The sequence below is a fragment of the Alosa alosa genome, chromosome 2 (assembly GCF_017589495.1).
Source record: "Alosa alosa isolate M-15738 ecotype Scorff River chromosome 2, AALO_Geno_1.1, whole genome shotgun sequence".
Classification (NCBI taxonomy): domain Eukaryota; kingdom Metazoa; phylum Chordata; class Actinopteri; order Clupeiformes; family Clupeidae; genus Alosa; species Alosa alosa.
In genome coordinates, this window is record NC_063190.1 from 21,595,387 (window position 1) to 21,648,364 (window position 52,978).

Sequence of the window (52,978 nt, forward strand, 5' to 3'; positions counted from 1 at the left end):
GTGTGTGTGTGTGTGTGTGTGTGTGTGTGTGTGTGTGTGTGTGTGTGTGTGTGTGTGTGTGTGTGGTTTCCATCTGAGAGGGGCTACTGTGCGTGACACTGGAGGCCCGGCTCAGTCAGGAGTCCATTAGCATGTTAGCAGCACAAAAGCCAAAATGCAGATGACCCACAGACTCCTGGGTGATGTTTTTTTTTGTTTTTTAACACACACACACGCCACCGGGACAGACAAGGGGGTGCGGACAGTTAGTGAGGGATGGCTAAAACGGGTGGCTGAAGTGAAAGAGGCGGTTAGAGGAAGAGAAAGAAAGAGAGAAGTTGAGTGACAGATTGCATAGAACTTCTGGGGGGGTTGAGGGAAGAGAAATGATAGTGAAAATGACAGAGAGTGCGAGAAAGAGAGAGAGAGAGAGAGAGAGAGAGAGAGAGGAGAGAGGAGAGGAGAGGAGAGGAGAGGGGTGACAGACAGCTTGGGGCTGGTAGATGGTACAGCACGTATCCGATTGACTCGTCAGACGAGTTTACAGTGTGGTGAGAATACACACGGTTCAGGGTTTCCCCCCGACCACTTCGCCAACCACTGTCCGAATGTGCACACATACCAAGCAGTCTGTTCACATGCACAGACACTGGCCTTACAAAGAGCCACTTCGAACCCCCCTGATGAAATAATGAATTAAGAGCCACACACTGCCTTGCTCTCTTTTCAAGTCGTCGACTGAGTTAACAAGACACTCAAAACATGTTTAATCAAATATGAGTCAGTAGGGCAATGTAATCTGATTGGGACACATCATTTAGTTGAGTTGGCTGCTGATTCCAGGTTTAACAACTCCCTTTATTGTTTCCTGAAAATGCGTTTACTGAATACAGGCGACTTTACTTCCCCTACAGGTTATTTGTCAGTTGTTTTTATCGGATTATGTTGATCCTCGCGTTTTGCCGCGAGACTTTTTCCCCTTGTGTTAGTCATTCTATGGTGGTTAGGAAGGCATTGGTCACCTGAGGCCTTTGCTGACCACAAAGCTGGTATTGAAAGATGTGTGTGTGTGTGTGGGGGGTGTCTTTGGAGAAGTTACGGCTCTTGTTAAAGATGTCCCCATTTGTGGAATGGAGAGAGGGGAAAGGAGAGGGTGAGCATTGACACAACTTTGAACATGGCAAAGCGGACAGGGCTGAACATGAGATCACCCTCTCTTGTGCGACCACGTTGAAATCAAATCATAAGTCCCCTCAATTTGGAAGGAATTTGTCCAGATGAGCAACCACAAAAAAGTAAACCTCACCCAGACGTTAACCAGATCCTGGTGTGTGGCCCTGATTGTGTTTAGACATTTCCCCCAAGGAGGAGGTCATCACGATCAGGTGTGTTAATGGTAAATATTAGCACTCAGCACACAGATTGTGGTTTTATTTTTTGTTCTTTTTCCTCCCTCACTGGCGGCCGCATAAAAGCTGCGGCCAGGCGCGGAGCCTCTGAGGGCCCATACCAGAGCCATGAGCCGTCCTGCCGCAGAGCTACAGGGGCACGAGGGGCGTGCTGGTGGGGTCTCTCTGGGGGTCTGTTCCTCCTTGTCTTGTTCACTTTTGACACATTTGTTTTTGTCTCTTTCTTTTGTGACCTCACATGCACACATAAACACACACATAAACACACACACACACACACACATGCACATACACTCACAGATAAATGCACACACACTCACACACAGAGACGCATGCACTCTCTCACACCCACTCTGTCTCACACACACATACAGACACACACACACACACACACACACACCACCCAGTGCCTTCTAAATCAATATCAACTGAAGATATTGTGATGTCAGACTGAGTTGGTCTCATGTGTTGGCGTGTCAGCGTGGGTGTTTTTGTTGTTCACAAGCACATTTCTGCCTATTTTGTTTGTGGCTGTTGCTGTTGCTGTTGCTGTTGCTTGATGGGCGTTCCACAAACAAGTCCTCAGCCAGTAGATAAATCTATTATTGAGAGAGCCAGTATCAACACGTATATCTCACAAGACAGGGCACAACTGATTGATTGCCCCCCCTACCCCTTCCACACATACACACACATATACATACACACACTCAGACACTTACTTAGACACAAGCACACAATGAAACTCATACACACATGCATAAACACACACACAAGGGCTTGCATACACACATACATAAACACACCCATACACACACATTCACACTCACAGACAGACACACGCACACGCAGCCACAGACACACAAACACTGGTCCATGTAGGCCTCCTGCCCAGTGCCCATGGTTTAGCTGCAGCAGCGTGGGACTCTTCCCAGGCCCTGCTTACTCAGCACCAGCATGTGTCACAGACCCAGTCAGCCCCACATGACACAGAGGGAACATGGGGGGTGGGGGGCACGTCCCCTTAGTCCCCCCAGTCCCTGGCCTTCACCACAGCCTCCCCCTCAGGCAAGGGCCTTGCCAGGCCAGCTCCCCACACACACACACCAGCCAGCCAGACCAGTCAACCTCTCAGACCCACTCTGCCTGCAACCATCCTGAGTCACGGCCCACGGCGGCCAGCCTCACGCTCCCGTTTTAAGAGAACACGGTTAAACACCATGGGGCCACTAAAATCAAATGGGAGGCAGTGACTAGGTCCGGATAGACCGAGAACAGCAAAATAACTAAAGGGGAGAAAAAAAGACAGGCTAAATATATATGTGTGACGTCTAAATATAAAACAGCTGAGAATGGGTGAGAATATAGTGTGCCGTAAAGTGAATTACCACAATGATTGGAGATGTGCGGGGAGTCTCACGTAATTGGGGCCAGTTTACAAATGTGATTTTGCAACTTTTTATAGTGTTGAAAAAAAGAGTGATTACTTGGTCTTACTTGGTCTTAAATTCATCCACCTATTGCCATTGCACAATAGCATCATCGAGTACTATTTTAAAATATGGTAACTTATGTTAAATACAGTCACCATGAATTTTAATGCATTAAAAGAATCAGAGCAAAATAGCACACAATCTGCAACATTACTAACTGCCTAATAAGGTAAACACTGTTGTTTGTCACAATGTGACTTTGATTATTGCTGCATTTGTGGCCCACACACTGCCTGTCTGACATGCTTTACAGACTTGTGGTAGAAGTCAGACAGAGAGAAGGGGGGAAATTCGATGCAGAGAAGGAGTGTAACGGATGATGTACACTTTCACTCATCTGTCTGTGGGTGAAGGGACAGAGATAGAGAGAGAGAGAGATGCAGACTCTTTCAGCAGCCTCTAGCCACTAATCTGAAACCAAACAAACCACTTCTGAGGTGCAGACCAGGTGGAGAACACCTTGCAGAATAGGGTTTGAGCATGTCATGCTGGGTCAGCCACTGGCTGTGTTGTATTGTGACTGGCTGTCCGACTATGGCTTTATATTGAATGGTGTGTATTCTATTGGTCTTTATACATTTTGCATTCAATTCCGTTCAGTAGAATTCAGTAGAATTGAAGGATGTGTGTGTGTGTGTGTGTGTGTGTGCGCGTGTGTGTGCGCGTGTGTGCGCGGGCATGTGTGTGTGTGTTTGTATGTGTGCATGCACACGCACACAGCCTTGTAGTCAGTTCTGGATCAGTGTTTTTCTTGAAGAAAAAAAATGTGGCATATAGTCCATGTTACCTTTAACTTTTTTAATGTAGACATAACTTCCGAACTCCAGCCTTTAACTGACAGTGAGTCTGTTGAGTCAGAGCAGCTCTGTGTAATCTACAGAAACACACACACACACCACACACACACACACACACACACACACACACACACACACACACACACACACACACACACACATACACACACACGCACACACACACACACACACACACACACACACACACACACACACACACACACACACACACACATACACACACACACACGCTTAGTGTGCCAGTCTCACACACAGTGACACAGAGGCCATCTGACTGTGGGAGACAGTGGGCAGTGGCCCTGCTGTAGATCAATGGGCAGAGAGGAAGGGTTGGGCAGCCGCTGGACACAGCTGCCATCTTCCTCTCACATCCTCCCAGACGCCCAGCTCGCCCTCCGCCTCCGTCCCAGGCTGCGACAGCTCCGTCTGGGCCGGAGGAGCGCGGACTCACCCACCCAGGGCCCGGCCTCCTCAGTGGCTGGTGACTCAGTGGCTCTCTGTGAAGCCACAGGAAGCTCACGGCGCTGCCCGGGGCCATTATTTGCCAAGCATTGTGTGTGTGTGTGTGTGTGTGTGTGTGTGTGTGTGTGTGTGTGTGTGTGTGTGTGTGTGTGTGTGTGTGTGTGAGAGAGACTGTGAGACTTGTAGGCCGGTGTGATTTCTATTTGACGGCACCAGAAGAAATATGATTTTGAGTTTATTTCAATCAATTGTCATATGGCACTGTCCAGCCTGGTCACAACATCCTGCTTGCTCAGGTGAGTGTGTTCGGGTGTGAGTCTGTGAGAGTGAGACCGTGTGAGTGTGTGTGTGTGTGTGTGTGTGTGTAAGAGGGGGTGGTGCCCAGTCTGGGAAGTGACACGAATGCCAGTCGGCTATAATTAGGCCCACTCTCCTTTTTTTCCCGGCATCTCCGTGGGACACCCAAGGGGGGCCACTGATCAGTTGGTGGAGTCTCTCGTTCTCCTCCTAACCTCTCTCTTCCTCCTTCTCTCTCTCTCTCTCTCTCTCACGCTCTGTCTCTCCTCTCTCTGTCCAATGTGCTGATAAGTCATATCCAAATAAGAGGTGATCTCACTCCTCTTTTCCTCTCTTTCCCCATCTCCTTTGTTTAGTCTCAATTCACCCCCCTCCCCTCCACACACACACACACACACACACACACACACACACACACACACCCCCTTTTTCTTTACTGTCAGCTCTCGCTGTTTAAATAGAGGTTGGCACAGATGGTTAAGGGGTTAGAGTGTGTGTATATGTGAGTGTGTGGCTTTGTGTGTATATGTGTGTGTGTGTGAGAGTGTGATTAACACCCATAGTGTTTGGGGATCTCCATCCTTGATGAGGCCTCATATTTCACCGGTGAGGTCATGGGGGAAAGATTGTGATTCGAACGTGGAGGCAGATCAAACCCTAACGTTCCTAACCCCCCTCTGTGGACTTATCTAAAACACAGAGACGCACACGCTGCAGCCTGCGTCCTACACTGTCATATTCATCACATCACCTTCACACGCCTGTGCTGTGTCTGTCTACAAAAAGTGGAATTTCTCTTCAATTATTTACAAATGTTGAAGGTGGTAAAAGTCATTATAGGCCTACCCATCAAACTGAAGGCCTCACATCTTTCAACTTCTGTTTCAACTTTTGAAGGGGAAAGGGTGTTTGGCCAAATCAACTCTGACTAACACATAAAGAGGATTTTGGTATTTACCCATGACAACGTTTGTGAGTGTGTTTGTGTGTGTGTGTGTGTATGTGTGTGTGTGCATGTGCATGTGCATGTGTGTGCACACACGCATATTTACTTATTTGTGTGCATATAAATGTGTGCTGTTGAGTACATAATACACAGTCTGATAGTAATGATAATGTGTGTGTGTGTGTTCATATTTGTGTGCAATATATATTTTGCTTTATGTGTGCGTGTGTGTGTCTGTATGCGTGTGTTCATATCTATGTCAAGGCAAGGCAAGTCAAGTTTATTTATATAGTGCATTTCATACACAGAGGTCATTCAATGTGCTTTACATAAACAAAAGCAAACAGTAATAGCAAATAAAAGCATAGAACGGCAATAGTCAAAGAATAGAATGTGCGATAGAATATATTTTGCCTTCTGGCTTTCTGTGTGTGTGTGTGTGTGTGTGTGTGTGTGTGTCCAAGCTCATGGTGGTTTGCATTTTGGCGGGTTGCTTCTGGAAGGCCCTAGGGTCAAAGGCCACGTGTTACTCATGGTGTGTGGAATTCGCTCACGAGGAAACAAACGTCTCAAAAAGCAATCAAATGACTTTTCTCTAACGGCTGCAGGAAACGATATCTCATTAAAACTTTGCCGCTTGATGCCTGATACTGGTTAACTCTTTGGAACAAGCAGGCAGCGAGAGACGGAAACAGTGTTTTGTTTCCTCTTCAACAATTCTGTTTGTTTGAGACAGTGCTATTCAATAAATCATCTTACCGTCCACTCGCTTGCCTACTGACTCACTGTTTTTACTGATTTCATTCAAAACATGTATGGTCTGAATTCATGATCTCCCTATGCCTTTATGTTCCAAAAGAAAAATATATATATTTGGCTTACTTTAAATCATGAATGTTTTAGATCATGTCACAGTTTGTGAGACTTGTGGCTCTACCTTCCTGCATGTGTACATTTAGTCAGACCTTGGCTGAATTTTCAGCCATTTTGATTTTGGTCCAAGTCCATCTCGTCACTAGTAAGCAATTTATGGGCTCACAGACAGCAATCGTCTGGGAAAGTTTCATGTTTGTTGTTGTGTTCCCGCCATGGTCAGTTGTTGTTGCTGTTTTGTGTATTTTTTCCTCCTTTAAACTCTGCTGTTTGTCAGAAATCCAAACAACGTAGCTCCATGACTGTTGAATCATTGGTTTACATGTGTTATGGAATTCAAATGCTTAGTTTGCTATACCTTGATAAGCTCATGGTATGGATAATGATGAGGATGATGATGATGATTGCGGCAATGATGATGATAATAGCTATCACAGGGTGTTATCTGTCTTATTCACCATGTTAATTCCCACCACTGACCTCATCCTCAGATATGAGCTCACTGGGCTTAAGGGAAACTAATGGCTACTTCATCTTAATCTAATGACCTGCAGTGCACCAGGTCCATCATACCCTGTGTGTGTGTTTTGTGTGTGTGTGTGTGTGTGTGTGTGTGCGTGTCATAATATGTCCGCTTCAGTTCAGTGTGTTGTTGGCCTAGTCCATATATCTTGATGTATGTCATGAATGTTAAGTATACACAAAGGGAAGGAACAAAACGCTCTTGTTCTAATAGGCTTTGAATTGAAATTAAATCAAATTAAATTACTGCTTAGCATTTGATGGAGTGTTGATTACTGATGTCACATTCTGCCCAGGCCAAGTGAGCCATCTATTAATATAATATCCAAAGAAAAGACAAAAGAAATTATTTACCTTTCGCCAGGTCTTTTATTTGTCCTCACAGTTTATTTTAGCAGAAGGTTGCCAGTACATTCAGAATATTAAAATATAGTTATAGGAATGCTGTACATGAATCAAGATTTCAGTAATTGATTCAATCTAGATTTTCAACTGGATGTACTGAAATCACATTAGACCTATACAAGTACAAAAAAAAAAAACATTCTGCATCTGAATTGTAAAGCACTAAAATATTGGAATATTTTCAGATTCACATCTCCATGGTCAGTATTTGTGCCAAGGTTCATACAAAGTTTAACTTGAATTACTATACTATTTTACTTCCTTCAGAATCATTTTCGGAGTCAGCTTTACAGGACGTGTTTATCAAAGAGAACATATTAAACATGTGAACACTTTATATTTGTAATTTAACCTATTAATGTCTGGCATAATCAGAATATATCATGTGGTGGATTTTTTTTTTCTTTTTTTATCTAAATTCAGACACCAATGGAAATAAATTAATGCTGAATTAGCATTTTTATGGTATTACATTTGTATATGAATATCACTAATTTAATTTGATATGTCATATTTCTTGTAAATCAAGATAATGTTCAGTTTTTTTAGAAGATTCCAAATCACAAATTTTGAACAGACGCTCCTGTATTCAATATGAACATTTTCCTAATTATTTAAATATATTTTGAGCACATCATTGAAGAAAACTAATACTTTTTTCTCTGCATTGAAGTATATCAGTCAGCATGCTAATTTATGTGTGTATATATATATGACCACAATTGTAAAAAACTATTTGTTCAATACCTCACAAAATACATGCCAAAATAAACAATATTTAAAACAAGACAGAATCTTCCGCCAGCTTTTAAAAACATTAGAACACATTACAGGAAAGTACGAGACACCCATAACGGAGTTTGTTTTTGTTTTACCTATTACATTTACGGCTGAGACACCATTTCCTCCAAAACAATCCATTAGAAGGTGAATGCACAGCTGTTAGCATTAAATATACTGTGTGTTTTACACAGTTTTCAATGGGAAATTTATTGAGTTATAAAGAGCCAACTTTGACTTTGAAGAATTTGCACGTTGTTCATGATACAAACAGTCCCTGGTGTGGGATTATTTCCCCCATGTTGTTGTAATGCCTTGCCTACTTCTCAAATGTTTTCTTTTTGAAGTTAAAGACATCTGGTTTATCTAACACAATTGCCAGATAAGAATACTTTTACACAGTTGCACATCAAGTCTTTCAGCATTAAAGAGACAATAGTGACTAAAATATTTTATGAATGGACTTTTCACACTGATCTACTTCACTGATTTTTTTTTAATGTGCCTCCACCATGGTTTTCCCCCAATGTGTGGGCAGACATGCTTAAGCGCAATGTTCATTAAGATTACAGTGGCAACATTTTTTGAGAGCCTGTGCAGCACAGATTCAAGTTCTGTTTTAGATTCTCTCTCCTAAGATCAGTCATTATACTCACAGTCTGATTGCTCCCCTTTTCTGCAGATAACAACAGGTTCCTCTAATATTATTGATGAGAGGAAAAAGAGAAATCCCTTTCTTTTGGAAGATATTTTAAGATCACCTGAGACCTTCTTGGTCAGTTTTAAAATCACCACCACACAAAATATCAGGCCATGTTTTTTTGTTTTTTTGAGTGTCCATGATATTCATCCAAAGCTTGGCGAAAGCAAATTCCAAACCTCAACGGAGGATCCCAGCATATTTAAATATGTACAGCAGACTTCAGTCAGTTGGTTTAAAAAGCATGTTTCTGAGAGTTGGATTGACTCACATAGCCTTTTCTCAGTGAGTTGCTTGGGCAATGACTCATTCTTGCTCATCAATTTGAGCATGTATCGAGCCCGCCATTTCTCAAACACAAAGAAACCCAAGGTCTTATCCTTGTTTGTTGTCTGTTTTCTTACACATGTCCCCCCTTTTAAGAGAGAATCTGATGTTTTATTAACTGGTTACCTGGGTGGGTTAAATGATTTAGGGAAGGAATTGTGAAAATTCTGTGGTCCCTACCGATTGTTTTACAGTACCATGCTTCCATACAATGAGTGGGAGGATGTATATGTGCTTGTTTCCTGTGTGTGTTCATGTGTGGGAGACAGAATCAGGGAGAAACATAAAGTGACAAACTGTTGAGAAAGTGCATTGAAACATTTTGTAATATTGCCAGATTGATCCGTTTTTTTGTCAAGGTTTGGGTGTGTATGGACATGCTAGTTGCTAGCTCTTAATTAAAAGACAATAAACGTTGTTTTGTGCCATGGGGGTAGATGGCTCACGGTTAATATTTGTTTAGTGATTAATTACTAACTTCTTTTGTGCTTGAAAGGGAAGGGCCATTTGGTATTCTCTTTATTTCCCTCTTCCTTGTGTGTGTGTGTGTGTGTGTGTGTGTGTGTGTGTGTGTGTGTGTGTGTGTGTGTGTGAAAGAGTGTGTCACTTGGGGGTGGGGTGGGGTTGTTGGTGGTTAAATCTTGTAAAGGGTTTTCCTAATATGGGCTGTCTCTAGTGAGCTGGCCCCTCCTCCTGGTTGTTTGGTGGGCGTTTCATTTACTGCTCTCAGCCAGTTATGACACAGGGCTCGACTACTTCCTCATTAATTGGCTGAAACCAGTTCTTACAGGAACCGCCGGTGATAAATGTGAGAGTTCTGAGAAATCATTCATTTCTTTCCTCTGCTGCGCTACGGAGCACTGTTGGGGACTGCCTGTGTGTGTGTGTGTGTGTGTGTGTGTGTGTGTGTGTGTCTGTTTGTGTCTGTTTGTGTGTGTGTGTCTGTCTGCGTGACTGACTAGCCATGTTTTTTGACTCTCTTAACTTGCATTTTTGACCCTGTTTTTTCTTAGGATAGTGCTTAGGATATGCGACTCTCAGTACATCCTGTACTTTTTGCTTGTGTGTGTGTTTTTTTTTTTGTTCCTATCTATGGGGGATGAAGTGTTAAGTCGTGGGCTGACTCTCTCACTCTCCCTCCCTTGTCTGTGCGGAGCCAATGCACTTACTGCTCTTTCAGTGGTGAGTAACGCTGATGCGATCAGTCTTGTTCTCTCTCTCTCTCTCTCTCCTTCTCTGTCCTCTTCCCTCCCTCCCTCCCTCCTTTCCCCCTTTCTCTTTCTTTCTCCCTTTTCTGCCCCTCCCTCCTTCTCTCCTTTTCTCTCTCTCTCTCTCTCTCTCTCTCTCTCTCTCTCTCTCTCTCTCCCCCCCTCTCTCTCTCTCTTTGTGGATGTGTTCCAGCGTGGTGCCCTTGGTGGGTGCCTCTCTTCAGAAGCCTGTAAGGGAGTATCAGGAGGCCCAGCGTGCGAAGCTCCACCATCGGGCGGGAGAGGGCACTCCAGCTGTGAGTATGAGCCTGTTCTCTTTAAACCCGTTCACCTCTCCTTCTCTTTTTTCCCTCTCGCTCTCCTCCTCCTCCTCCTCCTCCCCCAACTGTCTCGTTTCAAAATCGGCTACTGGCTTTGTATTTCTCTCTCTTTTTTCTCTCTGTCTGTTGTTATGCCTTTTTTTCCTTTTGGTTGTCTTTTTTAGCCTCTTTTTATTTTGTCATGTTCTCTGTCTCACTTCTCTGAATTTATTTTCCTTCTTGTTTGTACAGTTTAGGTCAGTACCTGCTGTAGGGAAAGTTACCGTTAAGAATCCTCATTTGTTTTCGATATAGGTAGCTTTTTTCAGATTGGTGGTGTCTCATACAGTGATGTTCATTTGCGGGGTAGAATTGAGCGGGACATTGTGTGTGTGTGTGTGTGTGTGTGAGAGAGTGTGTGAGTGTGTGATTGTGCGCGTGAGCGGAGGCCGGCGAGGGGCCCTGACGGTGGGGGGATGCTGAGTCATGCCCAGCAGTCGGAGCTCCTCGGAGTGAACCGGACACTCCCCCGCGTCACACACACACACACACACACTCCTCACACACACACACACTCACACACACACTCCCCTCCCTCCATCCTAGTGCCGAACCCTGATGAACCCAGTGCGGGCTTTGAGGGAGGGGTAGTGGACAGGCAGGGAACAGGGGCGGGTGGGGAGGAGGAGGAGGGTGGTCCAGTTTACTCTCTGACAGTCTATCAAATCTGTGTCTGGAACAAAGAAATCCAACTGCACCTCTCCGAAAAGAGCTTTCATTCATTACCACTAGGGCACCTTTTCAACAGAAACAACATAGCTTATTTTCAAGGTTTTTTTTTTTGTTTAGTTGTTTGTTAGTCTTTTTTTCAGTTTTGTAAGGACATCAGGATGGAAAAAAAAAAACTTAACTGAGACTTGAAGTTGCACAACGAGAGATTACGGCTGTTTCTGGAACAATGTTCCCTTTTTTTTCTTGTAACTTGAACCTTCTGCAGTTCCATGAGAGAAACAGGGACATTTTGAGTCGTGCTCATGAGAAGCTACGTGCGTGAGGCCACTGCCATGTGGAGACACAAGAGGAAGTGGGACACCCATTCCAATGTAGAGCTAGTTTCTCTACAGCTATGTCCCAATCAGGACCCGCTTTGTTCATCATGAAAAGGAACCGCTTGGTTTCTTTGTCATGTCCTCTGTTCGTGATGTACTTTCGGCGGCTTTGGGGTTTCTTGGTACCACAGTTTGCTTGATGGTGTGATGACCAGTATCCTCAGTGTTTTCTCCCACCCCTCCTTTGGACAGGGTGAAAAGTGGCCGTCTTGGCTCTTCAAGGAGGTGGTGATTATTACTGTCTGTTTCTTTCTTATCTCCATCATCGACTCTATTGCACACCGAGTTCCGCCAAGTGCACCCAGCAACAGAAATGCTCAGGGGACAAAAGCGAATGAGTGAGTGAGACAAGGTGACTCAATGGGGCCTCAGGTTTCAGACACTCTCTGCCTCAGTCTAGAGTCAGAGTAAGTCTTGTAGATCATCCTTGGGGTTAGGTATTTGGTTATTTGATATGATTTGTTTTGCTATGAATGAAAGTTTTCATTGTTTTATATAGGTTTCCCCATTTTTTTGTGGCATTGTGCTTATTTGCTGTACTTCAGAGGTTTTTAGTAAGGTAGTGTCTTGGGAGTTCTTTGTGATCCTTAGGGCAGATTTGGGTGGGACTCAGTGATAGGCATTGGTCATTGTCAGGATAGATGCTGTTATACTTACTTTTCATGGGCTTTAGCTCATACTCAGTGTGATTTGTTAGCGTATCGCTGAGGGAGAATTAGGTTTTGAAATTAGAAATACAAAAAGTTTGTACATTGCATTGGTACACCGAACAACTTTTTTTTATCATAAAAGATGATTTTTCAAATTATGCACAGATTAGTTTATAATTTACAGATTAGGTAACAGATTAGTTTGATTATTAAACGATATATACATATGTATCAATGTATACATTTTCCAGTCTTATTTTTAGTATTCACCCTACTGCCATTGGTGCCATTTTTATTTTGTACCTCCAAAATGACAAAAGGTCCTTTTTGGATCAGACTTTGGTAAAAGCACTATGATTCATTCGACTCCTTCCATTGTCTGGAATTTTTGTTCTATTTCCAATAAAGAGCATGTGAGTCAGTCCAGGGTCAAGTCAACCAGATGCTATAATGTATTGAATCGGATTAAGGCCTCTCTCTGTGTGTATGTATGTGTCTGAGTGTGTGCATATGTGTGGCAGAGTGGCTGCCACATTTCTTGCGAAGCCCCTAATCGTTCCATACTCTTTGTACTAACTAGGAAGCTCTTCTTTGAAGGGCTTCCTGGCTGGAGCATTGTTCATTCGTACAGATGTGAGTTGGCGAGTCCATAGGCCCGTCCCTTGCCTGGTTGAACTGATTGTGTCTGGTTTGAATGAGATGGTTAGCCTAGAAATCTAGACGCACCCTAGTGGCAGCAAATTTAATTTGCTGCCCGGGCTAGTCTAACAACTCTCTGTTGGCTTGCGAGATGGAAAAATTTAACTTCGATAGGGCCAATCACATCGTGTATAGGGTCGTTAGGCAGGCCTAACATAATGCTTGATGGCAGAGTTGAAACGGTTCGGCGTGAATTCCCTGCTACTTGAAAACAAAGAAGGTGGATGTTGCTTTTGGTGAACAGCGTGACACGAGTTAAGGTTTTTTTTAAGTTGGCAAACTTTGAACTAGCCAACTAGTTCCGCTGGTGGGAAAACGCATGGGACTCATGAGTTGTAGCGCTATCCTAGCGAGTCCCCAGACCCTACATTTTAATGTAGGTCTGGCTCGTCAGGCTATGGGATGGTGAGGGCTTCTTCATCTGTCTGTGAACTCTCACCTCTAGTCCCTGTCTCGTGCTGTGTTTCATTCAGGCTTTTTTTTTTTTTCGGTCCTCTTGACTCAACCCCTAGAAAGCGTAAAGTGTATGTAAACTCGCATTTTGTGCGCCCCATCCAGTTGCGGGGGCACCACTTAAATCCAGCGTTATGTCATCATTTTATTTTTTTTTGCTTTTTCTTGTCTTTCTCTGCCGGCAGAATAACGTCAGCCAGCTTGTATGCAAAAACTCGCTTCCAAGATCCATGTGTTTTTTTTCCCCTCCTCCTTTTTCTTCTTTTAATTGCTTGTGAAACCCTCTTTTTTTCCCCTGGTGCCTCCTTGTAACGCTACCCCGGTATGCTAGTCTGGAAGCAACAGGCATATAAAAAATGGAACAGTGTGGAGTTTCTTTGGCGTTACCTTAAGTGAACCCGCGTCTGAACTCGATGCACTGCACTCCCTCGCTCCCTCCCTTCTCGCTCTCTGCCTCTGCTCGGCTGAGTGGATGAGAGAGGCAGTGGCGCAGGCACACACACACACACACTCGCGCTCACTCTCTCTCACACACACACACGGCTCTCTCTTCACAGCAAGGCTGTGCGCGGTGGGAAAGACTGCCCGGACTTATAAGCACCGCTTCGCTAAAAGAGTCCCTCTCCTCTGCTTCTCCTCTCGGCAGCCACTCCTCTCGCTGGCAGGGTAAGTCGATGCTGGCAGGTTGATGCACGATGTGCTCCTTCGACAGATGTGTGTGTGTGTGTGTGTGCGTGTGTGGTTTTTTTGTTTCTGTTTTCAGTCGTACTCCCAGCCTGTCAGATAGCTTATCAGACTGGTGTTGGCTGTTAAATTGCATGGCGACAACAGTCTGTAGGCTGTCTGACATTTTGGGCTCTCTCATCGACCGGCATCTTTTTTTGTGTGTGTGTGTGTCTCTGTATTTGTTTAGGGGATTTGAAAGGGTTATCATTTCTGTCTTCATTGTATGTCATTTAGTCATTGTTGTTTATGTAATATAATGACATGTATTATACACACATTTCAGATGGATTGCTTTTGGCCAGACATTATCATTTTTGTCTTATTTTTGTGAATGTGTAAAATAACAGCCATGCCAGTGTCACCATTCTTTTAGTCTGTCCCATTTAAAAAATCTCTGAATTTACCTGTGGATACATGTGGCAGTAAATGAGCATGCTTTTGTGTGTGTGTGTGTGTGTGTGTGTGTGTGTGTGTGTGTGTGTATGTGACTCAGTTCTCCACAGTATTACTGTCTTCCCGTTAATACAGGCTTCTGTGTGTATTTCCGGGGTTTGGCTCAGTCCACTTGAATTTCCTGAGAATCCAGAGATCACACACACGCACCCACGTACGTGCGCGCGCGCGCACACACACATAGACACACATACACACCTTATTGCAACATGCAGCGATGGCAGAGAATCGGTGAGGTGCTCGCAGCCGACTCCCTCCCCCTGCCTTCCCCTTACTCATTGGCTGCTAGCCAGTCTTGCTCTTTTTTGGTTGTTGTTGTTATGGCCTATAGGGTTACCTTTTTATTAAAATGATAATATTCTTCATTATTATTATTGTTTTATTATTATTATTATTATTATTATTATTATTATTATTATAGTTGTTGTTGTTATTAGTGGTATTAGTATTTGTATTAGTAGTAGTAGTAGTACTAGTATTATTATATGTTTGGACTAGTCTGCTTGGCTCAATCACTCAGGGAGTATGTTTTCCAGTGTAGTTTTCAGAACATCCTGTTCTGTGAGGAAGCCCCCTTTCATATTTTTTTTTAAAAATACTGTTTATTTGCAATGAATGTGCTGACTCTTTTTTTCCTCAAATAAAGTCCCAGACACCGAAATATGTTGTGTTGTCTTGTATTATCTTTTCATATGATGGCTGTAGATCAACATGACAGACCCAAAAGGGAAAGGAAAAATATTTAGAAGCTGACCAATTATCTTGCACTACTCTTGCACTCACTCTCTCTCTCTCTTTCTTCATCCTCTCAAGTTTCATGTTACGTAGTGGTGCCGTAGAGCATTGTGACAGTTAGTCCGGAGGAGCGTAGCGCCTCTCAGCCTCAGCAGTAGCGTACTAGCCTATAATGGAAAACCCCATATCCTCCAGCTGCACTGCCTCCTCAGTCAGTGGAAAAAAAGACTTCCTCTTAGACCCAGTCAACCCCTCAGTCTGCTCATAATAGTAATAATAATAACACCATTCAGGTGCCTAATATTTATATCAAGTTAAGATGTAAATAAATATGGTGTATACACACACACACACACATATATATATATATACCCATACATACATACATACATTGATGGGTGTATTCCTGAGAAAAAGAAAGATGGGGGAATTTCAGTCGCACTAATTTAGGCCAGCGTTAGGTTTCTATTTCCTTATCACTGCTGCCCTGAGGAGGGAGTACCTGCCTCAGGTTGTGGACAGAACTGAGCTAAGCTGCGGCCCCTGGCTGTGGCGTCAGGCGTCTCGGAGAGCAGCCTCGCCCCTGCATGTGACAGACAGGCCCTCACCCGCACCACACACAATGAAGGGCAATATGCAAATCCCTCTTGTACAAACAAGTTCCTATTAAAAGTATGAATGGAAAGAGGGGCAGGTGACTTCTCTTCCACTCTGTACAGGTGTTCCCTCTATATGACTCTGTATGTAATATATATATGTATCTGTACACAATACACTCCACACGCATAATATCTGCAAATTGTTCATTATGATTTCATCATTAAATTCCACTACGATCCTGACGGCAAGAAATGTACTAATATACAAACAGACCATACTTTTATTCAATCACCTATGAAACCTATAACATTAGCAAGTGAGTATTATATGAAATTGTAACTGTGTGTAAAGACTTCTCTAAAACTTTTCTAATGCAGCTGCGGGTTGTCAATGCTCTGTTTTCAGTTGAGTAAGTGTGTGGCTTTCATTTCAGACTGGAAAAACCCACAACACTGGCCCCCGTCTGGCCTAACTTGATAAATTTGCCTCTTTTGTTTCGCCGAAGTCTCACCACTTCTTAAAAACCAGCCCTTACACACGACACAACATTAAGCGATCCATTTCCCTAGTTGTGGCTTTTCGAGCATACAGTGATCTAATGAGCCGACTGCATGTTTTTACAATCAAAACCCGCATGGAAGCATGGACACGTCACACTTGATCGATGATGATGGTGATGCTGTGGTGTAAAATGGCCTGCTAAGCACGCTTATGAAAATAGCAAAATGACCTGTGAGTTTATAACGAGATGTTAAAAAGGCTTCCTTAAGAGTTCTTGTTTAGGAACTTTACACCACTGCGACAGCATAACGGGGCTTCCTGGAGAGACTGCATTGCCCTCATTCATGGCTGCGGTCACGTAAATGGCTCATGCGTCTGACCTATATTATTCAAACCTTAGTCCACAACATTGCATTACCTCTGTTTATCCTACGCAGATGGTAGTGCCATTGATGTGGAAAAGAAGATGGACACACCCTGGTGTGGTCGTCACCAGGGGCAACATCATTAAACAAGAAGCTATGAGAAGTGCCAAGTGCTTGTATGAAGGTCATTTGAATTAAGCAACACACTTTTTGTATGAGACAAATACATCCTACAGAGGAGACAATAGCAGACATGTGGCTACTTATTCAGCTAGTTCATTACCAGTTTTAGCCTATAGTTATTACTCCCTTTGTCATAGACTGGCTTTCCCCAAATAGACAGCTAGGCCTATTGTTATTTGAGGTTAATCATCTATAAATGACCTTGACATCAGGACAGTACAGATTTCAATAGCCTAGCCTATGCATAGATAAAATGAACCTCTCACACAGCTGACTGTAAGCCCTTCTATTGAGGAATATAGCCAAGCCTATTATAGGACAAAACGTTATATAGGAAAACAATCATTGTTCTCTCCTCTCTGTTTGACATAATGTATCTTGCTTTAAAGTTTCAGAATACTTTGGGAAGTCCCCTTTTTCTGTAATTTGCATGTAAATGCGTTCTCATTCTCTGACCGCGCGCCCGAGACACAATGTCCCCATTGTTGTGTGGTTTTACGAAGTGAGAAATGGAGCGAACTGTAGCTTAGATGCCTATCGGTCCTCCTGGACAAGACACTATGCATGTCCACTGACACGCATAGCAATACAGGTAAAGAACACAGACAGAAATGTATCGTTTACCATCGCACATAAGCTATGCGTTTTCTCCAGCTCCTTCTTAGATAACGGCTCCTGGCAGGCTCCTGAATCATAATCATGGCAACATTGCGTGTCATAAATCGTAGGACTACGTCATTAAACACCCTAATGCAATGTGCAATCAATGTGCAAGATCTACTTAACAGGTGCCCGTTGCATAATCTTACAAACGCATTTCTAGTGCCGGACTTTTACGCTTTAAGTGATTCTAAAGAAAAGAGAACTGTGAAATGACTGCCGCAGGAAGGTTTTAAGCTATTTGATTCACTTGCAAAGATAACATGTCATGAAATGTCGGGTTTCTTGGTGATAACCTGCCATCTACTGTTAATATAAGGCAACTACAATCACATTTATTATTCCTCCCTGGTGGTCTCGAACGCATCTTGCAGCAAATCGTTACGGTGGCATGTTTCTATAGACGACTTTGGAAGGCTATCATCTTCAAATTAATTTTGATATTTTGATGGATTGTTAACAAATGAATGTGCCTGTTCCCAGATATTGAACTATTACCCATTAACTGGGGTGGACCACCACTAAATAAAATATTGAAAAAATACACAATTAGGCCTAGGACAAATCATTCCCCTATAGGGATATAATATAATGATTTTCCCTACTAATGAGATCCAGAGTTCCTTTGAGAGGATGAGAGAAGCGTAAAGAAGGACAAACATCAGTGCAGCACTCCACCAATTAGGTCTTTATGGTAGAGTGGACAGATGGAGGCCATTCTGAACGACTCTCACACCATGACAAGTAAAATCATCTAGGCTGATAACAAAGACTGAACTATTTGGCCACAATTCCCAACACTGGAACAAACCAGGCACTAAGCTGCACTGATGTTTGTCCTTCTATATGCTTCTCTCATCTTCTCAAAGGAACTCTGAATCTCATTCATAGTGACCACTGGGTCCTTGGTTACCTGTCTGACCGGCCCTTCGTTCCGGATTACTCAGTTTGGCTGAGCGGCCAGATCTAGGAAGACTGTTAGTTGTTCCAAACTTTTCCATTTGAGAATGATTGAGGCTACCATGCTCTTGGGCACTTTCAATGTTGCAGAATTTTTTTTGTATCCTTCCCCTGATCTGTGTCTTCACACAACCCTGTCTCGCAGGTCTACGGACAATTGTCTCGACCTTGTGGCTTGGTTTTCACTCTGACATACACCATCAACTGTGAGACTGTATATAAAGAGATGTCTGCCTCTCCTAATAATGGTCAATTAATTAATTTAGGCACAGGTGGACTCTAATCAAGTTGTAGCATCTCAAGGACCATTGATGAAGTAGGATGCACCAGAGCTCAATTGCAAGTGTCATAACAAAAGGTCTGAATACTTATGTAAATTTAATATTTCAGATATTTCAAATGTATAAATTTACAAAACACTCCAAACACCTGATTTTTTGTGGAGTGTTGGATTATTGTGTGTAGATTGATGAGAAAAAAACGAATTGAATCCATTTCAAGATGAGTCTGAAATATAACAAAATGTGGAAAACTTGAAAGGGTCTGAGTACTTTCCGGTTGCACTGTAACTGTTCACCCATTTCAACTGTCAGTTGTCTTCAACTGTTTCCTCTTCCCACAACTTTTTCAAAATAAAAGTCTTCACTAAATAATTTAACAATTTAAACTATCCAACTGTTTAACTGATCAGCCATTCAAACTGTTGACTCCCACCAACTGTTTCCTCTGCCCACAACTGTTTCCAACCAAGAGTTTGTTTTGCATTGTATGTTAATGTATGTTTTGCTTTTTCATGCACAGGCAATTTCCTTGAAATTACATTTTCTAGTTTTTTTTTTGTACCCTTCCTCAGATCTGTGCCTCGAGACAATTCCTTTGACTTCATGCTTGTTTTGTGGTCTGACATAGGCTACTGTTAACTGTGGGACAGGTGTGTGCCTTTCCAAATCATGTCCAATCAACTGAATTTACCACAGGTGGAAGCTAGAAACATCTCAAGGATGATCAGTGGAAACAGAATGCACCGCTCAATTTTGAGCTTGATTGCAAAGGCTGTGAATACTTATGTACAAGTAATTTTTTCATTTTTTATTTTTAATAAATGTGAAAAAATCTCAAACAAACTTTTTGTTGTCATTATGTGTAGAATGTTGAGGAAATAAATACATTTAATCCTTTTTGGAATAAGGCTGTAACAAAACAAAATGTGGAAAAAGTGAAGCGCTGTAAATACTTTCTATATAGTTTTTTTTTCCAATCAAGACACACTAGACTCATATCTTTGTTTATCTGTTTATCTTTATCTGTTTATTTTTGTTTGTTTGTTTAGCCAGTCAGTCATGTTAATTTTCGTGCATTCAGGTTGGCACCAAAACCTATTATGCCTATAAACGTATATATATCTATCTATCCTAGAGAGAGAGAGAGCGCAAGCATTTTTTGTGTATCAGGGCTGCAGCACACAGCCGGAGGTCGACTGCCACAGACCAGCCATGGCGCTGTACCAACCCTACGATCAGTGAGAGAGGTTATAATGTGCATGTGTACACAATCATTTCTATTGCCTACTTGCTTGTCTATGCACCACATGCTAAACTGAACATTCACTTTACTCATCTACATTCTTTTTTAGGTTACATTTGGCACAAGATCATAACACAGACAAATCATAGCAGAAGCAGATGCTCTGTAGGGAAAAAATATAACAATTGCAAGAAATGTTGTATTGATAAGAGATGTGAAAAACGTTTGCCGAAATGATGCGCCTGCGCAAGAACTGCGCGTCAAGAGTTGCTTTGTTTTTTCCCTCTCAGGAATTTTGTTTGACTGCTATTTGCTACTGACAGTGCGCATGGGGCATAGTAGTAGCCGGTTATGGCGGTAGTGTGTAGATTTTCATGAGGCGGGGAACAAGCACCATAAGCCGAAGAGAACAATCAGAGTCTGAAGCTATGGCGGGCGTGTTTGATATTGACTTGGACCAGCCAGAGGAAAATGTCTCTGATGATGAGCTTGAGGATGGGGTAAGGAAATTTGTCAAAGGCATCGCTCAGACTTGGAACAGGCGCGGGCCTGAAGGCAACACATTTTGCTATAGCTAACGATGGCTACATAGGCTAATAGCTAACTAATGTTGGCTAACAGTAACGTTAACAGTGTTGAGATGGCATATAAGACAAAATCTCATGCCAACTGAAATGAAAGTTTTTGCGATCTAGGGAACGCCGCTCTAACTTAAAATAGGGAAGTTCAGAGTATCATGACAACATTGCACCACCCCAACATGGTGTCACTGTAATTTTAAAGAGCCTAGCTACTGTTAACACTGGCTCAACGATAACGTTACTGTTAAGTTGACTAGCTAGCGTTAGATAGGAAGCTAAACACCTATGCGTTAGATACAGCTTAGTTATAACGTTACATAGTTACTAATAAAGTATCAACATGTTTCAGTGGTTCAGGATCAAGACACCACTAACCTGACCATACGATTTTACTTTACGTGAAGTTATTTTAAACAGTTTTCTGCAGGGAATAGTAATGTAAACGTTAATCGTAGCCACTTCGTTTATGTTAGCTAACTTAGCTCTGCTGCATCTTTAGACATTAATTTTACGGTTTGATTGGCTGGAATTCCCACTCATTGTTTGTGTTTGTTAACGTTAGCAGTTTCTAGATAGTGATAACGTTAACGTTATTGGTGGTTTGTTAGCTGACATTTGCTGTCGACACTTACCGGTGATCATGCCTTATCATGTTTACAGGCTTTCCTAGCGATTGGCCCAAAACATGCCGAATCAGTGCACAACGCTTAACGGTGTGCCATTAAAAGTAGTGATATATTCACTGATCTATCATAATCCCATCCCTACACATCTTCTTAACTCATTTAGACACTCAGGTACTGAACTTGAAGACCTGCAACGTGTTGCAATGTAATGTAGTAGCTAGGCCTAATAAAGGTTTGAAAATCCTTCTGGCAATAACTATAGTGTTTTCTTTTCATTACAGAAAATTATTGTTGTTTCCATATTTACATTGCATGTATTTGGATTTAATAAATAGCCACGTGGTCTATAATAGTAATGAAAAAAATCGACCTTGTCAATCTTTCCATATATAACATCTTTCCGTGTGTAACATGTACACTTTTGCCTTTTTTTTTTTTCAGACTCGCCTTAGCGAATGTATGGAGCAGTCCAGCAGCTTTGAATTGTGAGTATTTCTTTGGCCTTTGACATTTATTCAGGAAAATGTTTGGAGTGAGGGAAACCCTTACTGTTTTCTATTTCCATAATGTCTTTGTACTGCTTTCTTTTGTTTTCTAGTGACATGGATGACTGTGAAAAATTTGAAATCTCTGAGGACAGCGTCAACAAAGGCACGGAGCAGATTCGTCCTGAGTGCTTTGAGCTGCTGCGTGTGTTAGGAAAAGGGGGCTATGGAAAGGTGTGGAAATGCTTTTTCTTTTGCTCTATTATCTGCTGTCTCCCTCTTCGGCTTTGCGTACCTTTTGTTTCAGTCTTAGAGGTGTGTGTATTGTCCAACAACCAGGTTTTTTGTCTATTTTTAGGTTTTTCAAGTCAGAAAAGTGGCCGGAGCTGCTTCTGGAAAAATATTTGCCATGAAAGTTCTAAAGAAGGTAACTGAATTGTTTATAACTGCCAGTGTTCTCAAAACATCAGAGGGAAAGTTTAGTGTGCCAGGTGACTGCTATCCTCACCAGTGCGTTTGGGTGTGTTCTGCATTAAGCCTCTCTGTCATTCCCGCTATGATATAACAGGTGGGTGGAGAAAGATAGTGTCACTATTGTTTACAACTGTGAATCAGAAGTGTTGTTGTTAGTAGGTGGTGTTTAAGAGGTAATTACATCTGATAAGTGTGGGGGTGTCTACAAGCTGTTCATCTGAGCTGTGACTTCAGTATATAGTGAGAGGAGGCCAGACTAAAAGTCACACTTTTTTTCATAGTTTGGCTGGTCCTGCAACATATAGTCAGGTGCAACTTGAATATAATAATATATGAAAAAATATATACTGACATGAACCCTACATGAAACATTATCGTCTACAGCTGGGAAGGAGCACTCTCAAATGCACAAGTTCTGTGCACGTTCAGTCAGATATTGGTTCTTGCGCTATGCCTGAAACACACGTGCATACCTAAATCCTCAAATTATGGCCGGGATTCTATTCATAGCTGGGCCTCAGATTCGGACAAATAAAGGCCAGTAATAATTTTGTTTTCAATTTAAATTTATTTTATATTGTGTATGAGTCTCCAAACATGTTGCTCTCAAGCTACCAGTCGCATGCCGCCACCTTCTGAGCTAGAGGCTAAAGCAGTAACCTACCGGTACATTTAAACACAATTGTTGCTGCCAGGCATCAGCCTACACATTTTATAAAAAAGTAAATCATGCATAATTAAAAAAAGAACTAAATTTAGGCTATCGTAGACCTCTTTGGCTATATGGAATAAGTTTTCCATTGCAGCACACATTCCATGAATGAATGAAAGCGGATGCCTTATCTCGCAATAAGCGGATGGAAATCCCGACACTCTTTCATACATGAAACTTAATAAAGTGAACCATCAAATACCCCACAGATTTCAGTGGTCATCAGTCCCGATATTTAGCAATATAATCAAACAGTCCAAACGTAAATGAATCTGCTGCCAGCTTGTGACTCCACATCGCCCAAAATGCTTGATTGCATTCTCCACATTTGGAGCAAAATGTTCATGTACCATATCAGCATTTTTGTTCAGTGAATCGTTTGTAAATTGCTTTACAATTACTGTCGGACCTATAGGCCTATCGCCTGGCTTGCTTCGGTCACATCCTTTTAAAACTGCATTTATTTTCTCTCTCGTGAGCATTTAAAGGAAAATTCCGGTATTTAGCACATTGAGTCCCTTTTCTGGTTTGTTTTGGATCAACTAGAGTGGTGGACACCGAAATTTTGACGATGGGTCCTGTCTCGACTTTTCTGACTCGTTTTGAATCGTGTTTGACTACTTCAGAGTGGCTGCCTATGGGCATGCACAAACATGTCCTTAAAACAACCCTTAACGTTCGTTTTCAAAACTGTGCAATTCACCGAGTGGTTAGTGGTGTTTTGTGGATTTTGTGAAATACATTTCTGCAACTTATAGTACGGTGCAACTTATATGTTTTTTCCTGTTCATGATGCATTTTTTGACTAATGCGACTTATAGTCCGGAAAATACGGTATATTGGTATGCTGTGGAATGTGAATCTCCACAAGATATGTAAAACATGTGAGGTCTTATGCCAGTTAACCTAGTTATGAATTAGTTTAGAGAACCATCTTAACAGGTGGCAGTTGCTAGGCTGTGTTAATATGGACTAATTGGCTGTTTACATAATTACTTATATTTGAGGGTTAAGCAGCGATGGAGATGAAGAGTGATGAGATTAAGGAGACTCTATCGTGGGCTATATTATTTATTGAAATGGATGCCATTTAAATGTAGACTTGTAAGCATAGCCTGATGTAAAGTTTAATTTCTCAAAATGAGCACAATAGAAGATTTGCATTCACAATGATCACAACCACCAGATGATGTTAAAGGGCTTCACATAGCCATGAAATAATCCTGAAGGCCAACACGCATTGATGAAATCTGACGCCCGTCAAGTCTGAGTCACGGCAGTGTTTTGAATATGGTTCTATTTCTTGAGTCTCAGGTCCATAGAAATGGCTTGGTTTTCAATTAACCGAGTGTTTTTACAGCCTTCAACAATGTTAGGCAACACTTATGGCCCTGTGGGTTAGAAGCTTTGATTTTATTTCTTTAGCTATCCTTGTCACTTATAACCAAAGCTAATAGTACATAGCAGATAGTTGGCTGATTTAAAAAAAAAATACAGGATCGTATTATGTACTATACCAGTGATGTATACCACTGTCAGTTAAATTGCTTTGAAATGCTACTGTTCGTTTTATGCCTCAAACTCTCTACATAATTAATGTCTTGTTTTCACCGCTTTGCCGGTAACATGGATGTTTCAGAATGTTGGATGAATTCCATGACCCACCACTGAACCAATGGGCGCTGACCTTGAGAGAGATAATAGGATGTCAATGGGGCAAAAGCTCACTGATATCAATGCAGTAAATGAAGGGGGGAAAGTCCTTCCTCCCCCCTTGCCCTTCTTGAACATGACAATCTTGTGTTTTGTATTCACACTGGAGCCATAGCAGAAGATTAACACTAATGTCACTACTAGGTGGCCAGGGGATGGAATAGACTAGAGGTTTGACTACCATTTTGCTCCCATTCCCACTTTACTTTACAGCATGATGGTGGTAAATAATCTTTCCTTTTGTATGAGTGGGAATGGAGGTAAGGCTTCATGGCTTCCTGAGGCTCATGAAGGCACAACCTTAGACTGGTAAATGCAGGGATTTAATGAGCAACTCGCTGTAAGTCCAGAGGAATTTAATAGTTTCCCTCGAAATCTCCTGCTTGATTGCTGTTCTTTCTATTTTCCCATGTGCCCTCTATGCCCTTATTTATATAATTGACAACTGCTGTGCTTCCCAGAAGCAGAATGTTGGGGCTATGTTTATGGTTTGTATGGGCCTGTATTTACTGTAGCTATCATGCATGGAGAGCAGCAATTTTTTATATTTTTTTTCTTTAAGTAAATTTCTATTCCCAAGGTTGACGATAAAAGACTTTGATGGTGCATGGAGAGTATGCTGCCAAATATAACTTCATCCCAAGAACTCTCAGTCTCTCTTTCCCTCCCCTCTCCACCCAGTCACTGTGTAGAGCTGCTCTCAGCACATGTAGTATTGTCAGACCTGACGTTGTTCATCTGCGTCCCTCTAGCAGGCAACTGCCAGTTTTTACTGATGCTGGCCCTTGACCCTTTCAACAATAAAAACAAAAACAATGCTTGAACGTTCTATTTGGGCCCCAATCTACTTCCTCTGCATTAAGATAACATATGGAATGTTAAAACGGAAGTCTTGTGGGGCCAACTATGATGCTGATAATGGAACTCTCTTGAAAGGGTCCATAGACCCTTTCAACAATAAAAACAAAAACAATGCTTGAACATTCTATTTGGGCCCCAATCTACTTCCTCTGCATTAAGATAACATATGGAATGTTAAAACGGAAGTCTTGTGGGGCCAACTATGATGCTGATAATGGAACTCTCTTGAAAGGGTCCATAGCCAGAGTGGTTATATGAAGATCATAGACATTATTTATTGTGATAACCTTCGGCTTGTCCTCATTTTCAATCTTATGCACCAACGCTAGGTTTTGTTTCATATGGCCTTTGATATTGATGTGACGGTGCAAGCGTTAGAGGTGTGTGTGTGCGCGTGTGCGTGCATGCACATACTTGTGGTACAGGGGTGGCTCAATTATCCAGAAACAGTTACAGTGTTGTATTCGTCGTCTGGATGCTTAGAATACTTCAGATTCCAGAATTAGATTACCGTTCCCCACCACGTGTCTATGACTTACAAGATGGAGGCTGTAATTAGGCCGGTAATGCTACCGTGTGAAAATGTTTGGGCGTTTTCTCTGGCCAAGAGGAAAGGGTCATAAACTTAACTGTCTCCCCCTCTCAAAATGAGTAAGCCCTGTGATGATCTTGTTTGCTGTTGGACACGGTGTTGTTGGTCTGCTACATGGACACTTATTCAAAGACAAAAATACTCCTGGAGATATGTCTGATCTTTTTTTATTTTTATCTCATTAATTCATTTCTCTAAGTTTCTTGAAAAGATCAGTGGGCTATATGTATTTTAATTAAAACAGTGGCATTATGATCCGATCTCACTTGAGGATAACCCTTCTACTAGTGAATCCATAATTGAGGGTTGACATTAACGTCCATTCTTTTCTTTGTTTTCCGGTCATGGCAGGCAATGATTGTTCGGAATGCCAAGGACACGGCTCATACTAAAGCTGAGCGGAACATCCTGGAGGAGGTGAAGCACCCGTTCATCGTGGACCTGATCTACGCCTTCCAGACCGGGGGGAAGCTGTACCTCATCCTGGAGTACCTCAGCGGTGAGCAAGCAGCACACGGACAACAAACCAAAACGACAAACAAAACTCACACCCCAAAACAAACACCTGCACACAGACACACAAGTTACTTTCATTAATAGGGTATACTTTTCTTTTTTCTAAGGATAAGTGTGTCTTTGAGTTGTTAATGTGCATTTTGTAAATGCAGGTGGTGAGCTCTTCATGCAGTTGGAGAGAGAGGGCATCTTCATGGAGGACACGGCATGGTGAGACAGGAGGAGATGGATGGCACGCACGCACGCACGCACGCACGCAGAAGAAGGGCAGAAAGCACTGCAGGCCCTTTGAGACCTGGAGTCCTCACGCCCTTGTTTTGTACACAGACATGCGGTGTGTGTGTGTGTGTTGGGTGGGGAGCATTGCGCAACATGCTCTGGACGTCCCTAAGTAATGCCGCATATGCAGCTTTTTGTACCCGCCAGTGTTACACACACAAATAGCTCTCAACTCTGTAACCCTTCAGGGCCAAGAGCCAACAGCATTGGCAGCGCAGCGCTTGGGTTTGGGGGTTGAAAATGTGCTGCCTACTGCATACCCTGCGCAGGCCTGAATTAGTTATCCCTTCCCCAGAAATAGACCCCACATTTTGACATTTTGTTCTAAATCTAGTAGCCTATGGTCTTTATTTGATTGATTTGTTAAGTTGATGAGATGGTTTTATTGCTCTTTTACCCAGTTGTAAAAAACCTCGTAACCCAGTGAAAGTTCACTGAAATGAAAACATGAAAGTTCACCAAACAAAAACAATACTGACGTAACTGCAGACAGTTCAGTGTTTATCTCCTCTGTCCTAATCAGCTTCTACCTGGCGGAGATTTCTATGGCACTGGGTCACCTTCATCAGAAGGGCATCATCTACCGTGACCTAAAACCAGAGAACATCATGCTTAATGACAAGGGTAAGTAAGAAGGTGTTCCTTTCTAGTCCTGCTGAAAACGGCACACTCCATTTGCTGCACATTTACTGTACTTCCCATCTCTTTTTGTCTCCATCTGGTGTCTGTTTTTGCTCCTAACGTACAACAGATACATTTTTGGACTTATGTGGTGATGCTAAATCAGCCAACAGTAGCCTTGTGTCCTCTGTGATTCCTCTCTCTGTAGGTCATGTGAAGCTGACAGACTTTGGGCTTTGCAAAGAGTCCATCCATGATGGCACCGTCACGCACACATTCTGTGGAACTATAGAATACATGTAAGCATGCAGCAATATCTTTTTCATATGAATGCCATGGCCTCGAAATCTAATTTTATTTTTTTAACATTGAAAACTTGCAGAGGATCTAAATGACTAAGTCCATAAAGCTATTGTGGCAAATATATACATAGGCTAGTCATTGTCCAGGAAGTTGTGCATGCATTAAATGTTGATGATTGGCTGGTGCAGGGCTCCAGAGATCCTGATGCGGAGTGGCCACAATAGGGCGGTGGACTGGTGGAGTCTGGGAGCGCTGATGTACGACATGCTGACAGGGGCGGTAAGGAGTCCAGCCAAACCGTAATCAGAGCCAAGCTTGTTGTGTTGAGACTGGGTCGCCATCATGGTGATATTGTGTCTGAATATTACAAGGTGTACTTTGATAAGATCAGATGAACAAGGCGCAGAGAGTTCACGCGAGTATGTGTTAAAAAGATGGCGCAGTAATGCTGTCATTTGAGAGCAGGCAAGTTTTATAAAACAGCTAGACTGCTCATCATCCTGCTCAAATGAATTGTCTTGGTATATGGCCATGTGAAAGGCCTGTAAACAAACCCTTACAATTCCAACTAGCTACCTATGTTATCAGGGTCCCCGCGGATCCTTAAAAAGCCTTAAAGACAACTTTCGTTTTTTAAGGCTTAAAAAAAAGTCTTAAATTGTCTGGAATGTCTTGGATTTTCGAAAGGGAGGTATTCAATTTTTGTATGAGATCGCCGAGCGTCATATTTTGTGTACTTTTTTTTTTTTTTTTTTTTTTAACCCAATTTTATAAGTGACCGGTGTCAGGGCTGGCGGAAGCAAAGTCCTTTTAGGCAAGTCCCTCCACTCGTCGGCCATATAACAACGCTTTTTGAGCACTCATCGGGCATCCTATTCAGCAGAAATGCGCGTGCGCAAAGCTTCACGACACCAATCTTGCTCCAGCGGCGAGTTCACAACACATGATTGGCAAGATGTCTTCACAACACACCACATGATTGGCTCAATGTATTTACATGTCAACGTTTTGCCGAGGAAGGGGTGGGATATGTGTAGACAACGGCCATATTGGCGTTACAAACTAACCCCATGCATTTCTATGGAGGATTTTTTGAGTGCTGTGTCTCCTCATTAGAAAGTCTCTGGCGGAAGACATTCCTGCACCCTGGGCGAAATAGGAATATGTCGTCCCATGTTCATAGACTGTGTGCCACTTTCAACTGTGTGCTACCTTCGCAGAAGCCCCTGGCTGCAGAGTGCAGATCGGGGATGTACTCAATGTGTGGGGGAGCTCAACGTTGCTACTTTCCACCGCACAGAAAAATAATAAAATGTTGCGGGGAAATTGCGACCAGGCCTCACAGAAAAAATGGTAGCCTACAATTAAGCAATTTCACTGGAGGAAATACATGTTGACCTGTTTGCATCTCTCCAGCATGTGTTGCTGGCTTAGCTTACCCAACAGGGATGTGAATACCCTGATCTGTCTGCGGCTTGCTCGCCAGCCTTTCCCAGTACTTCCCAGCAAAAGTTGTGAAATATAACCGCATATTCCGTTTTTTTAAATGTCGGCGACTGGCTACATAAAAAAAAAAAACTCTGTAAATGCGTTCATAATACGTGCGTGCTTGAGATGAAACCAGCAGTTTTTCAGCAGAAACATGCAAGGCTACTACAGACACAGATGACGAACAGAACAGTCAGCCTCAGCTAACCAAAAGCAAGCAGCCCAGACCCTAAAATTGGGCATTCATAGCTGTGAAGGTGATTCACACAATTATTTTTCTTTCCCCCAAAAACTATATTTGGTAACTTCTGTACACATCCAAAATGGGGTGGCTGTTAAAGTTAGTAAAAAAAACAGCTTTTAGTTGTCATATTTATCTTTTTTTGCCGTGTTAGTCTTAATTTTTCCATTTAGATGTCTTGAAAAGGTCTTAAAAGTCTTCAAATTTGCACTTGAAAAATGTGCGGATACCCTGTGTTATGCGCTTTGAGATACTGTGGTCCAAGTCTGGTCCACCTGAACCCGCAAACCTATGAAAGCTGAAAAAGCTTTCACAACACGGTGTTCTCAACTACTTGATAAACTACTTGATATTGATAAACAACATTAGTTAGCATTCTAGTGAGCCTTTTTAACACTGCCAGCTGTGCTATTGTTGTTGGCCTTGTCAGTAGTTTGGGTTAGTTGTCAATCAAAACTCATTACTGCAGCTTTAATTTGTTACCTATGGACCCTTTCAACAAGGTAAACAAAAACAATGCTTGAACGTTCTATTTGGGCCCCAATCTACTTCCTCTGCATTAAGATAACATATGGAATGTTAAAAAGGAAGTCTTGTGGGGCCAACTATGATGCTGATAATGGAACTCTCTTGAAAGGGTCCATAGAATAACCCTCACCTTTCAGAGTGGAATGATGTGACCTCTCATTTGTGTTTTTATAGCCACCGTTTACTGGTGAAAACCGGAAGAAGACCATTGACAAGATTTTGAAGTGCAAACTCAACCTTCCACCTTACCTCACACACGAGGCTAGGGATCTTCTGAAAAAGGTGAGCTATAATTAGTTGAGGTTTATTTGACCACACTTAACACAATATAAAAGTATTGTGTAAATGTTTCATCCATTTCGCTAGAAATCCATCCCCTTAAATGTGCAGAGTGCAAAGATTTGAACCCCATGAACTTTTTCGGAAAATTCAACAAATTGCGTCAAATTGAATTGAGTCATCCAGTTGTTTGTTCAGGATGTGCGTTGAAACCAAATCCTGGTTCTGTAATGAGAAACAGATATAGGTGGTTTCGGATAGAGCCATAAATAGTTCCAGCCAATTAACATGTTGCTTCAGGAGGGTAGAAAGGATGGGTGTAGGATTGTGCTGGGCAATGGTTTCCAGTGACTTCTCGTATCCTCAGTCTCCTGATGTGATACTGAGTCTTCCAGTACTCTCACAGCTGAATCCTGAGTCAGCGGAGGACGGGGCTGCCAGTAACTCTTGTATTTGTTTTGTTTTGACCCCCCCCCCCCCCCCCCTTAGCTGCTAAAGAGAAATGCATCCCTGCGGTTGGGTGCCGGGCCAGGAGATGCATCGGAGGTGCAGGTAAATATGCGCGCACACACATATACACACACACACACACACATACATACATACATAACCATTTCAACAGGAATCACGCTCTCTGCTGGCCAGAGCCAGGAAATGCTGTAGAGACTTGTAAATTTACACACAGCACACACACAGCATACTGCTTCTTCCCTTTCTCAGGTGTAATGAGAGCTTTGTGATGCAAGCCACTGTGCTTTTAAAGGTGCCCTGCCACACATATTTCATTACTTTTTGGTAATGTCTGAAGTTCTACCATGGACTCTGTAACATTTTTTGTGGAAAAAATCCCTTGGTTACCTTGTTTCAAGCCATTCTAGCGTGATATAGAAAGCCTGCAGGAAGACTCAGCTCGATTTGCGCTAGTTCTCATTAATATTCAACTAGCTTAGCTGCTTAACTCTGATTGGCTAACAGCTAGTCTGTTTCGTCCATAACATGACAGCCGTTATTAACTAATTTTAGCTTGAGTTGAGTTGACAATAACGTTTTACTTACAGACTAGGCACTGGTCGTAGACTGCCACAATGGTAGCTGTTATCAACTAATTTTAGCTTCATGGCATGAACTTAGCTTGGCTAGTGAGTACTAGCATTGTCCAAATGGGCATTAAACCTGCTAATCTAGCAAATTCATTCATTTTTTTTAAACATTTTCACATTCATGACAGCACACACATATGGACCTAACATATTTAAAAAAAATACAAGTAAACACGGTTTTGTGTGGCAGGGCACCTTTAACAGTTTTGGTTCAGTTATGTTTGTCTGGTTGCTACTTTGTATGTTTACTTGTTCATGTCCTCATTGTGCATCCATGTTTCCTGCATGTTCAGGGCCACTCCTTCTTCAGGCAAATTAATTGGGATGATCTTCTCGCCCGCAAAGTTGAACCTCCATTCAAGCCTTTTCTGGTAAGCACATATTTACTACGGTGTAGAGATGTTATAACCTGACTCGGTTGACGAAATTCATCTGACTCCAGATGAATTTCGTGAGTCAGGTTAGAGATGTTACCCATGACGTGGTAAAGATAATGTCATATCAATCACATGACTGCTTAGACAAGGACCTCATTTTTCTGGAGGCGGATCAGTGTCCCTCACCAAGAAGCTGTAGAACTTTACTGGGGATCTGCTGGTTGAAACTCTGAGCTGTTGTGTATTAACTTGTTTCAGTAGTTGAATGATCATTTCGTTCTGATGTTTACAGCAATCGGCAGACGACGTCAGTCAGTTTGACTCCAAATTCACCAGCCAGACCCCAGTGGACAGCCCTGACGACTCCACTCTTAGCGAAAGTGCCAACCAAGTCTTTCTGGTGAGCTTACTCTCCGTCTTTCAAGTTTGTTTTTTGAAGACCAGGTGGTCTTCTTTTATTTATTTCTTACGAGAAATGGTTAATGTGTTTCATATGTGTGTGTGTGTGGGTGGGTTCCCTCTCCCCCTCCTTTTAAATGGAAACTTTGTTCCGGCAAATAGCGTGATTTGTTTTCACATTATGTTCATTCTCATTGCTCATCTTCCTCCATTACGCTTCATATCATTTCTTTGTTTGCCATGTGGATGTGCTGTGCAGTTCCAACCACAGGCTGGTCTGAATATCTCCCTCTGATTTGTTTTTCTTTTTTTTTTTTTGGTCTGTTTCAACAGGGCTTTACGTATGTGGCCCCGTCCGTGCTTGAGAACGTTAAGGAGAAGTTTTGCTTCGAGCCAAAAGTCCGCTCCCCACGGAAGTTTCTGGAAAGCCCGCGGACACCAGTGAGGTAATTGTTTTCCTGCGCGTGGCTTTTCATTGGAAAGAGGCTCCCAGCTGGCCACTGTCAGACTAGCAGTGACCGTAAGCGCAGACCAGAGAGTAGTTTAAATACACATTGTTGACTCAAATAGCACTTTTCTACGCTTACTTAATGGGTAATGTCTTTCAGCCGACTGTCTGTCATTGCCGAGCATTTATCTCTGCACGGATCATTTTAAACCACAGCAGTTTGCACATTGTGTGCTTTAAGAGCCACTGTTGGTGTTGTGATCCGTTGCATGTTTTTGTTTTTTTTCTCGTAGGCTTTACTCCTAGTAGATTTATGAACTCCCTGACCCTTGGGAAAACTCAGCTAATATTTGCAAAACGGATACAAATAAGCATAAAGAGACCAACAGAGAGAGTCTCTGATGGACGTTAAATTATGGTTTGGTTTTGTATCATCTTATATAAGGCATCATTTCTCAACCTTGGTGTTAGTACCTCATGTGGGGTTGCCTGAAATTCAAATTGGGTCGACTGAAATATTGGGTATCTTACAATTGACCAGTACATTACATTAAAATATATATACAGTTGTGCTCAAAAAAATAGCAGTGCCTTTAGAAAAAAGAGTAAATGTCAAAATTCTTCAAACAAATTGTACTTTCATGAACACAGATGCATTGGGGACACAGTACATTCTATTCCAAAGCAAAACAATTGGGCAAAGTCATCAAAACTGAAATAATAATAATAATGATATTTCATAGAAAGTCAGAAATGCCATGTTCAAAGAAATAGCAGCGTTGCCATCTTTCCTTGGAAACTCAAAAATGTACTGTACAAACTAAGAAATTCTTGATAAGTGAACTTGGCTGAGTATCCTAAACTAATATTTTGTTGCAAAACCACGGTTTCTGATAACTGCTTCACATCTGTGGTGCATGGAGTCAACCAACTTCTGGCATCGTTCAACAGGTATTGCAGCCCAGGTTAATTGTACTGTATTCCACAATTCCTCTTTGTTTCTTGGTTTTGCCTCATGCACTGCACTTTTTATGTCAGCCCACAAGTTTTCTATGGGATTAAGGTCCGGGGATTGGACTAATCGGATCCTTCATTAAAGTCTAGCTATGTAAAAATTAACTTAGACATCCCGCATGAGATAATCATGGGTAATAATGCTTGATCAACGTTCCAAACAAAGCAGCAGAGCAACCTGAGGCCTATTGCACAAAAGCAGAATTAAGACATCCGGGATAAGTTACTGAGCTGCGCTCAATGAATCCAAAACAAGAGCGTACAGGCTTAATTGGTTGCACAAAGACCAAGCCAGGATGAGCAGACACGGATTCATCAAGCCAGGTGAAACCCATCCTGGATAAGTGCGCACTCACGGCTCCCTCAAATAGACCCCGCCACCGATCACAGATTCACTGATTCACCATGGCAACTAGTGGCTTCATTGCTTCTTCTACGGTGTGAAGTAGGTAGCGATAGCCTTTTCACAACAGCAACAAACAGCAACACCTCTGTTTAGGAGAATATTAAGTATTAGTAAGTATATATACTCTTTTGATCCCGTGAGCGAAATTTGGTCAATGCATTTATCCCAATCCGTGAATTAGTGAAACACACACAGCACACAGTGTACACACAGTGAGGTGAAGCACACACTAATCCCGGCGCAGTGAGCTGCCTGCATCAACAGCGGCGCTCGGGGAGCAGTGAGGGGTTCGGTGCCTTGCTCAAGGGCACTTCAGCCGTGCCTACTGGTCGGGGTTCGAACCGGCAACCCTCCGGTTACAGGTCCGAAGTGCTAACCAGTAGGCCACGGCTGCCCTTCTCAGCCCAGTTCAATGCCCAGCTAGCTCCATTCAAACTTAGTCATGTATACAGTTGTATAGATTATAACATTGAGAAACACACATTCATTCAGATATTCTACACATCCACGCAACACTACTATTCAAGTTAAGTTACCTGCCCGGCAAGAAGTTACATTGCCCGGCAAGAAGTCCACAATCAATTAAATTGTCTTGCCACGATCTGTGGAGCTTACAGACAACGTTAATATTGCAGCTAGTGCCGCGACCACTACGCACGAAATGGTTAGGCACTCCCATGACGTCACATTGTCGCATGACAGGTCGGGAATGGTGAGTATGTAAGAGTTAATTAATGATCACAAACGTTTAAATAATGACAGTGGGTCTAGGTATATGTGATAACAATGTGTAGTGGGCAGTGGAATAACTATTGGTTTCCGTTTGTGGTGACTGCTGACTGAGATAAGGGATGAGATTAAATAGATCCGGGAACTTAGCCTGGTCTGGAGCAGGCTAGCTCCACAGAATAAATCGCCATGGTAACTTATACCATAACATATCCTGCTGCCCCCTATCCTGCTTTTGTGCAACTGGATCACGGATAAATTGAGCCAGGATAACCAAGATATCACGGCTTAATCCCTTATCCTAGTTTTGTGCAATAGGCCCCAAGCGAGGTAGTCAGACAAACAAATTAGCTTGCTATGACATTTGGGGAAATATATCACTCTCAACTGGATGTTACAGCAGAGATGAGATGCGCTCTCTGAATAATTGGGGTTGCCAGCGTTTTATGTGACATCAAAATAGGGTCACCTGCCAAAAAAGGTTGGGAACCCCCTGATATAAGGCATTGTTTATCATCATATGTTATCACCATGTGTCCCCTCTCTCTCTCTCTCTCCCCCAGCCCCATCAGGTTTGCTGGGGGTGACTGCTGGCCACGAGGCCCTCCTCTGCCGGGGTCTGCTGCCGCTGCTTCCTCCTCCTCGTCCGCCCTGCTGTCCCCCAGCGGCGAGCAACCCATGGACGTGTCAGCCGTGGAGCAGATGGACTTAAGCAACAGCAGCTCCTCCAACGAGGCGTCTGCCCCCCTGCCCATCCGGAAGCCCCTGGGTGGTGACGTGGGCTCCTTCCGCAAGCAGGCCTACCCCATGCTGTCCAAGCGGCCGGAACACTTGCGCATGAATCTATGACACACGGCTCAGCTCGGCGCCTCACTCAGCCTGCTGGACGCTCTTAGCGAGTTGCTCTTCCACCATTTATTTTTTCTTTTGTTTTGTTTGTTGTGTTTTTTTAACCGGAAGACACTTTAGAGAATTAATGAAATTACCCAGAAGGCCCCTTGTGTGTCGCCGACACCTCCAGCCTCCCTTTTTGTTTTGTTTTTTATTTTGAACCGACCAATGAGGAGGCCGTGAAAGGAGGAGCTTCAACGGGGGTGGGGGGATCTTGAACAGTCTTGCTCCCATCATGAATTGCACGACGAAGGAGATGTGGCAAGCAAAAGAAGAAGCAGCAGAAGAAGAAAAAAGAAAAACTCCAGCATGCCACAGACTCTGGGTCTCCCTTTTGCCTTTTGCGCTTTGCACATGCTGGTGAGGTTTGGCGGACGCCGCTGGACAAAACCCCCGGTGTTCTGCGTGCGTGCGTACGTACGTGCGTGTAAAAAAAAAAAAACTTCTGATTACTGGTGCTTTTAAATACTCCGAGAGGCCCAGCCCGGGGCACTCCACACTGCCGCTCCGCGGAAGGCTTTGACGCTGGACGAAACACGCGTAAATCACTTTGTCATGAGTCTATCACTTAAGAACCGAGTGGGGCAATGGGCTTTTCTAGAAAGAAAAAGAAAGAGGGAAACTTAACACCCCTGCCTTATTTTGGTTATGTGGCCTGGGCTATCATACTGTATTTAGTTGATAGAAAACCTAGATCAAAACCACATTTATTTTTTATTTTCTGGAAACATGGACATTGGTGAGGATGGAAGACTGTTTCTGGTAACTTTTGACCTTGTTTCATGCAGTTTCATCTAATTGATTTGCTTTCCAAATATTTCTTGATGGATTGGACGCGATCAATATGCTTTACTTATGTTGCTTTCATTTCTTTATTTTTCCTTGTTTTTGTAGAATGTACGCTGGCTTTAAATACTTTTGACGGTCATTTGAAATGAAGACTTGAAAACACTCCCAAACTCTTCGACAACAGTATTGAGATGTGCATGATTCCCTGGGGATTCCTTGGGCAGTTCCGCTAGGACTCATGACTTCTTTCAGATTGATATCTGGGTGACAAACTTAAAAGCTTTCGTAATTTTATGTATAGAAGAATAACTTTGACAGATGCGCGCTGGGCTGGTCGAATGTATGTGGTCAGTCGACGAGTTCTTGGTTTTGCTTGTGAAAGTGAAAGCAAACACCTTTATTATGAGTTGTTGATATTGAATGCTGTATACCCACAGTTCCTTTATGAGCCTCAAGGATTCAAGACTTGTGACTTTGTTTCAGCCTACCTCTCACATTTCTGTTCCATGACCTCGTTCTTAGCTACACAAATAGCTTGGGGGGAGAGAAAGTACTCTTCTTGCTCTAAAAGATGGACCTTTTTCTCTGTTGTGTCAAGTCAGAGCCTTGTATGGAACCTGGAACCATATGTTATAGATCTGTGTGAAAACGGTCTTTCTTCAGTAACCCTGCAATGATGATTCTACACAAGCTGCATGTTTAGAACGCGAGCAGAAGCTGAAGTCACTGCGAGATGTTTTTTTTTTTGTTTTTTTTGTCTTAAATGTCTGTTACTGTATGAGTTGATGATAACCTGAACTGCTGCTGTATCTTTGACTGACTGAATTTGGGAGAAGCCATAAGATGAGAGATGTTCATTAGTGGTGATCAACTAGCACCCAAATGTATTCATAATGGCTGAAATGAACACGCAGGGCACCATTACAATGGAGACCTTTGGAGGGTCATTTTAGTAATTTAAGTGTTTCCATTTCCATTCTTTTTCTAATTTGTTGCATAATCTGGCAAAGTGAAAAAGTTAGTGCACACATAATTGTGTTGGTATCTGCTCCTGGTATGTCTACTGTGTTTGAATCTTGTTCTTTTAAAGGTGTATACCCTCAACCAAGACATTCATCCTTCACTTTTAGGGCCCAACATGATGATTTTGTTTTAAAGACATGATCAGTGTAATTTACTGTTGTCATTTCACATTATGAGATATTTCCCCCTTTGAATCTTCTACATATATTTAATTGAATTTGCAAGCTTAGTCAAAATAGTCCAGCCTAGATTGAAAGCAGGCCTGTTCATGATTTGAATTTGCAGTAATTTTAATTACTTTACATATAAGTTATTCAGTTTTACTCTTTTTTAAAAAAAAATAATTAAAAAAAAATGTTAAAAAAAAAATAAACTAGACTTATGACATTTAGAAGTCTGCGTATGAAGACCGGCTCTTCTCAACACTTGACAGAGCTCTCAATGGAATTCCCAATGGAGCTCTCAATTGGATTCTTTGGTCGAACCAAACACGCATTATGCGTTTGAACAAGGGCATTGTTAGGCTTGGAGCAACTCCTGAATTGCCATCACAGTCTGAACTGTAATTCATTGTCTGTTTAATTTATGAAATGTGCAGCGGATGTTGGCATCGGCATATTGACACAAATTTCATACTACACAGCTGACACTCCAAAGGTTTGGAATTCTTTCGCACTGCCTGCCTGGGATTTTGTTTTCATATTTATTAAGATAGCGAGGTTTGATGTTTTTAAGTATTTTATTTAATCAAGTGCCATTTAACAGCTGTATTTCCTGCACTATGCAACTAACAAGCTATGTTTGCTGTGAGTAAGTCAGTGTTAGTTTAGCATGACATCCCTCCCAGAACAATTTGTTTTGCTTTTGGATTCTTGCCCCCTGAATGAAATGCTTATGATAGGTTGAAGACGTACCAAGACAACAGATGAACAATTAGAAGTTCTCCAGGTTGCTCCTGAAATATAGTGTAGGTCCTGACGTCTTGTACGGCAAGGGTACAGTTTGTTTCAGGTGTCGAGTGTTTGTAGAGATGAGAATTGTAGGTTCAATAATTTGTCTGTAGTCTTTGGTTTGCTGTTGTATTGGTTTGTATCTTGTGCTCTGTATCTGTACTCGCAGTGTGCTTCTCTGCAGTTTGCACCTAAAAGTCTAAAGCTTTCCAACACTTTTCACTCATTCCACTATGCTTGAAAGACAGCCGACCTCGTTAAGTCGTGACCAACTCTTGGCTTGCTGCCATGTTAACATAGTTTTTGGGGAACTGCATTTTGCAGGTGCCTATAGGGCCTGGCACTATATGTGTATTCTCCATTTATGGATGCGCATTATGTCAAAATAATTGGACGATGGAGAAATGGTTTCCCTCACATTTGAGTCACACGTACACGCACACATACAGTTGTTGCTGTTGACCTATCAATATCACTGTTATATATTTTTCTTTCAAGACATCAGGACTTCCTGTGGTTTTGTACCTTCTGGTAAGCAGAAATGAACTAGTGATTTATAGGTGAGCAGAAACAATTCTCCAGTGGGTATACACCTTCACATCAGCAAATAGTTACCGGTAAGCTTGCAAGGGTGTTTCAGTGGTGGGACAGGACACCAAGAACACTGACTTGAGGTAAACGGTGTCGCTGTTGGTACAGTCTTCACCAGAACCTTTGCTTAAAACTCTGAACTCCATTACTGTAGTTTGCTTTGTATGAGAGTTGATGAGCTTGAGCTTAGATCGGTCTTAACACACTCACATCACTTGCCTTCTGTCTTTGAGTGTAATGATATACTCTAAACAAAACACCTCACTTTTCACCATGGGAATCTTAATTTGTATATAGTTTTACATGTTTCATAGATCTTAAAATTGATTTTTCTTTTTTGAAGTGACTAACTCTATTGTCAGTTCAAAACTGTAATTAACCTTTATTCTCACGCTAGTGTCTGGCTTAGGGTGGACTTCAATTCTCAATAGTTAAGGCGCTCTATACTGTCTGCCCTATGATAATGCACTATGCACAGGCGCCACTGGGGTTTCAGCACCCAAGTGAAACTATTCAGATAATGGATCTGCTTGGCCTTTTGAGCATAAGCAAAGATGCTTGGAAAAAAAGGCCTAAAACTGGCTGTACCTTGGATGTATACTGACTGGTGTGTATTATGTTTAAAGGAAAAAAAAAAAAATCTAGGTGAGTTCCGATTGATTTCTTTCAGACACTGTAGCCAGTTCTTTACAGGCCCACTCGGCCTGTTTGTGAAAGCGCATCTGAAGAAATATCTCGCAATAACACTGGTATGAAAGATGGTCATGTTGAATTGATGAATCTCTTGGACCTTGAAACTTTTGATATTGCAAGTGAATGGATGTAAATTGCTGAATAAAAAATATGTTCATATTGATCTGCTGTTGCCTGACAAAATTTGTGTTTAATCGAAATACAAGACCAAGTAAAAGATGAGGATATAATCAATCAAATGCATTTTATTTATTAATGTGAAATATATCATTTAGGAAAAAACACTTTGTACATGATCCAACTATACTGTGGGACATGGTAAGAAAATAGATGTATCTACTTCTCCCTTAACTCTTTGGTTTTCTTTTTAATATGTGAGTACATGTTTATAGAAAAATAAATCACATCAACATCCTTGAGTCTTTAACATGTTTGCACGTACTGCAAATTTTAAATACACAAAGTAGTCAGATTTGTTAGGAAAGGAGATTCCTCGAAGTTTCATTTCAAATGCTGATCAATGAGTAAAGTTGATCACAGATGAGAAATGAATGTATAAATCAGGCAAGATTTGTAGGATCATTATGACAGCTAGTCACAAAATACAATGAAGCATCATGGAAACCAAGAGAGGATAAAACAAAAACTGAAACTGCTCAATAATAAAGAGAGCAAACATAAAGCGCCATTCATAGCCCATTTCTTGCGTCCCCAAACCAACTCCTTGCTCCTAGAGTATTCCAGGTGTTAAGGTCCAAGAATGGACTTTTAAAAGAACACCCACAGTAACCATGATGCCCTCCCCCCATTAAAAAAACACCCCCTAAATGGTCTAGCTCAACTTGACTGGAAAGCTCCTCTAATGGTTTAGCCCAACATGATAACAAGCTCCCATAAATGTTTTTACATCACCTCATATGCACCTGAGGATACATGAACCAAAAAATAGTCTTACAAACTGAACATCCCCTCACTGAATTATTACTTAAAACAAAAAGCACAAACAACTACACTACATTAAACAGTATTTTTTTTTTTTTTGGGGGGGGGGGGGGGGGGGGGGGGGGGGGGGGGTCAGAAAAGGATTTGTAATAATAAGATAAATGGGGAGGTTATGATATCACATTGGAGTGCAAATTGCACTAAGACTGACTGACCCCAACCAGCCCTTGAGCAACACTGAGGGCGGGGATGGTTACCCTTTGTGCACTGAGGAGGAGTATTGCTGCCAGACAGCACATTCATGACACTGTGCCTAGTGCCCAACCACACTAGTCAAGTGGTTTACACAATGAGGTGGCTTTTCTCATGTTTAACATCTCCTTTACAACTCCATCCTTCATTCCTTTCACAATCAGTATATTTGTAAGTAAGCAGAGGTGGCACCAGTTTTCCACTTGTGCACTTTGTCCGTGATGACCGTTCTGCAGAGAGGGCACGTCCTGTCCTGGTTCAACCACAAAGCAATGCACTCCTCGCAGAAGATATGCTTTCGGAGACATACAAAAATAATGTTTTCAGCCACAAGCACATCAATTACTATGGATAATTCTGATAGTTTTGTGTGTGTGTGTGTGTGTGTGTGTGTGTGTGTGTGTGTGTGTTTGTGTGTCTCTTAAATGTTTGTACCTGACACAGGAGGACTCGTGGCTCTCTATACTCTGCCCGACATATGGGGCACACATCCCCTGCGTCAGCACACTGACTCTTGGTGGCGGCGGCGCCACTATTCTATAGAATAGATACAACAGGGTAAGCACAAAAAGAAACAGAACACTGAACATGAATAGTGCAAGAACACTGCAAGAAATTCAACATAACACAGACACTCCAGAGTGCAATGAAGGTGCTTACCTCATTGCTGAGAAAGATAGTAATTGTTTTCTGAAGAGAACCCCATTGTCCATAAAGTCCCAAAAGCTGGGAAAACAAAAACTTATTTGTTGAAGAGGTCCACATTGGGGAAATGAAACCTGACTGAAACCCAAAACAGACTAAATGTATGACCACAGTGACATTCTGAAGGAATCTGTTCTTACCTTCAGTATGAGGTAGACCAAAGCAAGCAGGATACCCAGGGTCAGGCCGGTGCGACCATCTTCTTCCTGGTAGGTCACCAGGTAACGAAACCAGGCTGGCAGGGGCACCAATGTCTGGTACACCTGCCCAACCTCCTCAGTCATCATAAACCATTTCCCCTGTAGGGAGCACAGTGACAGTTACGTTGACAAATCATTACACTGCCAGAGTCACTCAGCATTTGCATGTTATAGCACTGTTTGACAATTCTGTTTTTGAGGAAAGGGGAGATGTTTGTAATGTAATGTAAATGTTATGTTTTTGCTGGACTGGTTTTACTTTGTAGGACTTGTTTGACTGGTTATCCTCACCTGAGTCCTGTATGCAGCCATGGAGGTGGGGAGCAGGAGAATAAGGCACTTTAATCCCATGAAGATGAACTTTGCAACAAAGTTGGTCACCCCGACAGCCCATAAGACTTCCCAGAAGCCCAAGGGCTCGATACTGGGGCTCATAAAAATGAGACTGTAGAAAAAAGAAATGACAACAAAAGGAAGAGGAAATGACACAACAAAAATGAGTGAATTGTTGAGTTAAATGTAAAGGGGACTGTCAAACTATCCATATTTGTAAATTCATTCCTACCAGTAGTAAAGTGCATCGCTGAGGAAAGCGTAGTAGACCAGGAGTGTGGAAGATGTCAGGAACAGCAAGAGCCAAACACACTGAAACTTTGAACGTCGATCCTAGAACACAACATCTGAAATTACTCAAATGTAAGCTACGTAAGTGATTAGGCCTACTTCTGTCACTACGGTTGGTAGACTTACCTGGACAAACACTTGGCTCTGAATATTTTTGTTTACATATACAAAAGTTGTAAACAAGCCAATTCCAACAGCAAGCCCTAAAAGGCAACCATCATACCTATTAGTTGAAGTATTGAACCAAGCCACGTGTTCATAACTTAACATGTGTTGCACATCAGTGATCAACATAGTGTGTATGTAGAGTACATACCTAATGCATGTTGAATAATAAGTTTAGCACAGAGAATGATTATGAACGGAAGACTTTTTTGAATCCAGCGAAAGAGGTAACGAAATTCAGAGAACGATGTGCTCGGCTCTCCATTCTCCAAGTCGGAATCGATGGATTCGTTCTCGGGTTCGGGTTGAGGATGGGGGCGGCTGTGTCCATGGGTATGCGAGTGACTGTGAGAACCTGCTCGGGTTCTGCGCGATGCATGTCTCCCGCTAGGTCCTGTCGATGAGCCAGTCATGGAGACACGGACATCATCTGGTTCCAATGTGTTGAAAGAACCATCCGTGTTGGGTGTCCTCGGGAGTCGCTCTGGTTGCAGTGTTAGGGATAAGCCATTTCCTGAAGGAGTGTGCGTCTCTGATGAATTAGTCTGCATTACAATGGGAGATTCCCTCAGTTTCAACGCTCTTCGGTTCTCGTAGGAATTTCTTCTATGCGTAAAAGGAAATAAAGGGTTGAATGTGACACAAAACAGGCCAAAGCCAAGTTAATCCATGATCCCATGATAGTATGAGATACCGTTTGGCTACGTCGTACGCTACTCGAAAATCAGTTGACATTTCCTAGCTTTCAAGTTAGTTGAATTTCTCATTTGACAGTGGCGGTGGAAATAGGTCGTTAACGTTACCCACTTTATACTTTGACAAGGTTATAACCTAATGTTACTTGCCAAACAGACAGTCTACGGAGTTTCCAGCATGGCAGCAAATTACAGCGTTAACTTACACATTTAGCTAGAAGGATGCTAGCTAGCTATTTCAGCTACGTTTGGCTTGTATCATTTCTATATTGTGACTAATTTTACATCAGCTGTGAACATGGGCTATTTCTGTGTAGTATTTTGGCTTTAAAGTTCATTTGCACAGAATTATGTCAATATACCAGTCTAGGTTAGTGGCCATTGATGCGCTATGCAGAAATGACAGTGGCTAGCTTGTAAGCTAACCTGCATACAATGTTGACCAATGCATTTTAGTACAAAATACTACCTGTCATGGTGAGTCCGCAGTTTCATGCTAAACCTGGGGTCTCCATTTAGCTAGCTAATAATCTAAGCAGTGCTAAAAATACAGAAAAATAAAATAAAACAAACAAACGAGAAAAAGAAGGCAAGCTAGCTGGCTATGCCTGACCCATCTTTAATCAGAGTAAACATCCTGCTACTCGTGTGACGTTTCCTGTACGTAAAAGGTCAAAGTTACAGGGTCAAAGGAAAGGTCCACGTAGGCACACTAATTTAATTCTAGGCCCATGGATTTAATTCTAGAATTTAATTAAAAGAGAAAAATAAATTGCAAAGATTATCTGGGCCTACTAAATTAACCATTGTGTTATTGCATGTGAGCAGAGCATAACATTGGTACATTTCCTCTGAGATCATGATTGCAAACAAGATTTATGTCAAGGACTCATTGCCAATTCCCCAGGCATTCCTTTCAGGGAGTCCACTGTGAGTGGTGTTATTTTCTTTTTCACAATTTCTGAATTGCAAGACAGACACAGACATGTTTCTCTTTGAAACTCACCACCAGCATGAAAACACATGTAGGCTAGATACACTCAAACATGAATTTAACTCCCATACTCTAGTCTAAATCAGCTTTGTTCAGTGATGTAGCCAACTTATTGTAAATTCTTAGATAAAACAATTTTGTCAGCTTAGAGGATGTGCTTGAACGTTTATCTCTGTTGTCTGGCCAGTATAAAATCCGAGATGTTGGGGGTAGCAGTAACATTGTAACATGGTGGTATGGTGTTTGCTGCAGATTTCTTTCTTGTATATAAAAGCAGGTGTAACCATAAAAGAAGTTGGGCCATGCCGTGTCAAATCAGACCAAATCCAGGAAAATGGTTGCTGCACCGTCTCAGATTTTGCTCAAGATTTGAGACGTGCAAAATATTTTTTTGTTAAATTCCAATATTTTCATAAATTTTTTCACCCTATATTTTGTGTAATGTTTACACTCTCAGAAATGCCTTATCTTGGGGTTATGGGCATTAATATCTTGAAAAATATTATTCCTAGCCTGTCCAAACTTTGTAGGGTGGAAGACAGACATGTTCTCGATATGATTAGTCAGTTCAAAGGTTGTATTGCATGCCAATTAGTTTTAAATAAGGCCATGTATAAATTGCAAAATTGATGATATTGAGGGTCTTGCTAATTTTTTTTTTTTTTTGTATCCACATGGCACCAATAATTATTTTGTATGCAAATGCTTTATTAATGTTGAGCCAATAATTGAAGTCTCTGCAACAAATCCACATTAGATATTAAGGATTAAACAAGGTGTGATTGCTTTTTTTGGCAATGTTTATAGAACTAAAATGGTATGTGGGGTAGCTAGTAGGAGCACAAAATCGATTAGGGAATAGCTCAGTTTATAATCATTTCATGTACAAAGTTCCAAAGATGTACCATGTTTCATTCATACACTATCTGCTGTTTTCTACCATTACCTTTAGCAGACACTGTTGTCCAAAGTGGCTTATATATGTCAACTATATGACAAGGGATTACATTGTCCCCGGAGCAACTTGGCTTTAAGTGCCTTTCTCAAGGGCACAACGGTGGAAGCCAGGAATTGAACCCACAACTTTCAGACTACTGCACTCTAGCCCAGCTCCTTGATAGACCCAGAGCCTGAGCGTAGTGGAGTGTTAAATATCCATGTTATGAATGTAATTGAGGGTGTGGTATCTTCTTTCCTCCCTAACGTCCGGGGCAAGCAGTCGGACCGTGGCTGGAACAAAAGCTGCTGCGGAACCTTGGCTTGTGAGTGGTAATGCTTACTGGCCAATGATGTCCAGAGTTCTTCCACCTCAACACCCAGCAAAATAATATTACTCAGAGTATGATCGGCTTGGCTTATACTAATAATTGACTCACTAACCGAATGATAGGTGCGGTTTTAGGTTGATATGTGTGTATCTTCACCTCCTCTTGCATTTTACTGGATTTGTAAAACAACAAAGGGGTGCTCTAATTGTTTGGTACACAAGTTGCCCATTGCTGCTCAAACAACTGACTCCCAGCAATAATCAGCACCATTTCAGTAAACGTTTTTTATCGAGTCGTGACTGTACACCATGGGAATACTTGATACGTTTAATACTCTACTCCTGTTGGCGGTTTCCTTGGCTACTGTTTTCTATCTTGTGTATTAAAGGGCCATGCAGTTGGCTGTTGGTGTAGCACCTCGACCACGGTTTCCCCTTGTTATTGTCAGAGTGTTAGTCTAGCAGTTTGTATCTGCCTCTGTTTAAAAGTGGTCACATTTTTCAAAATATCAGAGTTGCAGTCACCACAGTGCTTTCATTTGGTTCCAGTCTTCATTTGTTATGGGAAGGCCCATTACAGCTTGTGTATGTTAAATAAATGCATTTATAAAAAAATTATAAAAAATATTGTCAACAATTGTGCACATTGCTTGATCCACAAAGTCCATCTTAAAAGGTTAATGTTTTTCACCACGGTTCAGCGATCGCAGTGGCCCAAATGCTTTTTTAAATCTCCTTTTTAAACACAGCATCTGAGAAGAGAAATAAGATTTTATGTCACATGTTTTACACTGTAAATAGACAAAAATGTTAATGTATGAAAACCTGTCTACAATGTTCAACTTACACATTTCCACCACCACAGTATAAACGATGGCCTATATATTCATCGTTAGTGCATTTCCGATAACACCTCCCATTCTCACATCCAGCGTAGACATCTGGAAAGAGTACACAACACAGTTTCTATTCAATGGCAGTCAAAAACAGGAGACAAAATGTATAATTGTTAATGTAACCGAGATGATTCCATCAAAAGGAAACAGACTGATAGTAAAGTTAAATTGCTTACTGCACACTAGTGCACTCATCACCATCAGTGCGAAGAACAGCGCGATTACTGGCCTCATGGTTTCTTTCATCATTTTTGAATGTGTCTCTTAAATCAGCAAACCAGACATTTTTAGTAAAGTTGCATTGAAATCATTCAACAAGTGTATTTTTTCAGGTAACTATGACAATTAACCAATATTTGAGATGTGTGAAACACTTTTTGACTGAAATGGTAGACCAAACCTACGCCCTTGTAGGCAGCCTAAACTTTTTTAGGGTGGAAGACACCAAAACTGAAATGTTTTCAGTATGACTGAATCATTAAAAGTGTGTAAGACATTCTCTTTGATTTTCTACAAGGCTATAGATTTGGGAAAAAAAGTGCAAAACCAGTGACCTTAAGGGTAGTATAAACTTGTTTTTGTATGCATTTGGTATCAATCATTATTTTTTTATTTTCATACTATGCTTTCATAATGTTGTAGCAATAATTGAGTTGTCTACATATAATGGATTTTAAGAAGGGGAAGGTTGTGTTTTTCGTCATTTTCATAGAATTAAAATTATATGTGGGGTAGGCACTTGAAAATATGTGAAAGTAGCTCAGTGTATGGGCATTAGTACAAAGTACCAATGTTGTACCATAGATAAATAAATAAAGTCAAAATCATTTTTCAATCATTTTCTTTTTGCCTCAGGGACAAGAATGAAAATGAGGGAGAATGAAAAATGTAACCAAGTAAGTGTATTTATGTATGAATGAAACATGGTACATCATTAGCACTTTATACTAGCCTGGCTAGCGCCACCACTTCTCAATGAGACGTGGTCTGGGAACCAAACGTTCATTTTCTCGTATTTGAAAAAAATGCCCAGATCCGTTTATTGGGTGCCACGGATGTCTATCAAATGCGTCTGTGCATAGCTCATCATCGTCTTGCTTTCCCCCCTGTTCTGTGATTGGTTCCCTATCTCAGGCGAAAATTTGCTCCATGGTCTCCAGGCTGCCTTAGCAGCGTGAATCAAATCGCGCGCAAGGCAGCATGGGAACACCCAGGCTAACTTTATACACACACAAAATGACTGTAAGAGCTATTCCCACATTGATTCTCATCTTCCTACATGACATTTTTAGATTTGCAAAAGGCAATCACGCCTTATTTTATCCTTAATATCTTCATGTGCATTTGTGGCAGAGACCTCAAATATTGGTTCAACATTAAAGGTGCTCTAAGCGATGTTGGCGTTGTTCTGTTGACGTTCAAACAAAACAGAGCTAGCTCGGCACTCCCTCCCCCTCCTTCCTGTGCAACTGACATGTGGATGTGAAAAAAGAGTTTACAAGACCCTCAATATCACTAGTTTTGCATTATGAAAGCACTAGAATTTAACAGGTCTGTAGACAAACTTTGAGCAAAATATGCAGCAACCATTTCCCTTTTGTCTGAATTTACATGGAATGATCCAATGCGCAAAGGGCCATACAGCCGGCTGTTGGTGCAGCAGTTTGACCACAGATCCCCCTTGTGTCAATGTGTTAGTTGGTCCAGCAGTTTGTATCTGTCACTGTTTAAAGGTGGTCACATTTGCAAAAATATCAGAGTATCAGTCACCACAGTGCTTGAATTTGGCCCCAGTCCTCTGGGAATTAAGTCATGTAGCTTCAACCTATTTTTCAGTGTTTTGGAAAGTCCAATCACAGCTTATGTGTGTGAAATAAATACATTTCCTAATCTAAAAATATATTTGAAATGAATGCAACCATACTGACTGATGTGGAATCCATTCATTTTTTAATGAAATTTGCATCAAACAAAGTCATTTCTAAACAGACCACTATTGATTAGAAACAATATCAATGTGTTAATAATCATGCTGCTTGATAGTCATAATAGTCATAATAGTTCACATTCTTCCATAGTCCTCACCAGCCACCATCTCCTTTGTTAACACAGCATCTGAGAAGAGAAACATGATTTCATGCCACATGTTGCACACAGTAGCCAAAGATGTTAATAAACAAAATTCAACTTACACATTTCCACCACCACAGTATGAATTATGGTCAATTTGTTGATTTTTTTCGCATTTCCGGTAACACCCCCCATTCTCACATGCAGCATAGACATCTGGAAAGAGAAAGAGTACACAACACAGCAGAAAAATGTGTTACGTGTATGTGAGCCCAGGTGATTCCATCAAAAGGAAACAGACTGATAATAAAGTTAAACTGTACTTACTGCACACCAGTGCACTCATCATCATCAGTGCGAAGAACAGCGCGATCACTGGCCTCATGGTTTCTCTTTTTGGTGTTGATGCTATTCAGTAATTGTTAAGGAAAATGTCTGACTTTGGACAGGTTGCTCCTGTATTTATCTGAGAATTCTGTGATAACATTCAGGCTGTTACCACACACAAGTTGCCTCATCTAGGATTTTACCGGATTTGTCAAACGACAGCGACAAAACAAACACAAAGTGTACAAATACAGGGTCTGTTTGAGCAGACAAATTTATTTAACATGGAAATTCCCAAGGAAAACACAAATATCTAAAAGAGCTGTCAAACAATTTGTGAGAAACTTTAGTTGAACTGCATACATCCAATGATTTGAAAATAGCAGTCGGTAGTCTTCAAAGCCTGATAGTGATAGAAAGAAGTGACGAATTAGTGGCCCGATTGATATACCAAGGCAGGCAGACCAACAGTGGCTTCACTGTAAGAAAGTGGCATGACTGTTTCAAGATCAACCATAAAGTGGCACTTAAACAAAAATGGGCTGCAAAACCCTTTACATTGCCTATGCCAAAAACAGCATTTTTATGCCAAACAGCACCTAGGGCTCAGAACTTCAAGAGCAAAGTTGTTTGGAGTGATGAGACCACATGTAATTTTATGATCATAACCATAAATGGTAGGTTTGGAGAAGAGATTAACAAGGCCTATAACAAAAATGTCATATTTCTTACTGTGAATCATGGAGGCAGATCTCTGATTGTTTGTTAAGTTTTTTTTTTGGTGGTGGGGGGTAGGCAAAGGCACAGTTTTTCTCAGTCACTTTGGTGCATTTCTCAGATCAGAATTGGAATGGTGCACATCATTAAAGCAGTTCTCTCCATCTTGAACAAACAGCAGTGCTTTAGTACATCCATGCAGCGGATTTTGTACAAATGTCTTCAGTTTTCTACATTTTCAATTGCTAATGTCATGCTGGTCAAAATGCACTGGTTCCATGCTGAATAATCCACATTGGCCTTATTTCACTGCTTGAGTTATTCCATGCAAAAGTGTTGTACCAGCTGTCATAGTCGTGTTATACAAGTTGTCATAGTCTGTCTAGCATATGTACATATATTGTGATCTGACAGACAGATGTACAGTGGTGCATAGCCCTGAGCAAGGGGTATTTTACTGTATATTGGTCATTTTTAATTTCCACAATGCTGTAAAAGCCTTTGTTGTCTTTATATTGCCACAATGTCTCAACAGTAAACAAATTGACTCTCTTGCAATCAACCCCATTCACACACACAATAATGTGTAACGTTGTAGTTTTCAAATAGCTATGCCACATAGAAAACGGTGCTGCCTTGCACATTGTTCATCAGAAAATACTTACAGAGTAAATTGTCATATTGACAACAAGACAAAGCAGTTTGACTAGGCTATTTTGACAAACAATGGCATAAGTACTTGTCATTTTGATTGCACTTGACAGTTTCATTGGTATACTTGCTTTTGAGACATAGACTAAGCATGCTGAGCAAAATACACACTTTTGCAGATAATCCATTATGTGGTGCAATTTGCACTAATTGTTTTGAGAAATGCACTAACTGTTGTGCAAACGTTAATGATGATTTGAGAAATGCATCCAAAGTGACTGGGAAAAACTGTAAAATTGATAAGATGAATGCAGCAGAAAATACTAATGTCCTAAGAAACTACAGGGTCCCAGAAAACAAAATGAAGTCCCTGCGACGTCCCGGACATTGTGTACTGTAGGGTTTCCGTTACGTCCCGCGGACATTTTTTCAGGACGTCTAAAGCACGTCCCCAAGAGGGAACGTATTTCTAATGGTCACCGCGACGTTATGTGTGCGACCAGGGCCAGCGCTAGCCATTTGGGTGCCCTAAGCACAAATGCTTGGTGGTGCCGTGCCCCCAACCAACCACCACCACCACCAAAGGAATAACAACCATTCATAATTTCTTAGTTAGATTTTTTTTCTAATTGCAGTTTACCAACAGATGTCGCCAACAACTAAACTTATCTAAAGCTGTTTCATTTGGCAAAATCATATCACGTTCAGTTGTAGGGTTTTTCCAAAGTTCACCTTACCAAGAGCCGTTTTCCACTCATCATTTCATTACGTTGTGAAAGTGTCACTTGTAGCGTTACTTTTTCACTACACAATTAGATCGTTTGATCATAATTGATAACAAACGCCAAAAAAGCGTCCTGAAATGCAAAGCAAACTAGGCTAATAGGCTAACGTTACCTGACTATATCTCTGATAGCTAAAAGAAATAGCAAGCCGAGTTTAAGCATAATCAGAAATAGCATTGCTAGCTAGCAACCTGAGGAAGGATTGCTAGTCTTATTCACCGATTGCTAACGTTAACAGAAAACAGCAGTGTTGAATTGCATTCAATAACCCATAATCCATATCCATATCCACAACGTAAAATAACTAGATGTACCGCATAGCGGTACAAAATATGACCGCCGCTCAGTCCTGTACATCCGTTCCGCGAAAATAAATGACACTTCAATTTGTCTCCATATTTTACTCCATCCCCCACTCTTGAAACTTTTGTGTATGCTTGTTTGGCATGCCTGAGTGTGTGTGTGCGGCTGCACAGAAAGTAGCCTACTAGTGCTGAAAAGATTAATAGATTGTAGAATAGCCAAAGAAGATGTAGCATTGTTATAAAACCTTTAAAATCTTTAAACAATCACAAGTAGGGCAGTTCATCACAGTTCATCCATTGCAACTGGATTGATGAAAGGTCACTTACACCTGTAGGCTACATTGTATTTGGGAAAAGCAAAAGGTATCAGCATAATGTTATTTATTTATTTATTTTTTATGTATTTATAAACAAAAACATCTCTGTCAGTTCCATGCCGTTTTCAACAGCTATCAAAAACAAAGGTCATTTTTGGATGGATGGATTTTTTGTGAATGTTTCTTCTTCTACATAAGATTTTAGTCATCTTTAGTTCATGTAATACTTGTAATATCTGCTGTTTTCTACCATTACCTTTAGCAGACACTGTTGTCCAAAGTGGCTTATATATGTCAACTATATGACAAGGGATTACATTGTCCCCGGAGCAACTTGGCTTTAAGTGCCTTTCTCAAGGGCACAACGGTGGAAGCCAGGAATTGAACCCACAACTTTCAGACTACTGCACTCTAGCCCAGCTCCTTGATAGACCCAGAGCCTGAGCGTAGTGGAGTGTTAAATATCCATGTTATGAATGTAATTGAGGGTGTGGTATCTTCTTTCCTCCCTAACGTCCGGGGCAAGCAGTCGGACCGTGGCTGGAACAAAAGCTGCTGCGGAACCTTGGCTTGTGAGTGGTAATGCTTACTGGCCAATGATGTCCAGAGTTCTTCCACCTCAACACCCAGCAAAATAATATTACTCAGAGTATGATCGGCTTGGCTTATACTAATAATTGACTCACTAACCGAATGATAGGTGCGGTTTTAGGTTGATATGTGTGTATCTTCACCTCCTCTTGCATTTTACTGGATTTGTAAAACAACAAAGGGGTGCTCTAATTGTTTGGTACACAAGTTGCCCATTGCTGCTCAAACAACTGACTCCCAGCAATAATCAGCACCATTTCAGTAAACGTTTTTTATCGAGTCGTGACTGTACACCATGGGAATACTTGATACGTTTAATACTCTACTCCTGTTGGCGGTTTCCTTGGCTACTGTTTTCTATCTTGTGTATTAAAGGGCCATGCAGTTGGCTGTTGGTGTAGCACCTCGACCACGGTTTCCCCTTGTTATTGTCAGAGTGTTAGTCTAGCAGTTTGTATCTGCCTCTGTTTAAAAGTGGTCACATTTTTCAAAATATCAGAGTTGCAGTCACCACAGTGCTTTCATTTGGTTCCAGTCTTCATTTGTTATGGGAAGGCCCATTACAGCTTGTGTATGTTAAATAAATGCATTTATAAAAAAATTATAAAAAATATTGTCAACAATTGTGCA

The 52,978-nt window shown here is 41.6% G+C and overlaps 2 protein-coding genes and 3 long non-coding RNA genes across 6 annotated transcripts; 2 read left to right on the plus strand and 3 right to left on the minus strand.

The window, feature by feature from the left end:
* Positions 1–10,338: 10,338 nt before the first annotated feature.
* Positions 10,339–15,269, plus strand: LOC125287305. Its single transcript, XR_007192341.1, has 2 exons — positions 10,339–10,515; positions 13,987–15,269. It is a non-coding gene; the product is annotated as an uncharacterized LOC125287305 (long non-coding RNA).
* A 5,073-nt stretch (positions 15,270–20,342) lies between these two features.
* Positions 20,343–37,125, plus strand: LOC125286215 (ribosomal protein S6 kinase beta-1-like). The gene is made up of 15 exons (XM_048231050.1): positions 20,343–20,636; positions 21,785–21,828; positions 21,942–22,062; positions 22,187–22,255; positions 26,532–26,679; positions 26,849–26,906; positions 27,499–27,599; positions 27,805–27,895; positions 28,088–28,178; positions 30,331–30,438; positions 30,925–30,987; positions 31,829–31,906; positions 32,205–32,312; positions 32,645–32,757; positions 35,472–37,125. Exons 1-15 carry the CDS (start codon positions 20,511–20,513, stop codon positions 35,755–35,757), a joined length of 1,605 nt encoding a protein of 534 aa, XP_048087007.1. The 5' UTR covers positions 20,343–20,510; the 3' UTR covers positions 35,758–37,125.
* A 3,772-nt stretch (positions 37,126–40,897) lies between these two features.
* Positions 40,898–44,077, minus strand: rnft1 (ring finger protein, transmembrane 1). 2 transcript variants are annotated; one of them, XM_048231073.1, is made up of 9 exons: positions 43,898–44,077; positions 42,885–43,336; positions 42,695–42,771; positions 42,510–42,610; positions 42,236–42,389; positions 41,885–42,043; positions 41,700–41,765; positions 41,475–41,576; positions 40,898–41,334 (listed from the first exon to the last, which is right to left on the minus strand). In XM_048231073.1, the coding sequence occupies exons 1-9, from the start codon at positions 43,921–43,923 to the stop codon at positions 41,200–41,202; spliced, it is 1,272 nt and encodes a 423-aa protein (XP_048087030.1). In that variant the 5' UTR covers positions 43,924–44,077; the 3' UTR covers positions 40,898–41,199. The 2 variants fall into 2 exon arrangements, with proteins under 2 accessions (XP_048087030.1, XP_048087021.1); XM_048231064.1 differs by having other exon boundaries at positions 42,885–43,339; positions 43,898–44,076.
* Positions 44,078–46,384: 2,307 nt separating this feature from the next.
* On the minus strand, positions 46,385–47,299 carry LOC125309344. The gene is made up of 3 exons (XR_007196118.1): positions 46,762–47,299; positions 46,537–46,630; positions 46,385–46,441 (listed from the first exon to the last, which is right to left on the minus strand). It is a non-coding gene; the product is annotated as an uncharacterized LOC125309344 (long non-coding RNA).
* Positions 47,300–48,518: 1,219 nt separating this feature from the next.
* LOC125309313 lies at positions 48,519–49,129 on the minus strand. The gene is made up of 3 exons (XR_007196104.1): positions 48,983–49,129; positions 48,778–48,871; positions 48,519–48,700 (listed from the first exon to the last, which is right to left on the minus strand). It is a non-coding gene; the product is annotated as an uncharacterized LOC125309313 (long non-coding RNA).
* Positions 49,130–52,978: the final 3,849 nt, after the last annotated feature.

What these genes read in the sequence shown, in the direction of transcription:
- LOC125286215 (XM_048231050.1), top strand. Translation starts at nt 20,511, where the DNA reads ATGAGGCGGGGAACAAGCACCATAAGCCGAAGAGAACAATCAGAGTCT. An exon ending in CCATGAAAGTTCTAAAGAAG is followed by an intron (nt 22,256 to 26,531) that starts GTAACTGAATTG and finishes CGGTCATGGCAG; the next exon opens with GCAATGATTGTTCGGAATGC. An exon ending in CTAGGGATCTTCTGAAAAAG is followed by an intron (nt 30,439 to 30,924) that starts GTGAGCTATAAT and finishes CCCCCCCCTTAG; the next exon opens with CTGCTAAAGAGAAATGCATC.
- rnft1 (XM_048231064.1), bottom strand. Translation starts at nt 43,923, where the DNA reads ATGAAACTGCGGACTCACCATGACAG. An exon ending in CTATCTTTCTCAGCAATGAG is followed by an intron (nt 41,577 to 41,699) that starts GTAAGCACCTTC and finishes TCTATTCTATAG; the next exon opens with AATAGTGGCGCCGCCGCCAC. An exon ending in CACGAGTCCTCCTGTGTCAG is followed by an intron (nt 41,335 to 41,474) that starts GTACAAACATTT and finishes TGTCTCCGAAAG; the next exon opens with CATATCTTCTGCGAGGAGTG.